Source organism: Limanda limanda, chromosome 20, assembly GCF_963576545.1.
Source record: "Limanda limanda chromosome 20, fLimLim1.1, whole genome shotgun sequence".
Classification (NCBI taxonomy): Eukaryota; Metazoa; Chordata; class Actinopteri; order Pleuronectiformes; family Pleuronectidae; genus Limanda; species Limanda limanda.
The window spans coordinates 5,924,163-5,996,251 of record NC_083655.1 but is presented as its reverse complement, the minus strand read 5'-3'; the positions used below and the strand labels follow the sequence as shown (position 1 = coordinate 5,996,251).

The following is a 72,089-nucleotide window of genomic DNA, read 5'->3' as shown; positions in this document are numbered from 1 at the left end:
AGTAGTAGAAAATAATTTTCTGTTAGTGCCTCATCTATACTCACGTATTTTTACACTTATAGTATTTAATTTATTTAATGTCCTGGGAAATTCATTCTTCAATGTCAAAGTCATCAGTGACGTCCTTAGATGTTTAAGAGAAGCAAACCCACAGCTGTCACAGCAAAGTGTGAAGGTGCGCCAAGGATTTTCACATCACGATTTGTATTTTCTTTTGAAATGTCAGTGACAGGCCTTGTGCCATCTGTTACAGAACTACTTCCTGTGCGTTGGTAGGAACAGGTGCAGTTTTTAGGAAAATAGCTTTTTTGGTATGAGAAATAATTATTGGTTGTCATAGGTATCAGGGATCAATACCCGAACTGAAAAGGCTGTCTCAAATTTAAAAGTGGAGGTTTGGATCCCAGCACTGACCCGACTGTTGTCACAGCACAAACAACCACAATCAACCGCTGCTTAAAGCGTAATATAATTTATTAATAACAACAATATCAATCAACAATCAGTATTACCTGTAATTAACAAACATCTGTTTTTCAACTGCAGCTACAACAACAAGCAACAGGATCAAATGCTAATGCACGTTCTTAAAACAGAGATAAATTAAACAAAGAAAATGTATAAATATAAGTAATGGATATATAATAATGTATTCATATAAGTAAAGATATAAAGAAAAAGGCACACATCCACTGAGCAGGTTGGATGAACTAAGTATATTATGCCTGTTTATGAAAGAGTCAAGTGTTTTATTGCTGTAAATGAAAGAGAGTAAATGTATGATTTGCAGTCTAAGAAAATAATTATTGTCCTAACTCATTGAATTGCATAGCATCTATGCTTTACATTGCACTTTACTGTGTTCAATTAATTACCATTTAATTGCACCACATCACAATATTGTGTCGCATCAGTAGTTGCTTCATATTTGTCTTTATTATATATATATGTGGTGGATTTGTGAGCTTTTCCAGACGCAGACATGCAAGCTTCTTTCTACTTCCACACTTTGAGGTTAATCTGTGACTCATGTGTCTGTAGAACGTCGATAACTTTATGTAATTGACGTACTTCCTATGTACGCACATTCCATTCTATCCCTCCACCTCTGCCCTGTGGAGGTTGGTCGTGATGCCACTGACTGTTGCTGTCGTTTCCTCCACATCTCTCACTCTGCGGCTGTCGATGACTCAGTGCACCACTACCTTCTGTCTCTTTCAGGATATTCCATGTACAGTAGTTGTACTGGCGATGGCTTCTCTGATCCATTTTGCTTCTTTCGCCGTCTTCAGAACGGCCTCTGGTTCTCTCCCATTGACAGCTCTGTGCACTTTGTGCTGGTTTATCCGTTTTAACAAATGCAGTCTTCAATGGTGGAACCCAAGGCTACAGCCACGAGAGGCGATTCAGAGCTCATGAATAATCAATCCATGCAAAAGAGAACGCCGGGGCAACAATAAGCTCTTTTGGCTTTTAAGTACTTAAACACATCTTAATATATCTACAAGGAATTCTAAACTCCTGTCTCACATTCATTTTTGATCCTAAATGCAAAAAAATCGGTCTTGTCGTTCAAATAGTCACATGATAGCTACTGCAGAGTTCTGAGTGTAGAAGAGTTTGAATGTGTATAATACATTGAAGTCTGATACATACCTTTCATTCTATAACCTGCTGTTTCATTGCAATCTATTTATAGTTTCATCAAGCGACTGATATATCAAGATTCTGTCGATTTTCAGTTTTGAAAGATAATTTCCTGAGCCATAGTTCATGAGGAGAGTAACAGGTGTTGTAGTTGGGAGGAAAGGTTGTGGATCGTCCAGTGTTTTGATCCGGTTGTCAGTGGGAACCATTGACAACAATAATTTTGACTTAAAATGTTCTATTTTGCACTTCCACTGTTCTTCTTCCAATGGGAGCTTCGTCTGCAGTGATTGACGTGTAGAATCCCAAATATCATCAGACAGTGTTAGAACAGTTGATTTGTTTCAGTTTAAGTTGTGTTAATCAACAGTGGAGTTAACAATGCTGACATGTATGTGACATGAAAGTGTTATTGGATTTAACAAATGAATCATCTGCATAAAGACTTATCTCACGTTGTGTATTGGATCCCGCAGTCTTTCGATTCTGTTGCAGCAAGTGATTTGATAAAAATAGAGATGGAGATTGTGGCAACCTTCTCTGACAAAGTGTGAAACTCTGTGCCAACCCTATTTGTTATTATTATTTTTAATTAGGTGGACGAAGCTTGAGTTTGTGCAATAATAAAATATATCTCAGAAATATCTATGGAATTCCATCAGATGTACCTCCAGTCCAAGTTATTCATAATGTGGCATTTTATTCTGGGCTGTGTTGAATTCCTCAGAGGTGAGGGGGTGCGTCGGAAATATTTTCTTTCTCTCCTGGTGAGGCCGGCTCTTTAGAAAAGGCATTCATGTCTGAATGGTCGGGCTTGTGGCTTTTTGAAGGACATTATAGATATTTCTCTTCTCTGTCGCACAGCAGTTTTATTTGAGTTGTTTAATTCATTTTATATTTATTGACTTGGATTTTTATCTCAACATTATCGCACTTGAGTGGCAGTTTAGCATTAATGATAGTGTTAATTATTATATAAAGACTGAAATACGTATTTTATTTGAATTGTTCTTGTATTATTAATAATCTTTTTTTAAATAACAAATTTTGATGAAAGAGAGGAGAATATGTAATGTGAGCCCACGCTTCATGTGTGGTGGACACTGAGATGTTATAAATAAAGATACATAATCGGACATGTGTCACTGCTTGTTGACAGAATGGTGAGGAATAGGAGCAGGTAGCATTTCAAACTGAACTCGACAAAACAAATTGCAATGTCCATCTTTCTCAAAACTGTCAGTGTTCATCATCCTCCTTCTTTTTCTATTTAGAAAAAGACCTCAATGAAAACTAAAGGGGCATGTGTGGGCACAAAGGTGAGTCCTGTTTTTAAATTGTTAAACTGGTATGAAAGAAAATATGAAAAAATAATGCTGCTAGCTTAGACTATATTATATTTTTGATGTGTTGCTGACCATAAAAGGTTGGAGGTCCATGTTCTAAAGGCGTTATGAGTCTATAAAGTGCACGTTTGGTATTTATTAGGTTTGCAGTGCTGTGGTTATAAAATGAAGACGGTCGTCTACACCACAGCTCTTTCTCCTCTCGTCTTTTTAACGTTATGTTTCCGGTGAAGGCCAACAACTTGAAGGCTGATCTCACTTACCTTTGCAGTATCACTTCAGCTGGCCTTGCATAATCGATGCCTGAGTAATTCACTATTGCTGAAAAGGCTACTTGCTGGATTTTAATTCAAGGATTCACCGGTGGAGCCTGAGTTTCCTGTTGACTCTTCAGGCAGCTGCGCTAGTATATTCTTCCTGTTTTCTTCCTTTAATAACTCCCTCTAATCTTACAAATGCATCCCTGTGTGTGTGTGTGTGTATGTCTGTGTGTGTTTGTGTGTGTGTGTGTGTCTGTGTGTGTGCGCGCCCTATATTCTCTTCATTACCTGCAAAACGGATGTAATTGCAAAAATCTCAATTACAACAACAACGACAGGGGCTTTACGTAGGCAATACGCTGCCAACACACAATAACAAGTTTATCACGGCACTTATATCCTTGACGGCAACAGAAAACTAGTAAATTCCACTGTGAAGTCTTGTCATCTTGATAGCTTTTGTACTCGTGCGTTTCTCTCTTTTTTTTGGTGCCTCCTCTGGCTGAGATTAATTGCTCCTGCAGCCGGCACTGACATCAGCGTTTATTGGAGGGAGGGCTACGGGTATGGGATGCCTGTATTTCAGGGTCCTCCGCCTCCCTTGCTTTTATTTATTTTATTTTCCCCCTGTCCTGCTTATTTACCACTTTCGCCGTGATACGCCAGAGGAATCGCACAGAGGCAGCGTGTAATGGGAACATGGGAGATATGGCACTACAAGCTGCAGCCTGCAGGGGTGGAGAAGAGGTGATGCCTCAATTTATGATCCACCTCCCACATCTTTCTGAACTTCCAACCTGCTGCCCTTCTGCCACTGCCGCCGCTTATATCGCCTCCGCAAGCCGTCATTGCAGTTTTCCTACAACGTATAAAAAGTATATGTTCAGTGAGTAAGGTGTTAGCAGCCCAAAGCTTTTCCAACCCCATACCTGCATTCAGGATTCTCATGTGTGTGACATTGACCTCATCCTTTCTGACAGGGTGGTGGGAAATCATCAAATGGTCTCTGTGTGCACACAACAGACTGAGCGTCGGGCAGACTGTTAATAATTCATCCATCTCTCCCACATGTGGGACTTCATCCGAGACAACGAGGAAGTGTCTCAGGTGTCTGAATAGGTTTTATTCTCGGTTGAATTAATTCTCCTTGTGCATTGTCCTGGTGTAAGGTTCTTGAGAGGGGCTCCGGAGATGAGCTCTCTCTGAAACGCTTTGAGAATTCAATGTGCTTTAACATTGAGAAACTAAGATGATGTCCTCAGACACCCAGCAGCTGCAGCGAGTTACCTGATGACTTCATAGACAGGACCTCACTTCACGCTCATTGACGCCCACTGTCCAATGCACTTGAGTAGTCACTGCACTCGATTCTACAGAGCATAACAATGACAATAGAAACAAATTCGATAATAAATAGGAAGTGCAACTAACATCTGTTTCCATGAGCAATCCATCTGTCAACTAGAATAGCATTCAGAAAAGCAAATAGCTCCACCAAGGCCCAACAGTCAAGCTGCACCACAACACACACTGATAGATGACAGTTCTCTTAAATATGCCTTATTCTTTTTATTAAATCTAGAATCATACATTAGGCATAATGAGAAATTGGTGAAAATGTAAAAAAAACAATGTTAGAAAAAGGGATAAAAGATCCTGGATCTGCTCCCTGATGTAACAGGTGCCTCTCAGCAAGTTTCTTTGCAATCTACTAAGTTGTTTTTAATTATTCCTGTACACAAATCCTTGGCGGAGGTAATTATATTTCAAGAAACTCATCATTTAGCCCTTGAAATGTCAGAAAAATATAAATGTAAGGCTATAACAATCTCCATGAGGTCAAACTTACATAGTTAGAGCTGAAATAATTGTCAAGTTATTGATTGGCGGTTTCCTTAATGAACCAAAACATAACCTTCAAACATTTTCTATCAAAAATGTGCTTCTTCTCTTTCTTTTCCCTGTTTGATCGTTAAGTTTCAGAATGTTGTTGGGTTATAAAAGTCTTAGTCTCAGGAAATGTGTTTGGAGCCTTTATGAAACAAATGAAGACATTACTAGACAAGATTCTTAATCGATCGATCAAAGGAGAAATTCCGCAGCAGACTAATCAATACTGAAAGTAATTGTTGCTTGCAGCCCTAGACAAAGAAAAAATTACTTGTTTTGTGCAACAGTCCAAACACTCAATGAAGAATGATGTTAAAAAAAATACTATATTCAGAAATCTTTTCCCGAACTTATGCCTCATAAAACTTGATTATAACACGTATATAATAGATCAATTATTCCAGTTAATTCATAATTTGTCTTGCTCATCACTTGCCTGTGGCTCACCTTTACTTTTCTTTTCCATTCCTAGTGCAGATGATGTGTGTCAGTTCAATAATGCCAAAGCAAAGTGCTCGTGCTGCCGTCATCCATCAGACCCAAAGAGCAGGATGAGAGTCTATCCCCCCCCTCCTTCCTCCACTACCTGATGTTGTCTCTCGGGGACGGGGGGGACTTTTGGCAGATAAGCGTCCTCGTCCTCTGGAGACACGGGACCCACCTTGAGAAACCCCAAATCCCTCACATTCTATTACGCCTCTGCCACCCAGACAACACCTCGAGTCCCCGATGGCACCGACATCCATCATATCAGCCCGGACACCGGCACAGAGAAGATAAACCGGAGCCTCCTCCATGGCCATTCATCTCCTCCTCCACTTGCTCAGTCTCCTCTCATCAAGCGGCGGCGGCTGAATCCCAATTATCTTTCCGACTACACTTGCACAACTTATTCCCTCTGTTGTCTGCCGCCAAAACCCCCAAAAAAGGCCATTGTGTTCTGTGAGCTCAAAAGGAGAAACATGACTCAAGTTTATGACAAAAGATATGGGCCATGCAATTTGTTTGTGAAATGGAGAAGCAGGGAGTAAAAAAGCAGATGATTCTAGATTCATGCTTTTTGTCATAGACATCGCTGATTCTCTGCTGGGCCTCGTGAAAACATGGACTCATACTTTGCAGATGAGGCTCATTTCTGATCCCGTTTTTCAGAGGGATCCAGCAGGCAGCCACATTAAACCACCGTGCTCTGCTGTTTACCATCACCACCCCCCCCACCACCAACCCCCTGCCCGACCTGCTTTCAAGCCCCAGTGGCATTCCCTTCTATTCAGCTGATGAAAGAGATTGCTTGGGTCTTGCACTAATGAATTGCCATTATTATTAAATGATGTTTGTAAATTATGACCCAGTTTGCTCCCGATGAATGGTGCAGAAACTCAAAACCCACATCGTCAATTAGGAGCTCACAGCCAGTGCAGGCAGTTAGTTTTGTGTTAGTTTCAGTGTGGGTGTGTGTGTGTGAGAGAGAGAGAGAGAGAGAGAGAGAGAGAGAGAGAGAGAGAGAGAGAGAGAGAGAGAGAGAGAGAGAGAGAGAGTGTGTGTGTGTGTGTGTGTGTGTGTGTGTGTGTGTGTGTGTGTGTGTGTGTGTGTGTGAGAGAGAGAGAGAGAGAGAGAGAGAGAGAGAGTTAAACAGTTCTTTTGGAAGCTGGTTGGAGCTCATTCCATTTGCAGCTCACCGGCGCCGCCTTGTGGCTCCAAGATGAACAACCCTCATTTTGACCTCCTTAAATTAAATTTGAGTAAGAATACATTAAAATATCAAACATTTTTATTTTATTGACATTCAAAAAAAGCACTGTTTCATGTTGGCCTCAAGAGAAACAGTCAATAAAACATCTGGTTATTTTCTGAAGGGGAAAGAAATTTAATAAATGTTTTATTATAATTTCACAGAAAATCAAATGTCATGAGAATATTTTCTTGGCCAAAGTATCTCCAGGCAAAGATCAACACAGTGAAAGTACGTGCCTGCATATCTAATGGCGGCTCCTTCATTAGGGCTGATTCCGTGTCCCGGCCTCGGCCACTAGGGGGAAGACGAGGGGAACAGATGCAAACACAGAGCTTCTCATCTCCCTGATCAAATATTTCCTTTCCATTTGAAATTCCACTTTGTTGTTAATGATGTTGACAACAACTTCTATCAACTCGTGATAATTCTGATGGCTGAGCATTAGACAAATGCAAATGAGCAAATGTTAATTCGTTTTTTGATGTGTGCTGTTTTTTAAAAAACCTCTCCCTGCAGTGTTGATTAATTTTGCAACACAAGAATCGGAGGGGTTTCACGCTGGTGATGGGGTCGTCCTGGCGGTGGCACCTTGTGGATGAAAAACGCTTTAACTCGACTGAATCCAAACTTTGAACCATATCCAGTCGATCTCTGTTAACTCTGTATTAAAGATGGCAGCGTGGAGATAAAGGCACTGGCACTTCCCTGTTAAATTATATTTGTGGATGTGGATTTTTGACATCACAGAGTATTAAATCATTTCAAGCATTCAAATATTACTTTTCACCTTTGCATTTATATATCACGGCGACACTTTCAACGTGTGAACATCCTCTGTTCTCCTGTGCAAGTGAAAGGTGTTTGTTTAGTGTGTAATGTGGCTCCATGTTGGACTCAAATTGACCCTAAACCACACACACACACACACACACACACACACACACACACACACACACACATACACACACACACACACATACAGTAGTTCCAGGTGACGTGTGTGTTTTAAGTACACTTACAGTTCACTGGTCCTTTCCCTCCCTCAGCTTGGACAGCTGTGTTGACGAATGAGTCGGGGGTCGAACTGGTAAGTCGACTCTTTCTTTTTGTAAGTGAACTCTTCATCTCCCTTTTCTCTCTTTCTTACAACTGCACTGCCTGGTCAGACCCCGGCTCACATCGCTGACCCTGCAGGTCACTCAGGTCCTCTGACCTGGACTTACAGCTCATCCCAACTACCAGTTTAAAAACTCAAAGGTCATTGTGCTTTCGATGTTTTGACCCCAACATTACGAAATACTCTATTCTATCCTCTAAAGCAAACTGAAAGCTTATTTATTCACACTGGATCTGTGTCACCACGACCGCTGTAATGCTTTTTATTGTGTTTCTGTTTTTCACTGTAATTTATTGCATATGTTTGAACTGCTACTTTCTGGTGTTATTGTATTTAACACCATGTTACTTATCATAGAAAGCTGATATTAAATAAAAGTACCTACTCTGTTGATGGTCCACTTCATCAACCTTTGTTATGTACATGGAGACGACAGCAAGATATTTAAAAACATACATGTACCGTCTGACTTTAGCTGATCAAGCAAAATTGTTTAACAGTGATTTGCAGTTTCCTCAGACATCAATGAGGAATGAATTTCCTCCGAACTTGGTAGAAGGACACGGTCGGGAAGAGCCCACTCGAATGTGTTCCTGATCAGGATCCAGGAATTTCTCTTTTTCTGTTTAACATTGCAAGATACATTTTCAAAGATTTTCCGAGAAATAATAAATGGATCAGCCGCATTTAAAGGAGTGATTTAAGTGTGTGCCATTTGGTGCGGCTTGTTAGAATTTAGTGGACAGTCGGGCCCTGGCAGATGTATCCACACCTCTGTGTGCCAAGCTAGTTTCCTGGAATGACATCTTAATGCAGTATATGTTTATAATTGAAGAAGAAGCAATGAACGAGGTGGAGAGACTCTGCCAGATCTTGTGTGAATACATGTGGGTTGTATTTTGTATCAGCACCAATTGATTATTACCATCGACCCCCTTCGTGTCCACAGGAGAGGCCGTTGCTCTCCCATCAGGCCGTAAAACATTCTCAGTACAAAGAGAAAAAATTATATTTGCACAAGCTTTAAAAAAGGTTTAATTATTATGTGCATCTTCTCTTCATTTCAGAAACGCCAGACCTCCTGGGAGAGCAGGTTTTCCGACTGGCGTTGCTCCACCGTCATATTTCACTGAGCAGATGTCTCTCCCACACAGCTGAGGCTGGAGCGTCTCTCTGAATATATGACTGTTCACGGAGCTCTGTGCATATTATTTTCTTTAATTATCTAACCAGCGTGGAATTTATCCAGCTCTATCAGTGCTTAGTTACAGAATCAGTCCCAGGGAGGTAACTCTTGGGATGAGTCGTCATTCTCTGGAAATCTCTTCGGCTTCTCTGTGAATACTCACCTCCTTCACTCCTGTCGCTGCATTTCACAGTTTGTGCTGATTTTTACCAACTCTACAGTATTTCATCAGATCCCAGTAATAACACCATTCAATTTGGCTTTTAGTTTTAAATTCCCTCCGTGCCGGGTGAAAAACTCACTTAATGCCTGTTTTTTGTGGCACTACCCTGCAATTTGACAAGGCTGGATTACAGCGCATATCAGGGAAATTACCCAAATCACGCCGCCACTGTAGGACTCCTATTATTTTCTTTACGGCTTAAAGTGAAACGATATTATCTCAGCACCTGGTCTATGTGTGGCTGCCTGTGCGTTACAGGTTCAGAACCCACACTGTCTCCATTAGAGATGAATTTCACAGCTCGGTCCCTTCCAGACATCCTGCAGCAGCGGTGGGAGCGGGAAGGGTCACATTCCTGACCCACTGACCCACTGAGGCGAAAGGGAAATGATGTCACCTCTCCCAGACTACCATGACTCATTAGTTTCAGACCGCGCTTTAATGTTGCCCCACATTTAAAACCCCGGTCCCTTCCGTGCCTTGGCTGTGCCACTGTGAGGAAAAACACCTGGGCCATTACACTTCTCTCTCAACACCCGTATCCATGTTTTTTTTCCCTTCGTGCATGAAAAACAAGCCAAGGTTTTGATCGTGCCCTGTCGACGTTACAGTCCACAAAATGAATTATTTTTCTCATGAAGCACATTTTACTGCCTTGTTAGCGAGCTGTAAATTCTTCACACCATGCGATGCGTCCCTGTCTGCGGCGGCGGAGAGTGCGGCAAAGATTTAGAGCAATACACAGGATTGATGATTTCGGGTTTGGCACAGGAGACGGCCCTTCATGTTTTTCTCTCCATCATGGCTCACTTGAGAGTCTTCTCGGATCATTATCGCTAATGTACGTGTAATTTCCTGGAGAAATCTCTGGATATTTGTGTCACGAGTCCTCGGGCTCTGGGGAGTCTTTTGCAGTGCTAAGGTTAAGTAATATGAATAATAAAAAAGAAATCTGTGAAACGTATTGAGTTCTATCAGTTATTTCCATTTTCATGCTGTACAGTGTAAAACAAGTTTAGAACCAGCAGCAAACTACCCAACCTTCACATGCTGCAGTAATTAGATTCCTTCAAGTGCGAAGGTAGAGAGTTCAGTCTCCGTATCTGCACATTGTGGGCGGGTCAGATGTATATTCATAGTTGGGTGTGCAGATTAATTGGCTTCCCGTGCAAGTGAAAATTACCTGAATTTGTGTGTAAGTGCGCACGTAGGCAAACGTACGCCACCGCTGACTGACCGGTATTTCAGCCCACTGACTAAATCAAATGAGTGTAGTGTGTGAGTCTGTGAGTGGGTGTAATGAAGTTGTGCCTGTCTGCAGCAGCTTATCACAGATCTATCTTCCTCTGCATCTGCATCTGCATGCGAGATGTGAATTTGATACATATACACACAAATTCCATCTATCTATCTATCTATCTATCTATCTATCTATCCATCCATCCATCTATCTATCTATCCATCCATCCATCTATCTATCTATCTATCTATCTATCTATCTATCTATCTATCTATCTATCTATCTATCTATCTATCTATCTATCTATCTATCTATCTATCTATCTATCTATCTATCTATCTATCTATCTATCTATCTATCTATCTATCTATCTATCTATCTATCTATCTATCTATCTATCTATCTATCTATCTATCTATCTATCTATCTATCTATCTATCTATCTATCTATCTATCTATCTATCTATCTATCTATCTATCTATCTATCTATTTATCTATCTATCTCTCTATCTATCTATCTATTTATCTATCTATCTATCTATCTATCTATCTATCTATCTATCTATCTATCTATCTATCTATCTATCTATCTATCTATCTATCTATCTATCTGTCTGTCTGTCTGTCTGTCTGTCTGTCTGTCTGTCTGTCTGTCTGTCTGTCTGTCTGTCTGTCTGTCTGCCTGTCTGTCTGTCTGTCTGTCTATCTATCTATCTATTTATCTATCTATCTATCTATCTATCTATCTATCTATCTATCTATCTATCTATCTATCTATCTATCTATCTATCTATCTATCTATCTATCTATCTGTCCTTCTTTCTATCCTTCTATGTATCCTCATTTTTATCCTTCTATCCTTCTATCCTTCTTTCCTTCTATACTTCTATCCTTCTATCCTTCTATACTTCTATACTTCTATACTTCTATACTTTTATTGTTCTATCGTATTTGCTCGATGTGAGATCAGTTTTTTTATCTCCAAAAATCAGGACTCCAGTTTTAAACTCCTATAATTTATATGACTAAAATGAATGAATAATATGAATAAAGGACAATTGTTTCCCTCGATGGAGAGGTATTCTCATCATTCTTCTAATGCCCTATCTTTACCAGCATTATCATAAAAGGCGATTTACTCTGCAGAACCATACGGAGCTAATGATTTAAAGTGCATATGGGAAACCCCTTCAATGTGCTTTCAACATATATGAATGAGGTCAAGGAGGCTTGAGTATAAATATATATTAAAGTTAGTTTTTGGAGTCCAGATCCTCTTTCAGTCCGCGTCTGGGTTGATCATCTGCAGCTTCGTCTCAACAGCAGAGATGAGTTTCCCAGTTACGATGTACTACACTACTCCAGCTGTTTCATGAGGATTCACACACACGCCAGCGTTAAGACAAGCAGTGAATTATGGGTCTGTCTCAAAAGACTGCTCATGCGTTTCATGATGTTCCTGATACATAACAGGTGGAGACCTACAGTAGAAGTTAGTAAAAGAAAGGTAAACTTTTATTATGAAACTGTTATGAAAGTTTGAAAAGCTGGTACCGGGCTGTATTAGTTTTATCGTCTCTGGCGTCTCTGCCATTAATGTTGCCTCAATGCAATGAAGTATTTGAAATATTTCTTGATCACATCTTAGGCTTGAGATCGTAGTACTTGAGAACATAGTACTTAACTACGCTGTAGCCCACCGTCTTGCAGGGTTCGCCCTCACGGTCCAACTTGCACAGACCAATCCAGTCACTTCTTGTTGCCCTGATGCTCATTGCAGAGCGCTTCTGCCAGCTTGACATAAATAGGATCTTTAGAGTCGGCTGCAAGGAGGCAGAGTTGGACCTGACGCTTGTCCAAAGCCTGGGCGGCCTCACACACACCATGAGCAAGGTCATCGTGGTCAGGTGCGGTCTCGAGTCCTTCAGGGAGAGCGGTGTTGACGTGCACCACACCTCCGGCAGCAGGACCTTCCTCTGCCATTGTAGATGTGTGATGGACGGAGGACGTTAGGTTCCCGTCCTCCTCCTCCCAGGCAGTGGATAAAGGGACGAGAAGCTGGAAGCAGTCGACCAATCGCAACACAGTGGGTCAGCTGGCCAATCAGAGCCGACTGGGCTTGTCTCGGGAGGGGATCAGAGAACAAAGAGTTGTACCTAAGTGCTCCCAGGTTCCAGGGTACATTTGGGCAATTGTCTGCGAGCCTTAAGAAGGGAGAGCTAGCGTAGAGCGGTCCGAGGTTTATAGCTTTATGTGTAAGTCTGTGCAAGAAGAGATATATACGTACTTAAGTGGAAACACATGTGCGCCTGCACTACGCATGTGTTCGGCAATAAATCTGAGATATTGTTGATTTTTACCACATGAATGAGCTCACTAGCTTCTCCCACGCCTCATAGCAGAAGATATTAAACGTGCGTGCTATTTTAAACATTGTTGATCGTTGGTTTGAAAGTGGTGGAGAGGGAAGAAGCAGATGAGAGGGGGAACCTTTGACCTTTGCGAACCCATCTCAGGCTCTGTGTTCCCAGGAAGCGTGAGTGTATATGTGTGTGTTTGATTTCCACTTAGTTTCTGACCTCTGTGTGTTTGTGGTTGTTTTGGGGGGAAGACAACAGGGCGTGGTTTAAGGAGGGGGGGTGGAGCTCCCGTGTGTGGTCCCCTCATGGCCACCACTGGACTCTGGCGCTGTGCTCTTCTGCACTTGTTTCTCGACCAAACCTCGACCTTCAGTGGCTAAATGTTCTCCTCCGTCTGGAGAGGACCCTCTGCTGAGTTCAGGTTCACTCTGTAATTTTATTAAACCACTGCTGATATTACACAGAGCAGCACCTGACAGATATAACTGAAACGTACTCAACACCACAGACAATATGAAATTACTAACATACGCTATTTCAGTCATTTTCTGACAGTGAGTGAAGACATTTTCTAAGATTCTCCTATAATATAAAAGCCCATAAACTAAAGCTTTAAAATTTTTTTTTGTAAACATTACAGTGCAGTTGATTGTTGTATTTCTTTTTCAGTTCTCTCCGAAATGCACCTTAAAGTATTCGTATTGAAGGATTTGAAATGTAAAGATGTTGTAAAAATTTGACAAATGGAAATTAAACAGTAGTCAACCCTTTAAAGTGACTCCTTGTCCAACAGGATAGCTCTCCTCATCTGTATCTAAATGTTTGGGTGAAAAAGAAAAAGGTTTAATTGAATCGTAAAAACTTTCCCTCATAAACAATCATGACGTGTGCCTCTCTTGGCAAAACCCCCCTCTCCTGAAATCTAATATTAAAGTATTACACGGCTAGATTCACTTGACCCACATCATAAATGATCCCATCCGAAGTTGGGAAAGTCAAAACAAAACTAGGATTTTGGCGGCGGGCCTAGACGGAGGCAGGATGCCACAACAGAGCCGTGCCGACCACAACGTCCAGGGTGGAGGATTCGCTTGGTGCATGTGACAGAGGTATCCAAGGGAGGGGAAAAGAAATCCCTCTCTTGTGGTGGTTCTTTTAAGTCCGAGCCAAAGAGGCAGTTAGAAGGATTAGGGTGGATCACCACTGGTTTGTCTTGATGAGCTGTGGTCACCAGATTGCCAGTTTGCTGTTGTGCTGCTCTGGCTCCTCAGAGGGCAAAAGGTTCTTGTGGAGCCTCTACAGAGGGACTCTTGCCCTTTGGCTTCTGATAGGACTTGAAGAAGTGCTAAGTACAAATCCAACAAGAGCCACATGACATGAACCTGCAATTATATCGCAGTGATGGATAGACAGGCAGTGGGAGAACGCTCTCTATGGCATGAGATCCAGAGCAGTGCTGGGAATTCAAAAAGGAAACAACATCGGTGCCACCTCATTGTTTTTATCGATTTTAGGAAACGTTCCTTTTGAATATGTCACACCGATGTATCATTGTATTTTTTACAGTTTTTTATTTATTGTCATCCTGTCTTTCAACCACCAAGGACGTTAGGCTTTTACTTTTAAGCAAAAACTTATCAGATTGATACAAAACTTGGTTGGAGGATGCAGTCTGGGTCAAGGAAGAACCCATTAAATGTTGGTGTCGAAAACTGGCTTTGGTGGTGTCACGTTATACAGAATTCCATTCTAGGTGATGTTTTTTTTCTCTTCCGGTAATGTAAAGAATGCAAAAATCGATCATGACCAAAATAAACACATCATACACCTAAGGAGTTTTTACCTACAATACTTAATTCAGGGCAATAAAGTCTCTGGGACACTAAAGTTGTTATAAAGACCTAAAGATGGCATATTTCTAACATGTAGACTATTTTTGTCGTAACTTCAGTTATTGGTCTTTATATTTGAGCTGTAATGCGTTCCTGCGGTGCTTTAATTCAAGCTGAAAACCTAAATTAAAACATAATCTATTAAGGTTCATCCTCAGTAAACTCACTGTCCCCAAACATCACTTTTTCCCTTGTGTCATGGACATGGTGAACGTGGGTGGTCTCCTCCAGTAATAAGTAAGGAAATTAAACAGTAGTCAACCCTTTAAAGTGACTCATTGTCCAAACAGGATAGCTCTCCTCATCTGTATCTAAATTCTTGGGTGAAAAAGAAAAAGGTTTAATCGAATCGTAAAGACTTTCACTCATGTAATACAAACATGACCTGTGCCTCTCCTGGCAAAACCCCCCTCTCCTGAAATCTAATATTAAAGTATAACACGGCTAGATTCACTTGACCCACATCATAAATGATCCCATCTGTGATATCAAAATAAACACATAATATACCTAAGAAGTGTTTGACTTACCAAGTCTTAATTCAGGGCAATGAAGTCTCTGAGACACTAAGGTTGGTATAAAGACCTAAAGATGTCATATTTCTAACATGTAGACTATTTTTGTCGTAACTTCAGTTATTGGTGTTTATAATTGAGCTTTAATGCGTTTCTGCGGTGCTTTAATTTTTATCTGAAAACCTAAATTAAAACATGGATCCATTAAGGTTCATCCTCAGTAAACTCACTGTCCCTAAACATCACTTTTTCCATTGTGTCACGGACATGGTGAACGTGGGTGGTCGCCTCCAGTAATCGCGCCAAAAATCACAAACCCACTCCGGTGAAAGTAGCGAGGGAAATGATGATGTGTCAACAAACCCGACACAGTTTGTTGACAGACCTCAACAAACTTTGCAGGAAGTAGCTTCCTCTGACATCAAGGTTATTTCACAGATCAAAGACCCATCGAGGGATTTCATCTCTTTCTTTCAGCCTTTTACACATTTCAACATCAGCTCTCCCTGTCCCTACATATATGAGGAATGTGCTTAAATAAACTCTCACCATCTGCAAATAGAAAATCCATAAAACGTTCCTTGCCTGACACGGAGGTTGAAGATGTAGTTCCTTGAGGAAACAAGCCCGATCAATGTGATTGCTCCAATAAGATCAAGACGCCGTGCAGTATATTTCATTTGACACACAAACCGATCATAAAACACTCCCGTCAGAGTTTCTGCTTGGCTCGCAGGTGTGTGATTAACTCCTGTGCACCCGTGTATTTGCTCTTCATTACATCCCAGCGCTTGCTTGTCATATGGAATATTAATGATTAATGCTGCTCCTTCTCCTGTCTGAGATATTATTGCCAGACTTCTCACCTCAGAGCGGCACAGTGCAGTTTTAAAAATGGCACAGAAATTAGTACATAAAGCATTAAGTACTCAAAAGGCACTTCTGGCAAGAGTGAGTGTTTTAATATGGGAAATATATTTAAGTGTGTATTTACAGACGTCGGTATTCATGATTGAAAATCAAGAATTACTATATATTATATCACCTCAATATTAACAGCTACGTACCACTTCAGATTGTCCAAAACATTTCCTTGTTCTTTCATTCTCATATTCATACACATGGGGGCTCTGGGGGTCTGAACACCGTCCTCCTGTTGCTCTCCCACCCCCCCCCCCCTCTCTTTGCCCGTATTGACCTTAGACACCTCCACGTAAACAAGGGCGAGCACGCCCGAGACACCGAAATACCCTGCACTCCCTCTCTTTCATCTGCAGCTCGACTTGCAAAGTGTCGATTGAAGGAGCAGCACCAGACTAAACACACTGAAGGATCATTCAGAGCACACCCCCCAAAAATAGCTCATAAAAGACATGTTGTGCGACTTGCATTTGACTCTGCTCACCACACACGCAGCCTCTGTGGCTTCTCCTCCGTCCTCCACCCATCCACGTCCTCCTCCACTCTTTTGTCCTTTTTTACATAAATCAATATCTGTCTGGGGGTGCGGGGCTGCTGATTGTTTTTACAGAGCGTCTCTGTGTAATTTGGCTAAATGGCACTTGCGCCCGGTTGACTCTGGGATGGTAAACAGTCTGGCTGGCAAAAAGGGAGTGAGCAGATCGTCTGGAAAGCATGCAATCAGCCGTAATTGCTGTTGTGGACTCTGGATGTATTTGATTACTTACCTGGATGACGGGCGTGATGGCAGCCTTGAAATAATAAGTGGTATTTGGGTTAAATGACAGAATATGGATCATATTCAATGTGTCATGTTCTACCTGACATGGCTGGATCCATTATTATGTCGCACGAGAGATTTCCAACATAAAAATGATCAAGGACTTTGCACACATGAATTCCCTTGGTCTTTTTTTAAGAGCCCCAATAAAAAGTTGCAAAAAAACGAAAGCTTTTACAATGTGTGAGAGTAGCTACTGTTGCCAGAGTCAGTGGGTTTGAGTTGTTAAAATCAAAGAAGTGAAGTCTCCTTCTCTTCGGCTGCTGCAGGACTCAAACTCACCACTTGGTAATGGAAATACACAGGTTTTTAACAACAAGCGTGGTTCTGAGTCAACATGGATAATGTAATGTGATGTAAGTGCAACTGGAACCAATGAATAAGTTTGATACTGAGGGTTTTTAGTGTTTTCCTCCACTATTACAAATGCAAAGATGATAAACAAGCACCCGAATGTTCCTCATGTGCAAATAGGGATCATCATAAAAAACTATAGGTCATTTTTATTCATCTACAATAACAATGACATTGATTGCTTGAAACAACAGTTTCTTATTTGACTCTTTGGTTTGCTGCACGTCCCCTTAAAGCCCCATCAGGCCTCATACCTCAGCGTTTCCCGCTTCTCAAAGAATGTGAAACATGGTTCGGATGCTCGAGCTGCCAAGTAATAAATTGCACAGAGGGGGTCACACTGGTTTCACACATTCAGACGTTCTTGCATTTAATGGGGCTACGTCACACACACACACACACACACACACACACACACAGCTACTAGATATATATACTTTGGTCCATTTGCAAGAAATGTGAAACTTGACAAATTTAACTCCCTTTGAACTGCACACACAAGTAGAGAAACACAACATGAGCACAAATGTACCCACTGAGACGCACACACAAACACATACACACACAAACGCACTGATATGTGTATATGCATTGAAAATTGTCTCTCTTCCAGTTCTTTCCCACTAATCTCTGACTGTCAGCTGCACTGTGCATGAACCCAGATACCTCCACTCCTATCCTCCCCCTCTTTAAATACAATCTGAGTAATATACAGAAAGTTAATCGTCTGGAACATTTACTCACACACACACACACACACCCACACACAAGTTTGTACTTCTATCTTAGTGAGGACACTCAGTGGCATAATGCATTCCCTAGCCCCTCACTCGAACCTTAACCATCCAAACTAAATGCCTAACCCTAACCTAAACTCAATCCTAACCCTGAAACCAAGTCTTAACAATCAAACAGTCATTTTAAAAAGTGAGGACTGGCCAAAATGTCTTCACTCTGTAGGGCCAATGTTTACAATTGTTCTCACAAAGGTATGAATACAGGAACACACACAGTTGGCTTTTGGAGTTGCATTGCAAACCGTTATATATTGATTTTAGTGGATTTCAAATGAGCAAGTTATTTGTTTAACCCACAGTGTCTGCTCTCTTTAAAATTACTCCATAAGAACATTAAATGACTTAAAGCGTAAATATGTTGCTAATCTTTATTTTCACTGTAAACAAATACTGTAAAAATTAAAATATCAAACTATGCATTGATCACGTTAATGTGCCTGAAGCCGTTGACCTCCAAAGTTGTCCAAACACAATAAAAAACCCTGTCAGTGGATTACATTGTTGCACTTATGTCCTCAGTAAGAAGCAAATGGGGGCAATGTCTAATTCAAAAATAAGATTCTAATTTTCTGTGGCACATACCCGGTCATGCCAGGTCAGACATGTACTGCAATAACCCCTGGATTCATTCCCTCAAGTGGTAAATATGAAAATGGTGCAGATGCGACCCACAGGCCTGAAACCCCTCCTGCACGCACAGATTGCATGACTGTCCTCCTCCAAACCATCAGCTCCAGATAGCACATCCTGTATTTGCCCACACATACACTGGCCTCAGGCACTTCACATTCCTGGATCATTGCAAACACTTCATTTAACTACGGTATTTAGTCAGGACCGGTGTGGGTGCCACGGTAATGGTTAAATCGCTGTCTGCTACTGGGCACCCTGCAGTTTGTGGCACACTCAAATCTACTTTGGTAGAGTCTCATGTTACCCGTCGTTAAAGCTGCTGACCCCAAGCGTGAGTATTCACTGGATTACAGAGGGGGGGGTGTGGCCTCACTGTGAAATCACTGTAAAAAAAAAGAAAAATACACATGCTCTCCCAGGTTTGAGTCTTTGACAACGAAAAGATAGAAAGGAATCTAAAACAACCTGTCACTGTAGCTCAGGTATTCACTTTGCTTTCTTCTTCATCCAACTGTAGAAGTAAATCAGACTTGAAATTTTTTTTTAGCCCATTTCTGCCATTTGATAAAAATCATTCCTGTGAGAACCTGTGAGGAATGCAGGTTTTTACTGCACGCCTGGCAGGAATCAATGTCACCTTTCATGGGGCGCACGGAGGGAAGTGACGGCCACAAAGGGCTCTTTCAGCAGCGTGTTGACCCAAATCTCCTCCATCTCTCCCCCCCCCCCCACTCTTATAGCAGCTCCGCAGACATGCAGCCTTCACCCGCACTTTACAGGCCTGTACCCGGGGAGTCCGCCCTGCAGGGGTCGTCTCTCCAGAGAGTCGTGTGTGCTAAAAAGTAATGAGATCTGATAGGGAGGTGGGATTCCAGAAGACGTTTCATCAGTGATCTGATTATGATCAGTGTTGTGGTTTCAACATGTAGAAACTCGGATCTGCTGCAGAGAAATCACAGTTCTCTTCTATATCTTGTTGTTGAAAATCATTTCCAGTCGATATATACTCCTTCCCCCCCCTCCCATCAGCAGTCTCACAGCCACCATCTGTGCGACTCCTCTGAAGTTGCATGTTTACACTCGAGTCCTTGTGTAAACTGAACTAGGTTGATTTACATCACCACACCACACCACACCCTAAACACTGCTCCCTCAGCCCGGTGCAGAGCTGGACTCCACAAACAGGCCTGATTGTTTCTACATGTGACGTGTTCGCGGCAGAGCAACTTGACAGACTTGGAAGAAGCACCGGTAACAGAGATAACACAATGGAAACCTCTCCGCTGTAGAGCGTAATCCCATCCAGACTTTGCTTTGCTTCTGCCAGAATCTGCACAGACGGATAAATGTCTTCTTCCTTTTTCGAGAGGAGCAGGAGAAGCTGCAGAACAAGGCTGGTGTGAGGTTTAAAGTCGAATTATCAGAGCTCAAAAAAACGAGAGAACATTCAATTTCTTATAAAGAATTTTATTAAAATTTGACAATAAGTTAAACAACTTAATTCTCTGAGTCCCAAAATCCATTCACACACACATCTTTGCAGAGGAATATCGTAGAAAAATGTTTTCAAATGAACGTTGCCAATCTCCAAAACAAGAACGAAGCCTTTCAAGGAAAACAGAAAATTAAACTTCATTCAAACGGAATTCATATTGAATTCTGACTCTTTGTTTTTTGTTTTTATACTTTTCTGATGTGCAAAATTACAAAAATATATTTTATTTTTTTCGCTGGGCACAAATTATTTGACTGGAATCACACATCTGGATTGTTTTAGGGCGGAAGAGCAATTTACACCCCAACAATATATGATTGGAATTTTAACGCAGAAACATGGATTGTTGATTAGCACCAGTAGAAACGTGTGACTTTACAGTATAAATGCATTCAGTGACATCTTACCTAAAACCGCAAATAGATACACAACAGCTGCACAACAGCAGGGCACAGCTAACAAAGGCACGATTGTGTGTTACCTGGGAATCATGACAAGCTACAGCACCAGTAAAGTCTGTGATTCTAATGGTTTGAATGGGAAATGGAAGCGCTGCATCCTGCTAGCATCGTTTCTCTTACTTGTGTATCTAATGTGTGAATTGCTTTTGTCACCTCCCTTTTCCACTCCACTCTCTGTTTGACAGAGATTTCCTTTTTTTAATGCAATCATTTACTCTTTTAAAGCAGTTGCCTTTAAAGAAAAGGATCGCATCGGCAAAACATCTGGGGCACAAAGAAAAAAACAGAACAAACATGACAGAAAGAGAAGCAAAGCAAAGGTCGGAGGACTAATTTACAGCGTGATGGGGTCGTTCAAGGGTCGATGAAGGACACTGCGATGTAGCGGGTGCCGTTGGTGGTGGGCAGGCCTTCGTGGAGGTGGGTCAGGCGTCCCGGGTGCATGAAGCTCCAGCCTTTTCTGGGTGAGTCTATGGAGCAGTTGTACCGATGGAAACGGCAGCCGCCTCCCTAAAGAGGAGATGAGAATGTGAGGGACAGTCGAAGATTGGATTGATAAGTGTGGAATGAGTCAGTGAGTCCGGGAACATTGAGATTAAATCAGACCTGATGATATCCAGATGTTAAACGGCTCTAATATCAGAATGACTCACCCTCCTTTTTTTTAAATTTTTACCTGAAAGTCTGTGTCTTTGTTGTTGAGGGCGATGTTGATGGTGAAGGTGGAGGAGTCGTGGTGGGGCCTCAAGTACGCTTGTCTCTCAGGCGTGTATTTTACCACGAAATTCATTATGGCGTAACCCTGCGATCGAAGCACATGATAACATAGAGTTACATTTTAATATATCAATCTATGTGAAAGCTGTCAGCTGCCGTTAAAGCTCAAGAATGTCCAAGACGTGTAAAAACTCATTTCAGCTTTTGGGTGAATAGTGGTGGAGCTCATTCTTTATCTCCCCTTCCTTTCTCCCTGCGGACACACTCACCTTTGTGTAGTAGCCAGAGAAAACCTTTAACGTGACGGGTGAAATGAACTCTCGGATGAAGTGCAGCCACTCTTTATCGTAGCCGATTTGCTTCATGTGAATATCGTCCGTCGGCACCGTCTCGTAGCCGCCGGTGATCCGCTTGTCCTGAGGAAGAGGAGGAGAGACAATAAAGCTAAGCCCTGCAGTGTGATTAACGACGGAACAAATTACCCACCGTCCTCTTTGTGTGTGACCAAGGTTTTCAGTGTGGCGACGAAGATGAAGATGATGACGCGTCTATGTGTTTGTCTGCAAAACCGCAGGCTGTGCCGATGCCTGCGTCAGACTTAATGACCCATCCAGCCCAGCGCTTTCTCCAAACAGAGTTAGTCCAAGTATCTGTATACATTTAGTCTCCCAGGCAAACTTTTAGGCACATTAATGACCAATTTCAAACCACATAAAACCGGCCGCATGACTTTAACGCCATCAACACAACATCATAATGTTTTATTCCATTATATTTAAATGTTGGACCTGGAGACCACGGTGATAAAATTAAAAGCACACGTGTTTACAAGAGCGCGGATCATCAGTTGTGTGTCTGTGTGCGAGATGGCGCGTGTCCTAATAAACATTCGCTGCTCAGCACATCTGGCTCACACGGGGGCGAGAGAGGTGGATCGGAGATAACGACCCAGCCGACTGACGAAGGAATGTTTGGAACAATAAAGTTTACAGTGTTTTTTACTTACTTTCACTTCGTATTAAATACAACACACATTGAACTAAACATTCAGGTACAATTAGACTTTGAAAGCTTCAGCTCAACAATAATACGCATGTAATTCAGACACTTAAAAAGAAGTAAGTATTGCACGAAGTTAATATATTACAGCAAATGTCTTTAAATAAAAGTAATTATTTATCATCAAGAATTTAGCCGAGTAGGAGTCAGAACTACAGTATTTAGCAAAACATCTGCTCTCAGGAGTACAATTTATTGCAAAAACTACTCAAGTACATGTAACGGAGTACATCTAACCCGTAGCTACCCACGTCTCTTTGATAATAAGCATGTAATTCAGACACTTAAAAAGAAGTAAGTATTGCACAAAGTTAATATATTACAGCAAATGTCTTCAACTTGAACCGTAAAGGTCTGAATACGGGCGCACTTCAAATTTAGGTTTGTCCACGGAGACACAAGCGGAGAAGTCATTATTTTTCATCAAGAATGTAACTGAGTAGGAGTCAAAAACTACTCTATTACATGTAACGGAGTACATCTAACCCGTAGCTACCCACGTCTGCCACTATGTGTCTCCACGGTGTTCACTGCAGTTCTACTGACCTCATGATTGCCCCCAGACCAGGAACCGTAGTGCTCCATCTCCTCCACTATTTCATCGCAGGCCTTCTGCGAGAACACTGGGAACCAGAAGACATCTGTGCAGGGCTGTAAACATCCATAAAAAGACAACTGAGAATACACTTCACTGACACCTTCACCTCCAGCTGCCCTGACTAATGCGATACCCAGATCCTGCATGTTAAAAGCAGATGTCGGGATTCCTGCACGACATCACGTCATTTTTTCTCTTTACTGTATATGTCAAACACACACAAATACAAACCTGCTCCAGTAAGTTTTCAGTGAAAATTCGAGTGTAGTTTTTGTGGATGTATTTCTCCTTCCAGTCCTGGAAATAGAAAGAATTTCGGATTAGTGGCCTTTTTTTATTTGGACTGTTTTCTGACCCGCATACCTCGCGGAGCTAATCCTCTCTCCTGCAAGGCACGTCCCAGCGTGCCAACTACAGTAAATCACCCGGCCTTATCAGTCAGGAGTGCTATCACACTGAAGTCATTAAGTCAAAACTGTCTCCCATCTCTAATCCATTATGTCTAATAACCTTTACAGGTGGCTGCTCCTTATCGCTGCTACTCAGAAAAGAAATGTCTATTTTTTATGATTGAAGAATAAGGAGAGATCATAACGACTTACCACAGGGTTTTCAAATATCTGCCACAAGTCACTGTTGTAATGAGAAGTGTTATAATTGGCGGTGGAAATGAGCCTCCCGAAGTCGTGGCGGTTTGTTATGTACATGAAGACTCCCTGCAGCAAACAGGAGAAAAACATCAAGTCACTTTCACAGATTTTAGGGAGGCAAGCAATCTCAGTAATGTCTCACAAGAAGCATTCATAACAACTATAACACGTGCAGATCTACAGTGCATGAGCGCACTGCAGGTTATAATTATGGTAAATGTTTATGACTCTTTAAAGGTTAGCACTGGTATAAAATAGAAAGAAAAAAACAACCTTGTGGCAAACTACTTAAAAGCTTCATTTGCACAAAAACTTAAATCAAGTTTGATTTCAGCGTGTTTGAAGACACTGAAATCACACTGTGATAATCTTAGAGAGAACCAAAAACAGAGACAGGTGCCAGATAAATAATCTAAGATTATTTATGGGTTGTGGGTGGGGGGGGTGGGGCAGTCAGGTGAGAGGATTGGGAGAACGGGAACAGAGGGGGGGAGTGCTGGGCAGGTTGGGATAAAGCAAGTCCAGGAATGATATTCCCTCTACGTTGAAGCATTGGGGGGGGGGGGGGTGTTTGGGGAGGGTGTGGACTCTGTCAGACTAGGCTTCATAAAGGACAAAAGTTGATGATTCTGGGGATTGGTTCCGCAAATGTACGTTTCCAAATGGTGGGTGAAAGCTGAGGTTTGGATCCGATGATTTAAGACTGACAAGAGTTTTCTTGGAGCCTAGTCTGAAGTCAGTCGGTGTGTTTAGAGGCTGCAGGTGGTTGCATGTGTTTGCTGTGGGGTTGGGCTGCTCTCTGAAAAGCATCAGGACACGGGACTTGCATGAGGAACTCTACTTTCTCCTCCTTCATCTCCTCTAGGAAGTGATAATTACAACAGGACAGTGCTCAGGTCTTTCTTTCTCTCTACCTTAGACAAGTCTGCTTGTCTCATCACAAGAAAAAAGGTAAACATCGATTTCCAAAGAGCTGCCAGTCATTGTTTTGACGTACGGACATGAGGCAGCAACACGGACAGCAACTTAGACTCCAAATTTTTACTCGGCGGAGCCAAGAAATCTTTAGTTAAATGAGAGTCTGTCAAGGAAATGATCCAGATTCTCAGTGCTAACCCATTGGAAATGGATGTTTCACAAAGCAGAATAATCAAAACAAGTGGAAACCTTTGGGGGCCTGAGCATATGGAATGATTCCGGAGAAGGGGAGTCTTTTTCTCTGTGACTGGTCTAAAATGAAGGAGAAGCATCGTGTAAATAGAATAACATGAATCAATGTTTCAGAATCAGAGACACGGTAGAAATGTAAATACGTCACATACATGGAAACTCAGGAGGAGGGGGGAACACGCCTGCATGAAACAAAGGAGCAAGATTCCCTCTGAAGCTGATGTTTTTTGTGGGTTAACACGGGAGAGGAGTGCATGCTGGGAAAAGGGTCAATCAATCCAAAAGCACCCGGGGATTGGATCCGGCGGGGGAGTCGTTTCGAGCGGAGCACAGGGGACGTGTCAGTGAGGTTAAGCGTTAGCTGGAGACACATTTTTAAAAGCTTTTTAAACACGTCAAGGAAAGGAAAACACATTCAGTCACACACAAGGTGGGGTTTGTCGGCTTTAGCACATCCAGGAGTTGCAACAGGCTGAGCTGTCTGTGCTCATATGACAACGAGGGCGAAAGAAAGTGAAGGATGATGGGATATAAGTGGAGCACGGAACCTTTACACACCATAGAGAAACCATAAACAGGCAAGGATCATGCCTCGATGACAGACAAAGACATTTCAGCCCGCTCATACTTGCCCAGCTTTCATCTTTGGTTTCCGTTGAGCTGTTCACTTTTGTCAGGGTTAAGATTCATTGCATTTATAAACTAATAACGCTAATAATATTTTCTCTAGTACAGACGTTAATATTCTGGTATAAATATCCGTTAAAGAAGCTACGTCTTTACACAGACAGGTTTTAAACACGTTATTAAAGATTAAAATATAGTAATAATAATACTATAATACAAAATATTAGGTTAGAGACGTGAATCCTTAAAGGTGGAAGCCGGGCCTTCTTACCATTTCTCTGGCATTTCTACACAAAGCCATATCCGGGTCCAGTTTCTCCAGGACAAAGTAGTTCCTCTCTTTCATTTCATTCCTCAACACTTGGCCCTTGACCAGGTAAATGTGTGCCATGTAAGGAATGTTCCACAGGCCCCTAGAAACAACAAGAGAGGAAGAGCTCACTTTGCAGCAGCCAACCGCCCAAACGCTGGAGGAGACTTTGCATTGCAGTCGTCAAGTCGTCCGTGACTACAGGTGAGCTGTAGGAGATGTTTGGAAATACTGTATATGGTACTTGTGCGAAAAGATATTTCAATAACTCCACAGAGGAGGTTGTGTTTTCGTCCTTGTCTTTGTTTGTTTGTTTTGTCAGCAGGACGACGTTTTAACTACTGAATGCATTTGCATGACACTTAGATGGATGGAATATGGGCACATTTTTTGCATGGATTAAGGAATCATTTCCAATTACATTCTGAGGGTCATATTTTTAGAGCACTGTCACCTATGAGTGGGGCAATTTGATGCTAATCCAATACAAATACATATCCAGCAGATTTAAATGTGGTTTCATAGGGTTTTTAGTGGTTACTGCTGGACAGCATCAAATAGAATCCAGTAAATACCACTAATGTGAAGCTGAGATCATTTGAATTCGGTCAGGGACCAACAGTTTTAGAACTATTGCTTAGAACCACTTCCAAATGAACATAACAGTTGTGCAAAATAATACATTTTCACCCTGGATTTTCACCGGTTTCTCTCATTTTGAGACGAACAGTTTCATTACACTTGGAAAGTCAAACTATTCCCGGATCCCAGCTCCCTTCACCTCCTCACCCTTCTATCTAACCAGGAGTGTAGGAGTTGCTAATGCTGCGACAGAAACCTGATCCCTCACTGTCGTCCACGGGTGATTAAACCTGGGTTTACACTGCGGTGGGCGGATGTTTATTCCTCTGCGCCATCTGGCCGCTATTTCAACTTATTTTCAATCTCGTAAAAAAAGTGTGAGTCTGTCAGAGAGGAGAAGCGAATTTGACTTCTGCTTTTCTCACGCCTCAGGCTGTAATACTCTTTATTGACTCTGCATATGTGCAACGTAGAGTTGAGCTTGTTGTTTATGGCTTACCATGGGTACCAGTTGTTTCAGCACAATAATTACAGTCATGAACAACACTAAACATATATATATGGCGTGTGAACCGTAACAATGCAGAGCCGTAGCTGTGTGTGCCACTTGTGACTTACATTCGTTTTCTCTGCACAATGTCGACGTAATCTTCGGAGCGGGCATAATAACCATCGAGACTCAGGGCTCCCCAGAAGTTGGACCACAGCTTCCCGTGACGGGTGACAACGGGACCAATTATTTTTCTGTAGGGAAGCAGGAGACAGAGCGGAGAGATGGTAATTCTGTCAAAGCAGATAAAACTCAGTGACATCTCGCAGACGGCCGACCGACTAATGCACCGAGTGCCTCGCCGGAGAAGAGGAGGAGGAGATCAGCCTCTCACTGGAAAGATATACGCTCGCAGCCAAGTCGGTAACAGATCGTAGAAGTGTATAACGCAAACCAGAGCTGTACGTAATGCTGGACTGGATCGCTTTCTGCAGCTTGGCTTTCTTTTGTCTGTTTCTTTGAATTTGCATGATATACTGTAACACTGGATCTTTTCCACTGCTTTTTCTTCTAGTCCCACAAACCACAATGAAAGGAAAAATTGTTCTATTATATAAGAAACTAGGCAGGCTGTTTAAAATGGGGCAGGGGTAGATATGGGCTAAGCTATATGCTAAGGATAAAATGTCTAGAATAAGATAAATTGGCATTTTACTTCCACAGGTTTGATGCCAGTAGAAAATTCTCATGCTGTCTTTAAAAATATCCTAGAAAGGCTTTTGCTTTGCATGCTTCCAACAGGTCACAATACAATCCCAAAGCCACAATGACATCTAGTTTGTGGGAAGCTTTCTTCACAGTCCTGAGCTGCAGAAGGAAAAAAGCTTTGCATGTTTGTTTTTTGTATAACGCAAAGTGGCATTTCGGGGGTTAGAGCAATGGACTCCTTCACTGTTTCCATGTGGTCAGGCGAAAACAGGAAGCCAGAGCCTCTTATTTTTAAACTTTCATTCACTCGGCTGTAATGTTCCTCTGCTTTGGCCAATGGAGGCATGAATTCAATGCTTCAACGATCACAGTGGCTACTCAGGAGGTCTGCTGGACGTGTCCCGGTTACCGTGTGTTTACCTGTTTTGCTCGATGAGGAGCTTCAGTGTCTGTCTGTTGGTGAGCATGACGTCGGAATCCATGCTGAAGTAGAAGTCACACGTAGCGTCCGTACGGCAAAGATCCCTGATCAAAAAAACAGACGTGGCAGAGAAAGTAGTGATTGAGAAATACTTGGAAGTAATCACCACCACAAGTTGAAATTTATCAGCGGGTAAGTATAAGATGTCACTTTTAATTGCAGAGTCAGACTCTCACTGACTATCTTCAAGCCTCCAGTGGATAATAGAATTGTAGGAAGATTAGAGGCTTCTCATAAACCTTAGACTTCATCATTATAGGGATGTCCTGACCAGTGCTCTTTAGGGCTGCCTTGCTTTTGATCCGATCGCTGTGTTTAGGCCTCACAGATTGAAATATCACTGTGACAACAGACTGTTAGTCAACACTGAAGAATGATAGGAAGGTTCCTGTGGGGGGGAAACTGCACCTGAGGTACTGCCACGGAGTAAATCACATCCACACTTCCCTACAGTCCAGATTAAGATATGATAAAAGGCAGCAAACATGAGCCTTTCAAAATCATTGCCATATTTGTATATATATGTACTGTATATCGGACAGTATGTCAGTATCAGCAACAGCCCCCAAACATCCATGAAGGTCGAGCTTTAATTTACACGTTTAAATATTTAGAGAAGTTTTCTTAAATAGAAGCTTTTATGAAGCTTTTTAAAAAATACTTCAGCAGGCACCTTTTCTAAAGGCTATGATTAATCTGTGCCAACGCTGCAATAACATGGCTCCATCAATTCTGTTCTTCAGACCACAGGTTCTGAGAGATGATAGATTTAGAGAAGCGGCGCGCTTACATGGCCATGTTCCTGGCCTCTCCTTGGCTCAGATTCTCCTCTGGTCCCACAACCTTGAAGCTGCTGAACACATTCCGGTTCTCTTCCCAGAACTTCTGGATGTGCTTCTCGTGGTAAACCTCCTGAGTTGAGAGAGCCAGTGGATAATGGAATCGGGAGTGATATACGAAGGGTCATGTGTGATAGAGATGTTGGAAAAAAGAAGAAATTCAAAGCAGCTGGAGACTCACATTGTTGTGGATAAAAAGGTGGATTTTGTCATGAGGATAATCCAGGGTCAGCAGCCGCTGGAAGAATTCGGGAAGAAATGGTGTCGGCTGCTCGATGAACACGCCAACCAACACATTCGGAGATTCCTGTTTAGATTAGAGGAGAGACAAATTAGGACTTATTTAAACAAGTAGGCCCCAGTAAGGGAGAACTGTTTAGAATCAATCATGGAGGATTTTGACGTTTCGCATTAGACATAAACAAACAGTGATGTTACAGATGGGATCGCTGACATCATTCTCTTTTCCTTAGTACCACCTAATAGCATTTAATAAACGGATGTGGGCCTCTGCAGTGTTCTGTCTTACAAATATACTTTAAGTTTACATATTAACACATCAACCAAACTGCTTTACAGGATCTCTAACCCACACTGCCACGTGTGACTCTATAAAAAACAGCACATGTACATAATTATCGCTAAGACAGCTAAGCCTAAGATGACATACAGAAAACGATGCAAGGGACACAGAGAAGAGAAGAGGGAACATTTTTCCATGACACTCCAGCCCACACAGCTCCGTCTGGACTCCTGATCCTCTTGACCAGTTCACAGAGAAGGTCTCGGCCAGGGATCAAAGGGGATCCGAGCAGAACCGTCTAATTTGAAAGTTCCGCAATGACTGTATTTCAGGCACATGAAGGGAGAGCTCGTGCATCCAGCCAGTTGGAGCTGGAAGCTGTCACAAAATGACAGTGGGCAAAGGGAAAGGGAGTGGCAGAAAGGGACAGGGAATAGCAACTGAAAACTGGAAGCAACACCTATTATACAAGAGACACAACTACAGTATACAGCAAAGTGGTCTGGCTGGCACCGGAGCGGTTCTGGTGGTGTGGCACCGTGTCTATATACGACCTAAACTCAGACCTACGACCAAAGTACACAAAGATCCAAATGGTTTGTTTACCCACAAGAAAGGGCCGAATGTCCAGTGTTTCCACATGAGCTGATCTTCCAGAAGTCTCTGTCCCGAACACAGAGGAGCAAAGGGGAATGAAATGCCCACTAACTGGTCTATTATTGCACGGCAGTGTTTTCTTTGCATCCATTATAGAAGGTCACTGAGTGCAACCTGCACAGAGATGCCTTTCTTGTACCTGGGTTTGTCTTGAATCCGCTCCAGTTTTAACCATTGAGCCATGTTTATTTAAGGAGTCTACAGGAATACAGAAGTCCCCATTTTGTTGCACTTTTGAACAGGTTTACAGCAAAGTTACTTGCAAAAGTAGAGTAGATAAAAACAAGGATTTAAAAAAAACAACACTATATTGACTGTAATTGTGTGTATGCTTCAGTAATCCTCCCAGAAAGAGAGAAGTACATTTGTAAAACACTAAAGCATTCTTGACAGATGCAACCACACAGCCAGAGATATTTCCTAGTTCCTGCCATTCCTGCCGTCCATACGTTGCTGTGCTTGGCTGAACTTTGTGACAAATTTTCAGCAAAACCGCCATAACTTATTATTATGGATATAACCCATACTGCGAAGCCCACTAAAAGCAAGGCTGGTCGACAGTGACACCCTTTTAAGTGAGCCCTGCCGAAAACCCCAGAAGCCATATCCTGCACCACAGCAGCGAAGGGCTTCCGCTTGCCCAAGTAGTTTCTCTGGCACTTATGCTCTTTTAAAAAGGGCCAAAAGGACCAATGGGTGCATGACCTGTTGTTGTTGGAACGGGAGTGTGTGTGGCACCAGTGCTTATCTGTTGAAATAGGACTGGCTGGGCACCCCTCCTTCTGTCTAGACTGTCAGTGATAGATGGATCGGTCATGCTAGAAAACCAGGCTGTGTTTCATCCTTTCCTCTACAGGGAGGAGGCTGAAGACAGACTTTCCACAGTGGCTATTTAAAAATGGACTGAAGTGGACAGCAAATAGAAATGGAATGGGATAATTTGTGGGACTTACTTTTAACTGAGACAGGTCCATAACATCGTCGTCGCAGTGGCCACACCCATGTTCATAGTTCCAGGTGTCGGGGACATAGTTGGCTAAGGAGTTCAAATACATCTGTGAAGGAAATAATTCAACGAAGGTGAAGATCTGGTTACGGACGATTAATAGCAACACAAGCAAAAAATTCATGACTCCTCTGTTTTACACAAGCACTGTGAACAACTTTCAGATCTACTGGAGGAATGTGAAATGACTGGGAAGAAACACAGGGTAAGGAATATCTATCCCAGGGAGATTGTGACTTGACAATCTAGTGATAATAAATAGAAATAAACAAGCACATGGAGTTATGAAAACAAAGTTACAAAGTGTTTTACATGGTTGAACCGGGATTAAAATGTTTCTGGACTAAATTTTATTAGATATAAAAGTGATTTTAAAATATGTGATTGATTGTGCAAGCCTTAGATCTTCAAACCAGTTTGAGGAGTTTCAGACGGGCATTGACAACCACAGCCTGGTCACCTTGAGTCTTAAATCCTGATTGATAAACTGCCAGCAGAGCCCTGGCTTAGGATCTGAGGCTGCACTCTGCCTCACATGGGAGTAGAAGAAACTTTGCAATATGACCGGGAGAAAAACCATGAAGTGCTCTGAAGGTGATAAGTAAAATCCTGATAAACTGGCAGGGTCACGGCTCTGTTTTCTTAGGAAGTGACTAAACTGCTGCATGCTCCAGTCGAGGGAACACAGCAGTAGACAGACAGCTATCTCTCCGTGGTTCTCTTCATAAATGTCAGCATATTGCAATCACAATCATAACTGCACTTTATTTAGTGGGCGTAAATGTTAGAAATTGTCCGGGAACATATAATTTCCATTGCTGTGTATGAATCATTTATTAGACATTAAAGAGTGATCATGTATTTTTCGCCAGATTGAACTTGGCGTGTTGACCGGAAAATAAAATTAACTAATGGTAATAGATCCATCTAGCAGCGTTAGAAACCACTGCTAGGACACCGTTTAGTGATCTACAGTTTAGAGCTTCTCCTCCAGCTGCTGAGGCCTCTGGGAAGAGTGACTCAACACTGTGGTTGGTTTGGTTCCTCACCAAGACAACCAGAGACAGGCAGCTGGTGGTGGAGTGAGACGTGTGAAGAGTCAGGGGAAGGAAAAAGACCGGAGAAGAAAATGTGTACGGACGTCCTGCTCTTCAACCCGTCACTCAAATGTACATGGAATGACGGAGAGGAGAAAATGTACTTTGCATGATAACGTAGTTTTGGTCCGATCCTTTTTCTCCACTGAATAAGGAGCTGGCTTTTAAGAGCTGGGTCTGGCAAGTATCACATGAACAGAACGCATATTTCCCGACTGTATGGGAGTTTAGACACTGAAATGCAATCTTTGGCGATGAGTGTTAGCCAGAGGAAAATCTAAAAGGCATTGGCCAAAAGAAAGTCTCAGCAAAAAGGACAAAGAGTTCAACAACTCAACCCAAAGCTATATGCAATGTCCTAGATAAGGAGGATAAACTTAGAATACTATACCATGAGTTGAATATATTTATATAACACGTGCGTGAAGTCATTATTCCTTACTCACTTTGGTGTTACCGTTTCCATGGACAACCACCGGCAGAGAGTCGTACGCTGTGTTTCTGACTCTCACTCGGTCTGTTCCAAACTTGAGAAGCACTTCATCTGCCAAAAGGAGGAACATGAGACATTTAAGGCCAGGTTATGAAAACTGACTTACCACATGGGCAAGAGCGGCAAAGCTTATTAATTTGCCGGGTAAGTTGCCAAGACGACAAGTTCCCTGAAAATATGCGATCTTTCACAGAAGCATGGGAGCGAAATGGGGATCATGATCCAGGTTTTAGTTTACTAAGAAAACTGGGGTTTTAAATGACATTATTTGGAATGTTTGACAAATATTATGCAGAAAATCAGGAAATTGAATCATAGAATAAATGTTTGGGGAATATCTCACCAACTGCCCCGTTCAGGTTCTGGAAAATCTGGCACTTGTGGTCCAAAGTCATATTGAGTCTTTGCTGTGAAAACATGAACATAGAGACAGTTACTAAGCTATTCAAGATACAAGCTGTGTCTCAATTCAGGGGCCGCATTCGAAGACTGATTGTGTCACAGCAGCGAAACTATGTCCTGTTTTCAAAGGCTCCTCCAGATGTGTTCGACTAAAGATCCAATGGGTGGATCCTTCCCGGCCCAACCTATCCCATAATTCATTGACTAACATTTTTTAAAAAGGCAATGGACCGTCTAATTTCAATTCAACCTTCAATGTGCATGTGGCCACGTAGATTGTAAGGAAGGCCACTGAAATTGGGACACAGCTACAGTATGTTTACCAGGGATCTCTTCAGTGTTTTCATTAATACATTTTACTTACTCTCTGTAAGGGATCCACGTATATTTTAGTGTAGAAGAGCTGGTCGTCATCGTTGTCATGGAGGTCCCACTGTGAAACTAATCTGTTTATGTATGGGGCACTGCCGATTATACCTGAAAGTAATAAACAGAATGATTCACACATGCAGCTGTAAATTATAGGTTGAGAGTTGTTAATAAGGTTGTATAGCTGGCAGGCGCTTGGTGACAATTATACTCTATCTGCGGGCGCCTTAGTCTAAAGACTTCACCCTCGGAAGTTGGAATGCTTCACACAAAGTGTGATTTTTGGCAAAAATCCAAAGCAGGCAAGAAATGTGCAGGGACTTTCCCTTCCCACAGTTTGTCGAGAGAATAGCGTACTGAAGGCCTGTCTGAGAGCTGATATCTATACATCACTGTCCTACAGTGCTCTACTAGCTGAGCCTCTGAACCAGTCAGCCTCTCACACCCTCTCTAAATGTACATTCGCATGGCAACCTCTCCTCCTGTTTTCCCTGTCGTCTCCTCGTCTTCCTTCTCTCGCTTAAGGTCACTGACCACAGACGCAGATTGCAGGGTATGGCTATGTCACTGGTCTATGCCATTCTGCATCCCGTCATTAAAAAAAAAAAAAAAAAAGCCTCAGACACTGTAAACAAGTCGATGGATAAAAGCAAATCACAACATTACATGGGATTGGTATTGTCAGCAGCTCGTCCACAAAATGATGGCTGTAAAAACAACAGAGCACGGAAAACCCTGGGAAGTGAATTTCTTTTTGTCCCAATGCCGGTGGGAAAGAAGTTACTGTTTTGCACTCAGTGTATCTTGATTCTATCTGAAACTCACTCTACTCTGTGACCCAGATGCTTTAAAACATTCCGCGATGGTCACTTGGGCAGAATCCATAGGAGCGCGAAGAAAACCTACAATTTTATAGGAACTGCGGGACATTCGGGGGGCCAAGACAAATCCACATGTCAATGACAATGAACGCTAAAAACAGTCTCTGATCAGACTGAGACATCTAGGCTCCACTATGGGAGGTCAGGCCAGGCTGACGACCACAGGGAAGGCAGTAATTCGGTGTCCTGAAGAAAGGGCAAGGATGCAGCTAGTCCTGTCATTTGAGGATATACCCATCCTTTGTTGAATCCTCTGCACGTACTCAGTGCACAGATGATATACCCAACATTCTGTGTCGAAAAGGATGCAGAAAAACAAGTTAAACGACTCCAGCTGATCCAGAATATAGCGGCTCCTTGTAAAATCCAGCACAGAATTCGAAATCCTCAATAATCCCTTAATAATCAGGCGCAATCATATCACAGAGACCCAACAGTAACCATCACCCCACTGGAGCACTGCACTCCCAGAATGCAGGCTTACTTATTTGAGGTTTCTTCCTGCTAAAAGTTTTTCCTTTCCACTTTCGCCAAAAGCCTCGCTCATCGGGAACGTTGGACCTCTGTAAATAATATTGTAAAGAGTCCATCAGTCCTATCCAGAGGCCACAGAGATAACTTCTGCTATGAATTTGCGCAATAGAAAGTTAGCTTGAAGTCACACTGATGTTATGGTTTGGAACAGCTGTAGATATATCGAGGAGGAAAAGGAGGATGATCACTCCAACAATGCATCAAGAGTGAAAAAACGATTGCAGTTAGTGTTGACATGGGTTTTTTCAGCTCATTTCCACTGGGAGAGGACAGACCACTGGGAGGTAAATGTACTTCCACGATAATAAAAGTCTGGTGGTTTCATATTCAAAAACTAACACTGGTCTGTCTCTCCACCACTCTACATTGGTTACAATAAGGGTAACTGGTGTTTAGCCCGCCCCCTGAATTCCTGCTCGGCCTGCAAGTCTTTAAGATTTGACAGCTGTAAGTAGAAGATGTAAACCAACACACACACACACACACACACACACAGGGAGGTGACGGATTTACAAGATTAACACTAATCTACCTCATCGTAAAAATCTGTGGCAACCATACTTGTCTCAATTAGACAAATATTAGAGTCCGGAAAGGTTTGGGCTTAAAATGGGGTTAAGAATTTAGACCAATTCAGATTACCACATTATAAAGTAGCAGCAACATGTAACCTGACCATTGAGTAGTTGAGGGTCACAAATGGCCTCTGACGACAAAGTGTTAACATGTCCGGGAGGAGACGTTCAACATTCCAGCATTTCCATCATATTTAGCATTTTTTAGCACCAACCTCCAGAGTTGAGGAAGCGTTTGCCACTGCGGACCGAGGGGTACTTGTCAGCAAGTCTCTTATCGGGCCATATCAGTCCCTCTGCAGCGAACAGCACTTTGTGATTGGCCTGCTGGAACTTCCTGAGAATCTCCTCCGGTCCGCCGGCGAAGATAAGATCGTAGCTGAAGGGGAGAAGCGAAATATGGTTATCATTTCAGATTTCATCCTTCACAGTGTGACAGTTTTACTACCTTTACCTCAGAAGCACAACCTTAGGCTTTGACTTGTTCAAGACAGATAAAGATCTAAATATAAACAGTGGACATTCTTTGTGAGTGAGCGATTGTGTCTGCAGACATTCCTGGACTGCACTGTCAAAAGGTTCCTGCTGTGCCAGACATTCACCCACGAAGACTCCGTGTTGATGCAGGCAGTGGGGTGACTCTGTGGTGACTTGTTAAAAAGCCTTGCAATCACTGAAAGGGCAGATATTTCTGGGATGTGGAAAATCCTCATGTGTCTTTAATTACTTCATGGCGTGAAGTCATCGTAGTAAAAGAGCCGGTTCACACTGGCGTTTATTCTGCACTGGTGTCTGTGTTCTTGTGTTTCACATTTCAACACACTTACATTCACATCACGTCTTTACACTCGAACAGCTTTTAACACCTCATTTGCTCTGTTTTTCCTCTAATATCCAACTCCCTCCCTTTCCCTGGTGATTTCTCCAGCTTTGACCTCTCGTCCCTTCTCTTGTCCCCTCTGTGTCTCTCCCTCACTGTCTCGAGGGTCGGACACATGCTGAACAGCATTATGGGAGATGATTTACAACCTATGCGATTGGTCTGTAAGTTTCCTGGGCCGCAAACCCAGAGCAATAAAAGCTAGAAATGCTGCACCAGTTAAAATAAAGTTGCTCTGTCAACTTTAAATATCTTCTGAATGAGTTATAGAATATAATGCTGAGCCCGAATGGGACCGGGGGTCTGGCTCTGGACCGCTGTCCGCCTACAATGGACCCTGGATAAATACACACACCAGTTTACATAAGGTTCCAGAAAAAGCAAAACTCCTCCTTTATACAATCCGAGCCTCCTCAGTCCAACATGTCACGAGAAGAACAGCCAGCATCGGCTCTACTGTGTCCACATGTGGCCGACACATGTTCATACAACAACCCACTGTCGCTTGTTACCTCATCAATCACAGTTACTGCTCCAGTAAAAAAAAAGGACCAGCAAATCATAGCAGAACATGGATTTGATTAAGCAAGAGTTTAAAAACGTAATTACCAGACAATAATGACCAAACTGGCCATGGAGCAAATTGGCTTGTTTGATACTCTCTCACTTATTGAGTGTGGAGTTTCTTTCCCTTTCTTTTTTTTTGCGAGCATCATTTCTTCATTTCACTTTCAGAATCTGTGATGATTTCCCTCAAAACCTCCTCCTCTTTCTCTCTCTCTCTCTCTCTCGAATACCCGCTGCTCTCCCACACACCCTGTGTGGTGACAGTCGAGGTCTGGGGCAGGATGGCTGAGCATGTGTGTTTATGAACTTTTCCCATTCATAAACTCTGACACGCAGACACCCTAGAAACACGTCGCCATCCATCCAGTGGTTTGTTACCTAGCAACAGTGTTGGTGTAATTACGTGTAAATACCACTTGAAAGCCAAGGATGTATTCACGACACAGACATAATTAAATTCAAGGGAAACCTTTAAGGAAAATAATAGCACCATTAAAATAGATTCTCTACCCCAGGTCTTAGATTTGTGTGGATGTTGTGACGTTTTCATTGGTCCACGTAAAACCTGCCATTCTATTGGTTTGGTTATTTCACAAAAACCAAGAGCGAGAGCAGAGATCTGCAGAAATCAGATCAGTAATGTGAGGAGACCGACTCAAACTGAAGCACAGGAGATTTGTGCAGGAACACTTTATTGTGGCTGAGTGCAGACAAACAGCTTTCAGCACAATCAGAGAACTATATACATAACACGACTTTTGGTTTTCAGAGCATAACTGAACACTCAGTAGAAACCATCTAATTGAGACTCAACTCAAGAGTTAATTTGTGTTTTAAATCAATAGCTGGCAGGACAGAAGCCAGAGGAGAGTCTACAGCTGCACTGAGTGTCCTTCTGCAAACACTGCTCTAATAGTTCCTCTGATAAACTAACAGAGATGTTATCCTTTCCTCTTCTTTTCTGGGATTCAGCCCATGCTCAGAAGTTCAGTCAAATATTTCAGTTATCAGAAGGGCTGAGGTGTCAGAGCTGCTTTATAGATTTTTAAAATAAACATGATTGTCTCATCATCTCTTGTGAAGTGTAGATCATATTTATTACACAACAATCACTTCTACAAAAATAGAAATCACCTGTTTGAGGGGTGTGACAACTTTGCAAGTTGTGTAAGTATCATCATCTCCTGTTCAATTGAGGATCTGTGACCTTCCAAGCTGTTATTATCCCAAATCACTCTCATTACCTCACTCAAACTTTCCATCGGCCTTGACAACTCATAATTCAGCCACCTGCACGTTAGCATTACTCTCCTCATATATTTGCTGATGCTCTGTAATGATCTCTCTGCATGAACGAGTGGAGGAAAAGCAAAGCAATTATTAAAGGCTGCCGTAGTGAAAATGAGTTTTCACTTTAAATACATAGACCTGAGCTGTAATTTGAGATGTTTTGCATCCTGCATTGTAATGGATTCATTTTGTGATGTTAGTAGCTGAACATCTCTCAGAGAAAGACAATGAAAAAACACAGAAACACAGAAATATGATATAAATCAGATTTAGTGTTTATATATATATATATATATATTTGTTGGCTGCAAAAATTATGGTCATTGAAAAGTTGAATTACTAAAAACGTCAGATTATGAAGAAAACCCATAAATTACCTGACGACAAAGAAAGAAGGGAGGGGGAGAAAGCACATAAAGATAAATAAAACCAATTTCAAAAATATCTATGGTGATCAACGTACCTGTCCACTGACAGGACAACGAGATCCTCCTGGTCAGCCAGAGCCTCCATGGCCTCCTTCAGTAGTCTGACTTTTTGCCCTCCACCGATAGAACGACCCACATCTCCGCCCTTCCACATCTCTCCCATTCCCAACACCTGAGACAGAAAACATGAAGGACAAGCTGTGGAGAACTGACGTCAACTGGTCTGACACCAAAAATCCCCAAAAGGAAGCTTTGCAGTGATTAAAACAATCTGTTTTCAAAAAGGATTCCACTCATTTCTCAATATGCAAGAATGTTCCAAGGCCTTTTCTGGAATTAAGGGGGCGTGAGTTTGGCCAGTCCAGTGACATCACGAAAATTACACTTGATTCAAGAAAATAGGTCAAACAATCCTGTCTGGACAATGGATCCGTTATGCTATCCGGTCCACTGATTGCTAGAATGACTCACTTTGTAAACTCCTGTCTGTAAAAGCTGCCAGAACAAACTTGTAACATGCCCATGAATAACACACACACACACACACACACACATGCACACACACACTCTCACACACACACTGAGGTGATTGGTGAGAGAAAAATATGAAGGTTGGAGTTAACGATAATCTCATGGGTCCAAATTACCTGAGGCGTTAAGGAAACACCTGAGCTGTTAGGGTTTGCAAGTGTGTGTCTGCAGGAGGTGGAATACTAACTGGTGAGGAGAGATCTGAGGAAACGTGAGCAGGCCGTGAACTCGGCGCCCCACGCCACAAAAAGCAATGTTTTTTTTATTTTACTGTTGCATTTTCGACCACAGAGGGGAATTCTGCAGCCAAACTCGGCAGCGTTCGCCGTAAAGCTCCTATTGCATCTTACCGCACTTCACTGTTTCCCTTAATGGGCCTAATCAATCTTGTGAATTGTGTTTTTAAAAAGGAAACATTTGGCTGCCGTGTGTGTGTGTGTGTGTGTGTGTGTGTGTGTAGCATTGTGTGCTGGGACAATCTGCCCATTTGTGGATATGATTTTGGAAGAGGAGAAAGGGATCCTTACCTTCACGGTGTAGTTGAAATAGTTTGCGGACTGCATAAAGCGGAGGAAGCCATCTGTTTCCTGTGTCGCTACGGTTAAGACAAGCAATTTTTCTGAAAAAGAAAGGAGAGCACATTTCCACAGCTGATTACAGGGATTCGGGAATATCTTGTTTCAGCAGAAAGCTTGTGACCTCTTTAGTTGTGAATTCAGCTTCATGCATATATACCTATTTTAGATTATTTAGATTTATACCTCAGTGAAGCGAGTTCCATGTAAACCTCAGACCTAAGTCAACAAACTGGTAACCATTTGGTTTGGGCTTCTGAGGAACAGAACTGTAATTTTAATTGGATTCAAAAACAGAGGCGTGTATTTTAAACCTGGACTCGATGGTTTGTATCTTCCTGGGTTAGAGGAACTCCCACAAACCTCCAGGACATTTCCAGTGGTCATGAGTGCTGAAAGTCTGAGGTTTCAGGAAGGGTTAGACCAAATACAAATTATCACTGACTCTGGATGTGAAGCTCGAGATGCAAGTCTTCACTTCTTCTGTTCACAGGATGTAGCTTTGATCAGAGCGGTGGCGATCTGTTGATGTGGGCCACGGAGGGAAGTAGTTCTGGTTCGTAAAACACTATTATAACACGTGGGCGGGGAGGGGCACTAATTCCTCCCCAACTGTGAACAGATTATTTAAAAATGTGCTAAATGTTGTTGTGTGTTAGTATTTTTGACAGACCAACAAAAAAAAGTTGACAACGCTTTAATACGACTTCAAAAGCCACTTGAAGACTAATCTTGCTTTTCATGTTTGCAGAGCCGATCTGCTTTCTATTTAATATGCAGCAGTATGATCCAATAAATCCCCTTGTAAATTATTTACTATCCTTCACTGGCGAGTAGCGTTGGAAGCGTGAGAGGAAGCATAGGCTGAGTAAAGGCCTCGAAAAGTGCTAATCCAAAGTGCACTTCCCAAGAACACAGCTCAAGAGCTTGTGTTACACCTTTGGAGCAAAATAAAGATTAACACATATTTATTAGTTCATTTAATAGCAGTTTTTATGAGCCTGGAGTGTGTGGATTACTTGTTTTGTTGACTCCAAAGCGAATCTCACCATGTACGAGACAAATAAAGCGATAACAGATTATATTTTAGATATGTACCGGTTTGAACCATATAGACTGTTTGTAAGGACTCCCCAGAAATGAAGCCAAAGCATCTTGATCTGGCTACAATATAGATCAAATAACCCCGTCTCCTCCATGTTAGCGGATGGGACATGGGTTCACATTTTTGAACGGATCATTTTCTAGTTCGTTTTCTGGTTAGTTTAATTAGTTATTTAAAAATAACCGGTTAAAACGTCATGATCGCCAACTGATCGCCACTCAATTCCCCCAATTGCTACGGCCGGGCTATGGCTACAAAAAAGACGTCGGTGATGCAACACCTCTCGTATTTGGGATATTTCGGCCTCACATCTGGATAGTTGGAGGAAGTGGAAATGTCCATCTTTACATACAGTCTATAAGTACAACCCAACTCACTCCCACTGGTCATGCAAAGCCTCTGCGACGGCCATGAAAGGGAAAGTTATGGCACACGAGGGAGAACAAATATGTTGACATAGTGTCTGAATATATACCAGACACAGACTGTCTGTGAGGACGTTCAAACGTTGGACATAAAATCAAGTTACGGTGTATTTGTCTTATCTTACATTGGAGAAGTGAACGATATATAAGCGCCTTTTCATTTTGACCCAAATCATCGACCTCCCACTCACTCCTCCGCACTAAAGCACATTACAAGCAGCTCGTTTCCAGCTTTTCCTATCATTGTGACTTAGCCATTCTCTCATCCCAGTCTAGCCTGTGGCCCTGTCATGGCTCTAATAGCCATTCCAGCAACTGCTGTGACACAGACTTTCTTTTTGCAGGTTGGAAATAGTTCCCCCCCCACCCCCGTCCGCCTCCAGCCTCACAGCTTCAGATGGCACATGTCCTGTTTTGTGTAATTTACTTTATTTTCTTTCCTTTCTCTTTCTGTCCCTATTGATACATTTAAAGAATCTTGGGTGTCTCTCGAGAGGCGCTACATAGATTCAAGTTATTACTATTATTATGGCTAAGAACTGGTCAGAATTAGACCAGCATGAGTTTCCCATTAGTGCAGTGTGGTGGAACGGAAAGCCTGCTTTGTGCCACAGGTGTGTCCTTGTTCTTGTACTTGGCTCTAAGGCAGGAGACGATGGAGCGTAGTGCTGGGAGCGGACGGTGTCTCGTACATCTGCGAAATACATTTTCCATTCAGGTTGTTTTAATGGTTACATGAAAGTTTTACTGGCGCCCTGCTTCCCTACAACAGCATGTCGTACAACTTTCTACTGCTCAACATAAATAAGTGTTTTTGGCCTGAAAGAGGACAGATTTAAAGTCAGTGCTCAGCTTGAATCTGTGACATCAAAAAAAACAAATCAATCCTGAAATCTTTGTGTAGTTTGGGACTCTGAACTTCAACAGCCACGTAAAGACATTTATGGGATCAGCCCACAAATGATGCCTTTCTGAACCAAAAGTCCACGACAAGATCAAGACACTACAACACAACACAGCGGTTCTCAAAATCACTGCACCGGCTTCCTGTGTGTAAAAGAATGGAGTTAGAAATCACTATACTTGTCATCTCTGATTTACTCGAGCTCTGTGAAGCATCCAACCCGCTCAGGTCACCTGGGACAGCTTCACTCAGCGTTCCCAGAATCAAAAGCAGAGCACCCCCCACCCCCCCACCCCCCCACCTGTGAAACAAGTTTTCCTGACAACACAGGGTCTGCTAAAGCTGTCAGTGCACTTCCATCAGGGCTTGAAACCCTATTGTTCGCTGAGGCTTAATAATAAATGGGATACTTTTGTATTTATTGTCTTCTAATCTATTTCCAACTCATTTGTAAATCACTTTGAATCAGCTCGTGTCCAGATGGTTCAACAGTACCGGAAGTAAACTTGCTTTATAATAGACTATTCTGACAATAAGATGAAGATACAGCTGCTATTCCCACTGGGTCACATAGGGAATACTTTTAATAACAACAGTCCACAGTTTAGATCATAGAGCAGCACGGTGGTCCAGTGATCAGCACCATCGCCTCACAGTAAAAACTTTCTGGGTTCAAACCACAGACTGTGTAAGAAGATGGAAGACACATCTCCATCATTTGCCCCCTTCCAGAAGTGAAGCCAAAATAACACGGATACGAACGTTGCCATCTTGCTAAACTGACATCATTTAATGTGAATTATGACTTTTTAGAGAAGGCATCTAATGTCGGCAGCGATTGGCCAACCCGCGACCCTCAAGCGTGGATCGGGAGAGTTTCAGTGGAATCTCAGTGGAAAGTATTCTGGTGCCTCGAGTATTTCCTGCTGTGATCTCTTGGCCTGAAATGTTCGCCTTACATAATGCTGTGATTACATCCAGGAAATACGTTTTGTAAATCTGTGCAATGAACTCAACGCACTTCACTTTTCTCTTCCCGAAGATACTTCACCAACAGATTTGTTTGTATTTGTGTGATTTAAAGCAAAGGGTGAGCTGGGTTTAAATTCTCTCAACTATAACTTTTCCTTCACTGTCATACTCGTGATAAAAAACAGAAACACAGACTTGCTCGTGATAACAGAGAAACAGCCGAACCCCCCCCCCGTGATCCCTCAGTGACTTCTCTTTGACCTCACAGATCCACACACTTTCACATGCAGTCCACATGAGTGCATCCCAACAAGCAGCTCCCAGCATAAATACAGCCTGGGGATGCAAACCGCTGCAGATTGACATTTTTATTTGCTACTTTACAATCGTTACATTAACACTCGGCCAAGTCTCCTTCGTTCTTAACCCAATTTCTAGAGGAGAAAGACTCACTCAGAATTCAGAGCGTGTGAACAATGAGGCTGGAGTTCTTGGCTGCTACTCACAACATTGTCACCAAATTCGGCTCAAAGTGCCAAGGGGATAATTATGATGTGTCAATTCACTGCCGAGCTGAGGCCATTTATCTCTGTCTCTCTCCGTGTTACATTAAACTGCAGGTTGACAATAAGCCGATCCCACTCCAGTTTTTGATTAGGGCTTTCCATCACTTCCTGGAAGTCCTCTCCTAATCGGTTTGGCACGCTGTTTTCCGACAGATTGCTGAATTGCACATCTAACAATGGATGAAGGCTGAAAGGGAACTGACCTCGCACACTGTAAATGTAAAGGTGCCAATTCTTACAGAAAACAAAACCCCTGGCAGATCATTTTCCCCCCAGCTTCCATCCACACTTTATCTTTACACAGCTAACCTTAACTAATATTCACCATCTCTAAAATGTGCACTTTCAGATGCTGCAATAAACTTTAATAGAGCATAGATTTTACAATGTGGTGTAATAAAAGGAGATGAGGTTTCTTCGAGTAACACTCTCTCAGGTCTCAAGTAGAAAAGGAAAAGTAATCTCAACTATATTTCTAGTCTTTAAAAGCTGATTTTCATTCTCTATTGAAATATACAGTATGTGAACCAAATGCTGCAAGAGAGGTACAGAAAGCAATGAAAAAACTAAACCACAGTATGGTCTGGAAAAATGTTAACTGCCACTATAAAGTATACAGTATTACATGGAACTATAGGCAAACATATGAAACACTTTAAGCCCATAACCTCAAACATATATCGATATATCTATATCCCGATATTTCAGTCGCCCATGAAAATAAGATTTAGCAATTATTCCAAAAATGTCATAATCAAACCCTTATAACCGAAACAAGAAAACAAGAAAAAACATTTCTTTCTGATACTTTCAGATTACCTATAAAATGAATTATAAATAACATGCTCAACTTAATATATAAACTAATAATGTATATGAGAAACTTATTTTTAAACATAAAATGGAATCACAAATGGAAAACGATTTGCTTATTCTGTCAAAACAAAAATTGTGTTCAACTTAAGAAATAGTCAAGAGGCCATTTAGGCTTTTTCATGCAACATGCAGGCCTGATATAAATTTTTTGTATTAAGTTTGAATTGTTTTTGTATTCAGACTCATAACAGAGAAATGGGAATGCGCCGGGGTGTTAATGAGATGAGATTCATGCTGCTCGGATTAATCAGCCGGAGAGAAAACAGTTGGAGGACAACAAAACAACACATTTTCAGTCTACACACAAATGCCAGATGCCAGATGTCCAGTTCTCTTGAAGTGTTTTTCGACGTAAACAGCATAATTAGAGGAATAATGAGGAAAAGCTTCCAGACACTCAAAAGGAGACGCTTCTAGACAGCCGTGATTTCGGAGGATGAGTGTGTAGTCAGAGTAAACACAGCATGTCCTCTTGTCAGTACTGTATGAACAGCCCACAGTGGGGGGGAGAGGAATGTAGCCCGGTACAGTGCCGCCGTTACTCTTCTCCAAGAATGGGCTTGGACGCCGAGTGGTCTTTCCCTCTGACGCTCGCTCTGTGTACCACATGCGGATCAGCCGTCTAGGTAAACTTTCACACTTAGACGAGCAGAGGTCCTGACTCACTGGCTGCTGCCGAGCCTAAGTAAGCATTTCTTGCAGAACGTAAAGAGGCATCGTGGGAATGTGTCCTGGCCTTGAACGTAAGGATAACAGGTTCTTTCCTCTTTTGACGAGAGATTCCTGGACAGCGAACACAGAGCCGCTGCTCTATTTTGGTCATCCAGGAAAATAAACAGTGTTTTACCTGTAAGTCTCACACAAAGAAAGAAAGAAAGAAAGAAAGAAAGAGAACTGTGGGGTCAAAGGGAAGTGCAAGTTGTTTAGTCATTGGCCAACGTAGCTTGACCTATCCGGTGCAGGCGGAAAAAGAGACGACCTCATCCAGACTTTCATTTTAGGATTGCACACTGTGAGGCTTTTGCTAGAAGAATTTAACTTTACATTTCCCTTTAACTCAAGGTTTCCTCTGTGTTTCTTCCGTCCACATTACATAATGAAAGGAGACGTCAGGATCACAGTACACAGCGAGTGGTAAGACATTTTTAAAATGTGCTGAGTTTAACAGCCTCCCAGGCATTGACTTTTCATGGACGGGCCCATGAGCTTTTGCCAAATTTCGACTCTGACTCAAACTGCCAGGTTGTGTAGCTGAAACGTCTTGTGTTGCTGAAACAAACTGAAACCCATCCCATTGACAACTTTCTCTAAAAGGGAACGTTTCCAGCCGCGTTGCATTAATAGAGATTTATAGGACAGAATAAGATTTGATGGGATACTGCTGATGTGTCATGTAGGATTAGACCTCATATGTCACGTATATACATCTGGTTTCTGCTGGAAGTGGGTTTGCCTGCTGGATTGTTGATACCAGATAAAAAAACATCTGTATATATATGTGTTAGTGTATTGTACTGAATTTATATATAAGAGGGAGAAACACAGACACAAATCTCTTCTTAGTCCAATAAACTTATTTAACTGTTCACGCCTCACATACAGTAACCACCATCCCTTCATTTCTCAGCCCTCAGCTATAACAGAGACGTTTACTACACCACCGTACTGTAACTGTGTTTTTTTCTAGCTATAGAATACGTCAGACTTTTAATGTAACCACAAGCAGCGTCAGTATAGAAGTAGCATTGCTGATATCTAAAAGACAGGAGCCTGACATGCATATGTTCCTTTTCAGCTACAGTAACAAATACTATGGTCCTAAACAAGGCCAATTCTCCATGTGGATATAATTAGCCTTAGGCCTAGTATTTAAACGTCTTTATTAAAAAGAAATCAATGGAGATCAGGAGGATTGTTTAGCTGCAAATCAGAATAACCTCTGTCCATACTAACACACCTGAAAATGCATCACATAGCCATCTACAAAATAAACCAAGGCATGCCCTGTTTCCACGTCTCCATTTTAAGGGGTTTAGAAAACCCTCAGAGAAGCATGGATGCCAAGTGTAAGCATAGCAAGAGGGAAATCTGTGGAGGTTTCCTTAGTAACCTGATTAAAGGGTTGCATACACACAGGACTAGAAAACCAAATAGCTCTAAGATTAGCTGGGTGGACACATCATTCTAGCTGCCCACCACAGGGACGGAGTCGAAGTCCCCATGATTGATAGAACAAACCATTTCCACAACACCAGGGTAGCGGAGTGCATCTACAGATAGAGGGTGTGTTTTCAATTACATGTGTTAAACCACAGGTCCTTCAGCCTCAGGATGTGGCACCATGTCACCAACACTGAGCCAGGAAACAATTCTCAAGTCTCGTCACACGTCATTTTAAATTACGAACAGTTTAATTACTTTATACAAAACAAACCAACATTATAATGTAGAAAAAACACTCTAATGTCATCTGGTTTGTGTCATGACCTTTCTTGTTGGGTTCTGTTTCCTCTGTCGGCCACACTCTGCGTTTTAGTGTCGCACATTAAAGCATTCTTTGTTAACAGGAACACACCTGGTTTGTTTTAACAAAAACACAATTAAGAGTTTACCACAAACGTGTACACACTCTAATGATAGGAGCTATTGTGTTTTGAACATATTTTCTGCAGAGGTGATCTGAATCAAGTATATTCATGTGCAGCCACATGCTGTTTCCCTTGAAAAAGCTCCTGTTTCTACCTGGAGAGTGAATTGAAACTGCTTTTTAAAGATTAAGCACTGAGCGGCTCCCTGGAGAGCATCGTCTGGGATCTGCATGTTCCTCCCAGCTGGATAATTTGTTTGAAGTGGTGGAGGAAGTAGAAATATAAATACCAAAATGTACTCAGGTAAAAGTCCAACATTACGTTTTCTACTTGATTAAAGGCAAAGGTTTAAATTCTAAGTATTAAAAGTAAAAGTACATCATTACAGCTGAGTCTCAGCCTCCTTCAAATCTGTTTCGTCTACAGTGATGCTGCTGCTGCTGGAGGCGGAGTCTAAAGTTACCTGCCCGCTCTGATTGGACCAATTCCTCTATCCTAATTATTACTTTAAAAATAATCAAAAACTATGTAAATATGTAACATAATGCATTGTAAAAGTAATAAATCTACTCAAGCAAAGTTCAAATACATGAGCAATTTACCAAAGTACAGTACTGAAGTGAAAGTACATCCCACCCCTGGTTTCCAAAGCCTCTGGTGATTAATGCATGTACAGTTACTAATGATAACAGCTCAAACAAAAGCTATGAGTTGGACGAACATTAAGAATTTTGATCTCGCTGACCTCTCAGCTGTATCAATATGAATTTCGGCCAAAATAGCTTTTAAAGATCCGCAGCTGCTCAAGTCCCTCTCCCAGACATTCATTATTTAGACAACTTCTATGTTCGGACCATGATCCTGACAAATCTACTGCTGAAATGTGATCTGTTTTCAGTGCATGTAAGTGTTGCATCCTGGGAAAATCTGCTGCACATCCTGCTGCAGTTATCGGTTCCACGGTTGGAGGAAAACACATCAGACACAGCGAAGAAAAGAAAAAAGCAGACAACACAACACATCTGGCTGAAACAGAGGCACGAAATCAACCTTGTGGGGATAGAGTGACAATGTTCTGAGGCGTGATTACAGCCTTTCCCTGCCAACAGGGTTTGTTAGTTTGTTACTCTGGAATTACAGGCAATAGAGAGCTCTATTATCCAGTATATAAGTCCCGGGCAATCTAAGGTGGAGTTTCCTTTTCTTTCTCTATAAAACGCCGGCTGTTGACATGTCAGTGACGTCTGGGAAAGGTCTCATCTAAAGACGCCAATTCCACAGGACAGACCACATCATCATGGTGTTTGTCCCAGTCTCCTGTAAACATTTACCCAGAATCACGCCCCAGTTACTGTCAGGAATACAAATGTTTTCACCAAGTGAATAATAACTCTGTGACATGTCGCTGCAATAAAAAGAGCAGTGAAACCTCCGAAGCCTGTTTTAGCTCAACTTCTACCGTTTTCACATTGTGATATCTTGATGTTCAGCAGACCTAGAAAGTCACTGAGTAGAACACATTCCTCTACCTAGGCCCAACTGTCCAATTAAAACAAAATTTAAAAACTCAGATATCAGTCCTCAAAATATATACCTGATTTGTTTCATCAAGATCCATTAATTAATAGCTGCATGGAAATTGGAGAAAATGTCTAATAAAGAAAAAATAAGTTCCTGGGTCCACCTCTTCTTTTGAGTTTTTCAGATATCTATTCATTTTTTTTTCCTGAAGACAATCACAACATACTACGGACACGTGAAACATTTTCCTGAATAAACCTGACTCTTGTCCTTTTGTAACTTATTTGCACATCGATATTAGAAAATATCAGCAACACGTATGATAGAATTGAATCCAGAGAAATGTAGCCGGCAGACGCAGACAAAAAGATCTACACGTTAAATCCGCTGTGGGCTCTGCTCACGCAGCCAGTCAGCAGCCAGTGAAAGGCTCCTTTCAGAGGGCTGGACCGTCTGACTCCACACCACCCAACTTTTTGTAACTTTCCAAAACGGACACACACCAACAGCCACGTCTGCTTTTCACTGTGCCCAGCCACTGACCAGGTGCTCGAAGGTGAGGAACTGGTGGAGCTCTGCATTTCTGTTAGACCCCCCCACCCATGTCACTGCTGAATATCACTGCTCACATCTGTGCTGGAGAGAAAATATCGATCCTGAAACAACAGTGACACACTCCCTTCCTCTATTCACAAAGCTGTGTAGATAAGGGAATTTGAATACCTGTGTTATATGTCATGTAAATGGTTTCCGTGGATCTCATATTGGTGTCTCACCCACCACTGTGTGTGCTTTGTAACACCCTGTCACTATGACGACCAACATCTCGCCCCACCCAACAGTAGAGTGACTCTATGAACAACTTGGTGGATGACAGATAAGCTGACGTCTTTCTAAAGACTCACACTCGGGCCTCAGAGCAGCTGGACGCGACTCACAGCGATTGCACCAAGTCCTTCAAACTGTTTGCTTCTAGTGTTACTTCTAGTTTTCTCTGGAAAATACATTAAAAAGATGGAAAATGACTCATGAAGTTTGATACGCCACGATGCTCACACATCATATTGTGGGTGTTGTGCACGAGTGCTCCTGACGCCAGGACCCGGATTGGTCTAAAAACATCTGATAACTGGTGGACACTGTTTTGAAAATATGACCCAGTTAAAAATGTATGGCTCAAGAAGAAGAAACTAAAAAACTTCTGCACTTAAGCTTCCTCTGAAACATGCAATGCCTCCTGGTCCTGGGTTTTCATTCAACTTTTTGCAAGGTGGAAAAATTCAAAAGACACTTTTATGTTAAACCTAAAAACCTTCGCTGTTAACATGGCACCTGATAAAATCCTCAGTGAATGCAGCTGCAGTAGAGCAAACAAAACTGAATATGACCCAAATAAACTACTTTGATAGGTCATTAAATATTCACTGCATTCAGTCTGCATGGTCACATAAAGGGAGAACGTTTCCATTTACCGATTCTGTCCAAATGCTTTTTATTTTGTGAGGTTTTGTATTTGCCTCCTAACATGAAATCAGAGAACATTCACAGTTCCCCGGTGATATGATCCTTCCAAGAAGCTGCAAGCTTCTCGCAGGCCAACATTTTAACCCTTGTAAAAGTTTAAAGTGGCTGCTGTGGGGAGGACACCCATGGAGGACAATACAGGAGCCTGTGTGGATCAAAATGCAAAATACATCTGTGGGACAGAAGCAGATTGCCAAACATCCACACTTTTGTTTACAAGATGCAAAAGTGACGAGGGCTGTGTTTATCTGAAATGATGTCTGGGGCAATTAAGAGCAATTTAGCCACAGCAACATGTTAACAGGGGAAAGCTTTACACACAAGTCAATAAAACCGAGACACATCGCTGCTGCTGCTGCCGTGGGCGAGCACCACTACATGTACTTTATTCTATAGGTCTGAGCAATCAGCGGTAAGAGCCGGGTGCGCTTGGCTCTGCTCCATCAGCATTAAATTACAACAGGTTAACGACTCCTGCGCTGGGTGTTTTTACGCACGTAATTGTTTGTTTAACATAAGCATCAAATACTAATGGTTTATTGCGCATCCTGACGTTGAGGAAATCCTGTCTTGTGACTGACAGTTCTGGTTTTACTCTTGGATGCCCAAAGCAGAAAGAACTCGACTGGAGTTGGAGTTGTTTCCAACGGGCTGACATGTGTGTGTGTCTGTGTGTGTGTAAAAAGCGCAGACACACAACATGACATAAAAATGGGATTGTGACAAACCGCAGACGGTTCTTTGTGTGTGTGGCACCATCATGTCATTTTACGCGCTGGCACGTCGACTGCTGGCTGGCGATCTGCAGCTCCTGTACTGTAACATGATGTAAAGTATATTACCCCCCACCTCCCCCCAATAAAAACATCACTTCCACTTTCCACTCTCGGCACAGCAGCTCGGAGATGTTCTATAAAACGCGTAAAAGCTGTAAAAGTGTGATGTCGCTTCGTGCGTAATGGCAGAAAAGTATGACCGGTGTGAAACCAGACTTGCAACAATGGGAGAGAGAGAAAGTTTTGGAGTTGTTTCCAACGGGCTGACATGTGTGTGTGTCTCTTTGTGTGTGTGTGTGTGTGTGTGTGTGTGTGTGTGTGTGTGTGTGTGTGTGTGTGTGTGTGTGTGTGTGTGTGTGTGTGTGTGTGTGTGTGTGTGTGTGTGTGTGTGTGTGTGTGTGTGTGTGTGTGTGTGTGTGTGTGTGTGTGTGTGTGTGTGAAAAGCGTAGACACACAACATGACATAAAAATGGAATTGTGACAAACCGCAGACCGTTCTTTTGTGTGTGTGGCACAATCATGTCATTTTAAGCGCTGGCACCTCGACTGTAAAATCTTGACCTCCTGTCCTGTAACATGATGTAAATTATATACCCCCCACCCCCCAACAAAAAACAAAAAAAAAACATCCCTTCCACTTTCCACTCTTGGCACAGCAGCTCGGAGATGTTCTATAAAACGCGTAAAAGTTGTAAAAGTGTGATGTCCCTTCGTGCGTAAAGGCAGAAAAGTATGACCGGTGTGAAACCAGACTTGCAACAATGGGAGAGAGAGAAAGTTTTGGAGTTGTTTCCAACGGGCTGACATGTGTGTGTGTCTCTCTGTGTGTGTGTATGTGTGTGTGTGAAAAGCGTAGACACACAACATGACATAAAAATGGGATTGTGACAAACCGCAGACGGTTCTTTTGTGTGTGTGGCACAATCATGTCATTTTACGCGCTGGAACGTCGACTGTGAAATCTGCACCTCCTGTCCTGTAACATGATGTAAATTATATACCCCCCACCCCCCAACAAAAAACAAAAAAAAAACATCACTTCCACTTTCCACTCATGGCACAGCAGCTCGGAGATGTTCTATAAAACGCGTAAAAGTTGTAAAAGTGTGATGTCGCTTCGTGCGTAATGGCAGAAAAGTGAGACCGGTGTGAAACCAGACTGTGCAACAATGGGAGAGAGAGAGAGAGAGAGAGAGAAAGTTTTTTATTTTTCTTACCTTTTGGAATAGCTGCAGGAGTCTGAGGTGAGGCGGTGGAGGAGAGAGACATTGAAAACTTCATCCAGCATGAGAACACAAAGCAGAAGGTGAGGTACTCCATGGCTGCGGTCGGTGCGTGTTCCCCGGGCACGGAGCGCCTGGCTGGGTCTCACCGACTGGACTGTTGCCTCTCAGACCCACAGCAGCGGACAGCACCCACCCTGCAGGGTCCTAATGTAGCCGCCGGCTCTCGCGATATTAAAGAGATACAGGGAGAAAGTGGAAGTGGGGGGGCGTAGATGAGTGTTTTCTCCAGGCTGCTCTCTGTGCGCCGCTGCAGGCTGGGGTCCTATAAGTACTGCAATTCACAGACATTAGGGCGCAACAGGCGTGGTTGCTTAATTGCAACTGCAGCCACTTGGGCTCCTGGTGGAGTCACAGCTCCAAGAGAGAGAGAGAGAGAGAGAGAGAGAGAGAGTGAGAGGAGGAGGAGGAGATGCAGCACAAGGAGCAACAGAGAAACGCACTGTGTGTTTACGCATGTGGGCTACGTGCGTTTTGGCGAATTGTTGAAAACGCCACATCAACAAAGTAACTCACAAAGTGTTGTGCAGATGAAGCTGGTGCATGTCGCCTCATGTTGATAATAATAAATTATGCAAGTTATTTGAGCTATGTGTCTGTCTAATCTTTTTACTCTGTTGCAATCATTTTACATTTTACTTTAATGCTGTATTATAGGCAACATCTTTGTGTCGAGCTGAGCGCTAAAGCATGTGAAATGTATTTGAAATAGGATTTCTGCTCCCTGCTGGCACTCAAAATGCAGCCCATGGTATATCTCACTGGTCTATATAGGCCTACTGCTTATAATAATCAGCTACCTCTATTTTTGTGACGGTGACATGACGTCATACAAACAGAGTTTATAGTTAGGATATGTCATGGAGACCTGGTTGGTTGTTGGACCAATCAGGAAAGAGCGGCGGTGATGTCATGGATGTCACACACTCAATTTCCTTCTGTGAGAAGTGGAATTTATGACCCAAAAAATATATTTTTAATGAAAATTGATGAGATTATTGTATTTTACATACAACTGTTTCACCAAAGTGGAAGTTTCGTTATGTGATATCTGTCTTGGGTGTGGGTAGTTTAGTTAAATGTGTAGGTTGTTAGTTCTAGTCCCACAATACCGGCTTCCCAGGAGTCAGCCATCCATCATTTGCCACAGCTCTGACAGTGATTGAACCCTTCATATAGTCCACACGTGCACACACACACACACACACAAACACACACACTTGTGCAAACACACACAGCAATTTGCTTTTGGTCTAAATTTAAAGTTTTTGCCACTTTTGTTTATTCGTTACTTGCCTGTAAAGTGCAGGGATGGGATGGTGTGGATCTGCTGCCCTCAAGCAAACCTAGAATTTGCTTTCCACATGATGATCACTACACATCAGGTTTAATTATCGAGCCTAAAATGACTTCATCAAAGATCTGAGACACGGAACGCAGAAGTTGTGAGGGCCGAGCCTTTGAGACTTTAAAATCGTTTAATATGGCAATTGTGTTACTTTCCAAGGTCAGCGTGATGTCGATTTCTGCTTGCAAGGACACTGGTTCCAAATTTGCATTAACTGTAAAACAAACATGGACTCTGAATTTAAGAGAGAGGCTGCACGGAAAAGTTCTTCCTCGCTTTGCAAACAAATGAGTAGATGTAAATAGAATGTAAAAAGGAGGGACTGCCCTCACTGCTTCAGTTCATCTTTAAGAGAACGACAGCAGACAAAGCAGCTCTTCCATGCATGGAGGTGATTTGATTTGAATCAGGCAGCACAACAAGGAATATATAACACAATCCACTATGCATCTGTGGTTCACGATGGAGTATAACCGAGTATAAAGTTGAATAAATAGCATTTTAAATTACACAGGCTACAGGTGGGTGTGGGGTGTGTTGCACTGAATTAGCAGCTGTGTATGTTCTGCACAAGCCCCCCTGCCAATTCTCTACGACATAACCATGGCAACACCTACACCCTGCAACAGATGTGTATAACTCGCGGCTCGGAAGCTGAGGTTCCGTCCGATCTTTGACGTTTTGAGGAGGTGTTGGTGAGATGTTTGATAGATAACAGTATTCACACCTGACACTGGGATGTTTTGTGCAAAAGTGAAGCTGAACACAGCTGTATTTCCCCCCCACTGGCCCACCTGTTGGCTGTTAAATATCCCTCCTGCTGGCCGCCTCCCACTGAGCAACAGCTCCTGTCACTGCACTCACTCCACAGTATCTGCTCTGAAGAGACGTTTTCAGCCTCCTAAGTGTGAGAGGTGGAGTAAAACTACAAAATCACATCTTAAAACTAACGTTGAATGTATAAGGCTTTATTCATTATTTTAAAATTGTACGCATAACTTACAGTAGTTCCCTTGTCCCTGGTTTAATGATGTGTATGAGGCAATTTAGCATGAATATGTCTCTATACTGGCAGTGGGAGAAGTATTCAGATCCCCTCCTAAATTAACCACAAGGTAAAAGTACTCTCTTGCAGTAAAGCCTTGCATTTATTAATAGAAAAATGTACTTGAAATGAAAAAAGTACCCACTCTGTAAGCGGTTCCTGTTCAGAGAAGAGTAATATATGTTTAATGGTCATTATTTTTTAATTTACTTCTAAGTTCCATGCACAACTGTGTAGTGAAACCCCCAGAAAGTGGAAAGAGAAAATAGACAACTTGCTATTATGTAGAATATACACATGAATGCACGTTGTTTTTATTAATTCTGTAAATGAATAATTGTCATATCAACAATCCTAACTGCAGGTACAGATATGTCTGCAAAACAGCTCAGATTGCCTTGAACTCATTTGTTCAACCTTGTGATGCATGTAAAGTTACTTCAAGAAAATGTATAAATTACAAGATTTGAATTTTAGTCAAATTAACCATTTTGTTATAAAATAGGGGAATAACGATCCTGTTCTGAACCACTGGTCGACCTGAAGCTCTGAACATTCAGATAATAATAACTCTACACTTCAGGGTCTGTATCTGAGGCATTTGACCTCACAATTGAAAACTAATGCAAATAAGAGCTAATGATGGAACAGTTAAATAATGACGATACATGTGTGTGTGTGTGTGTGAAACAGTCAAGTTGCAGATGCCATAGCTGTTCACTTACAGCTGTGTACACACACACACACACACACACACACACACACACACACACACACACGAGGGAGAGATGATGAGGAAAACAGAAACCAGACGTTAAATCCAACTTCCATTTACCGTCAGATTGTATCTGCGTCTCCCCGGGTGCTGAGCTGACCTTGAAACCAACGCTTTGTCTCATTTGCGTCTCCCATGAATTATTAGGAGGAACAGAGCGGCCCCTGTGGCTCGATCCATCCTGGCGAACACTTTGCGTGGCACTCTGTGACTGCTGCCAACGCCCAGACTGTTTCACTGAATGACATCACCGGGCTCGTGGTTTTAAATGCAGGAGTAGAAGCACTACTTTTTTTTTTTTTTCAAGATAAATTGCTTCTCTCCACTGGGGCCCTGTTAACCTTGAGAACGTAGAGCCGTGCCAGAAAACTCCACACACACAAGTTGACTTGGGCATCAAACATTCCTACTGTAATCCAGCATGCAACACTAAAGTGAGCGCATTATTACGTGTGTTTACTGTAACTGTATCTCAAGTTGAGACACTCTCACCCCAACAAAGGACATTCTCCCCGTTGTGAAACCATGAAGACAAACACAATCCCCTCTAAAGAAACGCCTGTGCAGCTTTAACAGAGGTATCAACTTCCCCCAGCTGGAAAATATAAGTGTTTGTGGTACAGAACCTCATGTTGCATCTTGGCAGCGAGTCGCAGGGAGTTTGTCGCGTCTCGCTTCAGCTCACCGGCTCAAATCTGAAAACCCCTCCAAATATTTAGAAAAAGCTGGAGAAACGTCCTCTGGGTTTGATTACACTCTGACAAATATTGTTTATGTTACGCCGGGAGATGTGGCCATTCGGTTTTAGCCGCCTGTACATCGTTTAAAATTGTTATTTTTTTGGTGTAGTTTTGTGAGTGTGCTTTAGTGGCACTGATGATGAGGGTTAAAATTACTTTTAATCACACAGAATTGTTGAGATAGAGCAAACAGAAGCTGGGAGTGCACATCTGGATGAGCAGCCACACATCCAGAGACCTTGAACCCCAGCGAGCTGTTTACCAACCTGCACAGACAGACCTGCCTGTTGGACACCCTCCTACCGCTCAGGTGGTTAGTTCTCGCCCTTGCCTTTTATTTTAATTTAGCTTCATCTCCGAGCCAAAGAAAACACACAAGCCTCCCCTGTCCTCAGCATCCTCGACTGAAAGACTAAACAGTGTTGCAGCTTCCCGACGACAGCAGACCGGCGTCTATTTCTGGCACAGTTGTGGAGACAGTGGGTTTGCAGGCGCTGTCTCAATTTAATCAAGCTGAAAGAAGAAACAGATGATTCTTTAGCGAGACTGGGAAGCAGATGCCCAATATTGTGTAACGTAAAAACTAGGAATTATATAGAGGGAAAAGAGGGAATAAAAATAAAGACACATGGGAAAGTGAGGAGGAAAGTGCTCCTGCATTTATCCAATGGTCATCACTGTTTGTGGGTATATAATCTAAAAACAATGTGTTGCCCCTGCACTGCTTCAGGCGATATCAAACCCAAAATCTAACCCTAAACCTAGTTGTCAGTGGTTGAGCTCCACCTTGGATATCTTAACTCTATTTTTGACGTACAACCCTCTATTGGTGGCACGGCCGGATGGTTTTGCAATTGCACGGGTGAGTCACAAATCCTGGAGTCGTGGTCCCCATCAACCGCACCGGAGAACCCACAATTGCGTAATGACTGTAAAAGAATGGGGTTTTATTTTTAAACCCGAAAGCTTTGATCGTTCCACAGGAAGTTTCATTCGATCGATGGAAAGGGGAAAGCTTGTTTCCTCCGCGCCGGTCATCTTCCCATCATCCCTCCGACCACTTCTGTCTACGCCAGCTCCTCTTATGAGGCCGAGGGGGGGGGGGCATTGGGCCTCGTGGTGTGGTCCGGGGTCTTGTCATCAACAGCTCATTTAATCTTAGACCAAAGAGCTTTTAACAAGCACAGCAAGACTACATCTTTTAATGTCACCCCAGTGTCTGGATGCAGGAGGGGAAATTAATTCACTTTGCTCACAGGCGGTCTTTCATCTGTTGTTTCATACTGAGCTAACTACAGAGACCTGAGCAGCAAGTGACTGTAAAATGCTGAGGGAAAGTTGAAGATCTTTTCAAACCTGTGCGATTTTGGGCCCCTGTTAAATTTGCATCTCCACTGATTCCACCTTTTTTTTTTATTTTTAGGGCAGTGTTCCCTCAAAATTACACATAATGAGCCTTTTTCTTGGCCTTTCATTTGAATGTCATCATTAGGCGGCCATGTTAAAACCACAAGGCTCCAAAAGTGTACCAGACATAGGTCGAGGAGAGAAGGCGTCTAAAGTAAATGAATCATGTCCTTCCACTGCCACTTGCTGAGGTAATATAGTTATAAACAAGTCATTTGATTTGCAGGGTATTATTTTGAAGAAACCTAAATATATGCCAAGGAGTTTATGCTGTTACCCCTGTTTTCTGGTTGTTTGGTTGGATAGTTGGTTGGTCAGTTGTTTGTTTGATTGGTTGGTTTGATAGTTGGTTGTTTGGATGTTTTTTTGTTTGATTGGCTGGATGTTTAGTTTGACATCATTGTTCAAAAACTACTGAACAGAAATTGGGCTTAGAAAGAACCCATTAAGACCCATTGCTTTCCCTAACATTGAGAGAAAGGGCAATTTTTTCATTTTGACAAATTACCAATATATTTATCCAAATAAAAATCTTAATCTAGTGGATTTTAAAGTGTTTCATGAAGGGACTCTTGGGCTTTGGCGGATGATTAAGCTCCAAGAGAGCCTTTCTTTGTAATTTCCTGTATTTCGATTCACAGATAAGGATTTTCAAAATCCAACGAGCTGGGTGACGTCCTTCTAATGGCACACCGTGACTGGGAGGAGACTTGGATACCACTGACTGAGACTGGGATCTGATCCGTGTGTCCCACATATATTGGCAGTTGCTGCTAAACGCTTAAAAGTCAGGTTTTTGTTCAGATTTCAGTTAAATATTGTAAAAAGTCACTGACTCCTGCATTAACTCAGTGTTGTTCTTGTTTATACTGAAACAAAACATTGATCATTTGACAGAGTTGCTAAATTGGAAGACAAATAAAAAACTTAAACAAATTCTTTTCTCATTCCGTTCTGTGGAAAACAATCTGATTAGCAGTTTATTTTCTGCAGGACACGTTTCCCAAAGCAAATACATTATGGATGAGCCTCTTGTTTTAGGAGCCAGTGTCTCCAGTCTCTGCCGTCTTTGATTTGTTCTGAGCTGAGCCAGTGTTAAACCAAATAACACCCCCCCCCCATTATATATTACATCTGCTGTCTGTCCCCCAGGCGGGTGTTGTGTGGTGTTTTCCCTGGCGACGTTTGCACAGATGTTGCTTTAGCCATTTGTTTATCTCAAGTGGGTTAATAGCACAGATACCAGAAATTCCAGTACGTTGTCAGGAGCCAACAGTGGTCACCAGTAACAATGAGCAAACACACTTCACCGACAGGCGCTACAGTCCTGTCTGTGCCAGGTTGGACAGAAACAGGGTTTAAACACGGGTCACACTCACAGAAGCAAAGTTACTAATACTGTTGTTTGTTTGACTTCAAAGTAACTCGTGTAATGAATCATGACGTTTTTAAAGACGCCGCACAACAGAGAGTGATCACAGAGTTTACGAGCTGCACAACTTTAATATGATTCTAATTACAAGGGGGGAGTCTATGAAATGGGGTGTTGCACAAAGCAGAATCCCACATTCTGGAGACGGGAGAAATAAACATCTGTTTTTCTCCCAGACTGGGACGTCACAGCCAGCAAATCATCGCAGGGATGACATCATCCGTATCACTGTGTGGCCTCAGCGTTTAATTCATTCCAAAGAACGAGTGCTGCTCATTCAACAAAACAGGAAATGAGTGTTGTCTTATCCCAAGAGGGGGAGGGATTTCTCAGTGGTCCATTTAGCAAGAAATTTGTAGGAAATAGTAAATCTTAATCACAGCTGTAAAATGAATTTTACAGCTGTGATAGGGTTATAAGTTTTCATCATTAGTAAATGTTACATCATGCCAGAGATTAGAAACCTGCGAAGTTGTGGTCTCGATCGGGAGAAAATGAGAAAAAAGTAGTCTTACTAATTTGTGTTTATTTCAAGTCCGGTGATGGCCAAAGTCTGTAGGGTTCATCCTCTGGGGACTGTGAGCAACTGTATAGAAATGGCACAGGGGTGAATTGACTGACACTGTTATTCTGCTATAAAAACAAATTTTTGTTTAAAATCATGTCATGCCTGGCTGCACATGTACAGGCCTCCACTGCTCACATTGTTTCCCAACCACAGCTATAAGGAGTCAGGGCTGTACTTGCCTCATATGTCTCATATGTTCCAGACAACGACGCCAGGGAATGTGTTAAACCAACACTTTCAAAAAAAGCCTGGTTCTTACCATGACTCATGGGAATTGATAGAAGTCAGAGATAGAACAGGGTACTTATATGAAAGGTTAAACGCAACAGATGTGGCCTCAAATGTTTCGTATCAGACGAGTGGCCATTCAACAAAGTCCTTCTGATCTTTTTATCGATTCAAAATGAAAAGACTCTGTTATACCTGAGTTGAAACAGTTTGATAAAAAACACAGTTTGAGCTGAGACAGTAAGAATGGAAGCTCGACCTTGGTCTGCGGTCGACCCCGGAGTCGCTCTTTCCATTGTTGTGTGATTAAAATGGGGATTTGCTTTAGTTTACACCAAAGGTTAACTGCTTCAGGTTAATGGGCTTATTTGAAAACGGAGAAAATTGAATCGTCTAATTTCCGTTTTTTCATGTAATCGTTTAATCTACGTTTCGACGTGATTGGTAACGTCAATTACTCGCTGCGGCAGTTTTATTTTTTTTGCTTCCGACTTTTCAGATTTCACCTGAGCAGTTTCATCTAAAACAAGATGAAGGCTGCTGTAACTGTGGCAAATGAGCTCCACTAATGAACAAGCAAGGTTCAGTGGTTTTACATTAACTTTGACAAGGTCCGACCATTGTTACGCTCACTGTTAGACTCGGCACTGGAGGGAGACTCAAGGCCAGATTTTCTTTTCAATCTAATTTTGAGGCTCAGTGAGTTTTGGAGCTTAATGGATCTGATGATTTAGAAAAAAAACACAAAAAACAACGACACACATCACACTTGGGTTTTATTGAAGCTCACAGAGTTAGTTTGCATTCATCGCATGACAAAATGACAACATGGTACATTAGTTCACAGTATTAGTGCAAAAGTAGAAGAATAAGTACTTTAACTATTAAATATATAACTTACTACAAATAGCTGAATTCCCTTTGTTTCACATTCTGACTTGAATATTTGGCTTTTAAACACAATCACAGAGCCTTTAGAGGTCCCAGTACCAGCCTCTACTGTTAATGCTTTTTTAAATAATGTTAATGGCAAGAATGTAATTCAAATTTCTACATTAAATCGAATAGTTTCTCAGCAACATAAGCCATAAAAACAGAGAAATATGCAAAAATACATCCATCTGAAGCACTTGATCACATAGTTTGTCTTGCAATGCTGCTTTTAAAAGGTAAATCCACTTATGGTAATTCTACAAACAAGTGTCATTGCACTGAAGGCAGAAAAACAAAACTGACAACACAAGAGAATATGAGTCTGCCAATGGAAACATCTCCCAGCGGGCTGTGTATAATACTTCATACAAAAATAAAAAGCCTTTTAAGCTTTTAAGCCTTAATATCTAACTTTAGATGGGATTTCCAGGTGCATAAATATGAATGATGATGCTACAAATGAACATTAATGTTGATGCAGCACAAAGATAATGTCTTTGCTGCAATACTTTCCTAATCAGACTGATTGCCACACTCGTCAAATCAACTTCATAATGCTGCATCAGCTGCATTTTCTGAGCTTTGCATGTAAAACTGTTAAATATGTTAAGTAACAGTGGAATAGATTTAAAAAAATCCAGGATGCACCAGGATATCTATTCAAAATATGACATATAACATTAATATATATATATATGATTTAATGTACAAAACCTCCTCAAACACTGAGGTGTGGGATTCCCAGAGCCAGCAGGTGAGCAGCCAACACTATTTTACAGTACCATGCAGTTCAACCTGAGTTTGTCCCAAAAATATTTTGAATATGATTAAAAGTTGAGTTTGTTCATTTGAGCATTATTCTAAAATGAAAAGCTGGCTCCCTCTAGTGGACAATACCGGGACAGCATAACGAGCTGTTCACCTCATCCCGGAGTCTACGACGCATAACTGTTATGGCATCAAAAATATTATAGTCCTATGATACTTCATGTTTCTTTGAACACCCACACATACACACACACACACACAAGTTCACTCGTAGCACACGGACACAAAAAAGCTGCGTGCACCTCACACTGATGTTGACAAATATCACAAAATATATAAATCAATAAATAATAAAAATAAAAAAAACAATAAATATTGCAGCACACAAGTCTTGCAGGTCTCATAATATATAACGACAAGCTGAGTGATCTCTATAAAGTAAAATCTTGACTATTGATCTGACCAAAGCACACGAGGCTGACGAAACCAATCCTTCCTTCACAAACTTTTCATTGACGTGTTTCTGGTCGTTATCATTTAATTTTAAACTTTTGGACGCAGGGCCCAGTATCATGTTTTTCAACCTCGAGCAGCAACTATAAAACAACCCCCCCGCCCAGGCTTCACTGTTCATGCAAAATGAAAACACTTGGACACCCCTCAGCACTTTCTTTACTTTCCGTTGGACAGGTTGCTCCGTGTCAGGGCTTTCGGTGCTGATCATCACGGCTTTATGGCCTTGTTCTTCCAGGAATGTTGAACGCTTTCTCGGAAATCCTGCTCGGCCCCTAGTTGTTCGTCTCAAAGAACATGAAATCCTGTGAAGAGAAAAAGAGAAGAAAGTGTAAAGACTGTAGAAAAGCAAAACATAAAAAATGATATTAAGGTCTGGTTGCATTAAATACAATCAAATCAGCTAAGGAGACATATTCGTTCATGGATACATCACTGCTAAAATAACATCCATGGAGCTTAGCATTTTTACTTCTATCAATCAATGTTTTTTGTCTGTTGGTCTGTTTATTAGCAGGATTACACATAAAAATACTTAACCAATTTCCATGAAATGTTGTGGAAGGGTGGGAAGAACCCGGATCACAGAGCAGGGTTAGTATGTTTTTATACTTTCTTTAACATAATGGCATTTTTCAGCATTTTTCAACACTTTCCTTCATCTCTCAGAGAATATTTCATGGTTCTTGATGAAAGAAATCAAGCACATTCAGGGGACTGATATCTATGAGTATGTGACAATTGGTGCAGCTTGATTGTATTTAAGGGTGCTGCTCGGCCTTGGCAGAGGTCCACACTTTACTGAAATTCACAAGTGTTGCATGAAGAGGTGCGTACATGAAACATCCAAACACAAGCAAAGAGGAATACATTCCCCATAAAAGCTGGGTCATGTTTCATTTGCTATGATAGAATCCTTCTAAGAAGAAATGTAACTGTAACCAACTATAGAGTCGTGCTAAGATGCTCAACATTGCACTTACGATGAGGAAACATGCGCCGATCATCACAGCCTTGATCTTCACATCCAGGTCCATGGGGAACTGGATTCCAAAGTTGTCTGCATCCGTGAACATTTCCCGCAGAAGTCCCGTCCACTGTTTACTGATCTTCCCGATTTTACTCACTTCGTCCATGGTGAGAATCTGAGGACGAGTATTAAGATAAAGATCAGTCCTTGAACTCATTAATTTCATTGGAGGGAGATCAGTTTTTTTTTATGCCCGTTGCCACAGCGACCACAGTAATGACTTCCAATCTGCTGGGTGATAACATGGCTCAGTTGGCTCCTCCCCTGGTAGAAGGTCTGTATCATTGACCCAAATCCCTGTCTCAGCTCAGTGTAATAAAAGCAGCCGAGCCGTGGAACAATGGCCAGACTGTACCACACAGGAACGTGCCCCCCCCCCCTTCCAAGCTACAGTGCACTGTGATTGGAAACACATTTTCCTGCTCCAGAGCACATGGAGGATCCAGTACAAAAAAAAGAAAACCACCCCCAGAGGGCGAGAATGTGACCGTGTCATGTTGTGTTTTCGCCAATTTAATGGTTTTCTTGTGTTGAGAGAAACCCACCTCAAAGTCAACCTCTGGGAGGCAGCTCCAGCCACAGAAGGGCCCATGGATCTTCAGCACAGGCTCGCAGTGTTCGTCCGTAACCAGGAATTTAGGGGAGAACGGATGCCACTGTTGTACAACGTACCCCACTGTGTTGCCAGGGGGGGACTGCACCTCCAGCTGAGGGAGGGGTTGTGGGAGAACAGGGTGGGATTAGTAGGGACGGGAATCGGCAGGGACCTCCCGATACGATACTATCACGATACTTAGGTGGCGATACGATGTGTATTGCGATTCTCTGTGCATTGCGATTCTGTAAGTATTGCGATTCGATATTACGATTTCCTGGGATTTCTTTTGGTTATTTTTTTTTTTTTAATAATGGACCATGGAATGTTGAATTATACATTCAAATACAACACAATCAATTTCACTTAGAGTTTTACAAGTTTTATTTCAAATATTAACTGTAACTGTCAGCAAAACCGGCCAGTTTATGCAGACTGTTTTATTCTTTTATTTTAGGGTTGGGATATATATTGTTCTTATGTTCAACTACGGTTTGGGTTATTTTCAGTTTTATTTCGTCGTCTTTTACACGTAGCGACTCCCCTCGCATAATTACCTGCAGCAAAGGAGCGGACGGTTTTATTCGACACACCTGATCCCTCGTTTCCGCCCCAGTGCAATAAAATACCTGCCGTGAGCCCGGAACAGATAGGAGCGGAAACCAAACCGGACGCCAGCTTCGTGGAACTTCTCGGACCTAAGAACCATCCAAACACCAATAGCTTAACACCCCTCGCCAAGCGGAACGAGGTAAGGAAGCTGGTCCCATTCACTTTGCTGCGGGTAGTGCGGAAGGGAGTCGCTGTCACTCTAACGAGTCAGATGTGTCTCACGTGGCGATTTGTTTGTTCATTGTATTTTAATGTTCGTATTTGGTTTTAATGATTAAAATCTTTGTAATATGCAACTGTCATTACAGTTTTACGGTGCTACTACGGCAAGCCAGATGCAAAAATAAAGAGCCGTGTACATCAGTCAAGAGACTCAGAAGTTTGTGTGGAGAAGCGGGGGGCCGTTACATTAACATTAACTTAGCGACTGCCGGGCAGCCAATAGAGAAAATAAATAAAAATGTGCCCTATTATTGTATAGCCCCTGTCAACTGCACACAAACTGACAGATTAAGAAATGTAAGCCACTTAGGCTACTTTTAAACAATAAATAAAAGTTTATTAAATAGAATGAATAAAAGTTTACTTAAAATATAAACTTTGAAATAACGAAAAGTAGGCTATTGTTGTTTGCATGTAGGCGATGCAAAGCTAGTGCTTGGGTATGTTTAGATGTTTTGTTTTTTTAAATTTTTAAAAAATCGATTTATTTCAAAAATACATGTAAATTTGAAGCTTGAACAATATCATGAACTCTTTTCAGGGACACAAACGGATCATGTTTAGAAAGAAGAGGCTCCACCCACCTCCTGCAAACAGCAAGGGAAGAAGCAGGACATGCACTTCAGTGGTCTGGTGACGGTGATGACTTCCTGTCCGAAGTTGTCGAGCACGTGGATGTTGAAGGAGCGCACCGGGCCGCAGCACTGTCGACTCAGGCAGTCGTTCTCCTCCACGGCGTAGAACACGTTCTGACCCATGGCGTTACGCACTTCATACTTGTTGTTGCTCTCGAAACCGACGAGGGCTGCGTGACGGTGAACGACAAGTACGGAGGCGTTAGTGGTAAACCTTCCCAACGGCACAGAACAAACCAGGAAGCAGTGGTATTTTTCTGTGGTTTCATTTTTAACGTATTGTACCTTCAACTACTTCAACTTTCTGTTTGATGAGCAGCTGGTCCACCTAGAAAACCAGAGAACATAATTTAAATCTGCAACAACAACAACCAGAGCAGGGTGAGGTCCAAGCAGGCGACTGTCTGGATATTAGTATATATTAGTCCACAGCAAGGAAGCCTAATTGTGTGAGAACCCAACTTAAATTCAATGATCGGATATGTTCATGTTCCAGCTTTTAAAGGTTTGGTTGAAGACTAGAAATATGATGTATTTGAGATGGTAGTGAAGGTTTGTACTTTAGTACTTTACTATTATTTATGTGTATAATGTTGACAATTAAAGATTTGTTTTAAGATTGAAGTGATGTGGTTTGATATCAGGTGTTTTTTGACTTTGGTTTGGCTCAACGCTGGGCCCCCAAGCTCCCCTTTGCCCGGGGTCCCCAAGGTCCCTTTTGCCCGGGGTCCCCAAGGTCCCTTGAAACGCTCCTGGTAGTAAGGTGGTTAAATACTAAATGGTGTGATGGGGCCTCTGTAACTAAAGCCAGTGCTGCAGATCAATGGTTTTGGACTTATTTTGTCTAGTCTTTGTTGGTATTATCTTTGCTACTATAGTATTTCTTACCGGAAATTAGTTTCTTACTGAAAATGTCCCAAAATACTCTTTTGTGTGGGTTTAAATGTGCTTTGCTCCAGCTGTGCACGTACACTGGACTCTCTGTAAACAGGAAACCCTTATATAGCCTGTCCCACGAACCCACAACAGCGTGACAATGACCCTGAAGCAGCTACGTTTGAATGCAGACATTTTGTTTTTCATTAGAAGAGGGAACCTGAACCTGCTGTGGTGTATTTGTGCGAGTATAAGTATAAAAACAGGACACTAAATTAAATATAAAACAATTCTAGAAACTGGGAGACTGAGTTTAGAAATAGAAATAAAGACCCTCACCTGGGTCAGGTATTCTAGTCCTGGGGGACAGCCTGGTATATCCGGCACAGCATACATATCCATCTTTATCAGACCTGCAGGCAGAGCTGTCGATCAATGGAAGGATTCAATCGGAGATATGGCGCCACCTTGTGTTGGTGCAGGCCAACGTCATAAACAAATCGACAGATTGATGTTTTTTCTATTTGTCCGTGTAGAATCCAGTCATTTGAACTGTGTGGAGGAATGTTGGAATGTGTGGGGCGACATAATCCATCTGCCACACGGAGAGAGTTGTTATTATAATAGATAAATAATAATAATAATAATAAATGGTGGGTGTTATGGAGCAGGGGGGGGGGCTTCAGACCCTCCATGGTGGGCGACACAGAATCTTGGCTGGATCTGGAAGTGACGGACTTGTGAAAGAAATCCTCTTACTCCGTGTGTGTGTTTGCACATACACAACAAGTACATACATCACAACATGTGTGTGAACATGTGGCTCACATCACTGCACGTCTTCACGACTCGTTATGTCAAACGTGGACGATTCATCCGTGCGTAAAGAGCGCGCACACCGAGGAACGATGCGATCCAATCTCTCATCCACAGGAAGCTTCCCACCTCCAATTCTCATGTCTCATATATACATAATGTGTGCTGCAATTAATATTAACCGGGAGAAACACAACTGTAATGTTAGATTGAGGAATACTCACCGCTATTTCACCTGCTACTTAAAATAGAAACAGGCCACTCCGGAACCAGGACTACGGAATAAAGCTCTGATCCCATTGGTCAGCGTCACCGGACTTCCCATGTGCCTGGGCCAATCACGAGCAGGAGTGTAGAACCGAGCACAATAGAAGCAGCTGTGATGCACTAGAGCAAAATACAATAGAATCGATCTCTTTGTCAATAAAGCGCATAATGAAACAGCCTGGGTCAGAGAGGGGAAACACACAGGTCTGTTTATTTCTATTTTATTATGTTTTAAGAATGTTTTTAATAATAGTTTTTTTTAGGGTTTTATTCCACCTCTAGATGTCACCATGGATACAGACAAGCTGAATGACAAATGTGTTATTATCTCATATAAACAATGTTTGCAATGATGAATCTCATTTTCTATTTTCTATTAATTAACCACAGCATCATTCTTTCTTTTTTTTTTTTTTTTTGAACTTCTTTTCATTTCCTTTTGTCAAATACAGTCATACAGTACATCGTTTTTAACATGAAATTAGGTATCAAGTCTTAGGTTAATGTGGTTAACTGTCCATGTATGTCTCGGGTCCATGCTATCATGATCCAAATATATCAAAATCAAGTTACCGATTAACAATGTCCATGCACAGACACAATACATTTCACATAACATTTCATCAAGACATTATTCTGAAATTGTATGACCTGCATATGTCCATTGCTTAAAAGGGGAAACAAAGGGAAAACAAAAGCAATATATATATATGTATATATATTTTGCTCATATCAGATGGAAATGTAGAGCAATCGGGGACCAGTTGTTTTTAAAAACCTCTGTTTTCAGTTGTAATAGTGCAGTCAAGTATTCCATCCTGTACATATCTTGAATTCTACCCCTCCATTGGGTTATTGTGAGGGGCTGTGGCTTCAGCCAGGAGGCTGTTATTAGTTTATTAGCATCATTCTTTCAACTGCTTAGAATAACAATGTCCCTGATGCGTGTGGAATGAGTTGAGAAATGAATGATGGGCTCCCAAAATAGCAAGTCTCTTCTATTGAGCTGCGTTCAGACTGTCAGGTGTCGAGCAGTGATTGTGTTGCTTCTCCTGTATTCTAGCAAATCACATGTTATGAGAGAAAGTGTCTCATCAATGCAGCGGTGGAGTAATTCTTCGGAGCTGTAATCAAAACCCCGAACTGCACGTCAGTCAGCTGCAGAGAGACAAGCAGTGGAAGCACAGAGGTAAAAGTTCTCTGGATACGATTGTGAAACGATAAACGGACGTACTCTGCAAATTCAGGACATTTAGAAATGGCTGCATCGGATTCTGGTCGAGTGTGAGAAGGTGTTTAGTGTGGTTTTACTTTTGTGATTCATCTGCAGGATCAGACGACACAGAGGCTTTCTGAATGTGTCACTTGTCCTCAGACAGACATTTATGAGGTTTTAGCATAGGAGTAAAAAAGTTGTGAATCAGTTAACAGATTGTTTAGTGAGCGTCACTAATATTTCTGTCACCAATCAACCAGATTCCTCTTTCGTAAAGGAAATAATCTCAGCTATTATGCCAGCGATCTAATTCCTCCGATCACATGATAACAACAGTGCAGAGAAAGAAATAAAAAAGATCCCTGTTCGTTGAGAAGCAACTATTGGCAGATACATTATAAAAAAGAGCTGAGACTTGACGTACTGGAGACTGTAAAGTTATTATTTAAAACAACAGACTGACTAAAATGGCACTCACCTGACAAATACTAAACTGTGACATTTTAAGAAGTGTTTACCACTGGAAACGTACGTGGGAGGATCTGAATCTGCTTCTTTCAGGGCTGTGACCATGGTACTGATGAACATAAGTTACCTACCTGGACACTTTGTGGTGAAAGTGAGTACATGCATGTGTGTGTGTGTGTGTGTGTGTGTATCTGTTAATGATACACATCAGGGTTTTAGTAAATGAGAACACTTCTGACGTCTGTGTTCCTCCAGCACTCTCTGCAGGGTGAGAATTTCTACTGTTGTGAATTGTGTCAGTGAGCAATACAACTTAATATAAAGTATTAAACACTGTCATGATTTCAGTCATCAATGAACAGCTTGATTTAAGTGAATGACATGATCTAGACTTCAAAAAACATATCAATATATATGTTATATACAGATATATCAGATGCAACCATATTTTTCAATTAAACAAAACACATTTACATTTAAAATTGCATTTTGTAAAAATTATGAACTGCAATGCAACACCTTTATTTTAACGTATGATAAAGATTGTCATGTATTTGTTTCACTGTATTTTGTACAAACTGTTTGTTTTTATATCCACATGCCCCAGAACCTATCCAAGCAAGTACTGTGTGCTTTAGAGTACAATATTGTAGTATTTTATTGAAATTGAATCAACTTCACTGAAATTGTCCACTTTTTTTAATAATACAGTATATAAGCAATATATATATATATGTAAGGAATTCTCCACAGCTCTACCTGTGCCTTCCTTCCACACTGAGAGATGCCCCCTGCAGTCAATGCTCAGAAGTCTGAAGTGCCTCAGTCAGAAAACAGCAGCTGTCCGACAGTTGATAAATGGATATTTTCAAAGCATCACACAAGCTGTCAAATAGGAATCAGAATTTTCACAATTTCACATTCATTTCATTATTATCATTATTTTCAATGACACATACAGTACAATATTCTATAAATAAGAGCCTTACTTTTTTGTTCTTCCTCTGATGAATATGAGCCAACGTGACTTTCTTTGTCTTCTCTGATCTCTCAGTCCTGCACTTAACTCAAGATCCTTGTTCCCACAAAACCATCCAACGTTCATATTTTTCTTTTTCACTCAAGTAGTGACACATGTGTGTATAAGAGTGTCTTTGTCTTTGCATTGGCTTGTATCGAGTAGAAATTAAATAAATAAATAAAAAAACATCTGTCTGCAACATTGATGTCGTGTTGTTCCAAAAGACAAAACATGTTATTCATATCTCATCTATAAACGCATGAACATCATGAGATAGTTTCACCTGATGCAATTCTATTAATTCAACAAGGCCTGAAAAACAGACAAAGAAAGAGTCAAGGAGGAGCACAAGGAGAGATGGTGAACAGGTAAGTAAAGTAAAAGGGTGCACTTTGACTTGTGAGATGGATTTGTCAGCAGACACCTGTCCTCAGCACCAGAGGGAAGTTACCTGAGGCCCAAGAAGGGAGAGCGACACCCTAAGCTTCGATTCTGCAATCTACCCAAATCCAGACTCAGCTTGTTTTCCAGGGAGCTGCAGTCCTCCCCGTGAAACTCTGGAATCAGCTGCACTTAGTGACGTAATGAGACAAGACCTCCCTCATTCCTGTCGTACCACCACCAAGGCCCAACAGTCCCTGGGAGTTCCAGGTGGTTACAGGATTTTGGTTCCACTTCTCACTGTGCAGCATTTCTGTTTGGATCAGTTCTTCATCAAGGTGCATTCATTATTCCCTGGGAAATTGGTGACAATGCTATGGCAATGTTGAAGAAAAGTGAAAAGCTACTTTTCTAGTGGACCATGTTTCATCCTTCCACTTATTTTTGTGAAAATTGGACCAACAATTTTCTGGAAAAATCAAGGGAACAGGGTTAAACCATAAACATCCTGTGGAACATTGACCTTTAACCTTTTGTGTTTCATACAGTGGGAAACACAATAACACCACCGACCCATTTCAAGCATTTATTTTAGTCAGTGCTGAACATTTGGCTGTTTGGAGTTTGAAGACACAAATATAACAAAGAATATAACGGAGACACACAGTTGATGTGCACTTGAACTTTATGGGCCGGTTATTATACTTTAAATCCACTGGAGAGCAGTGTTGAGCTAATGGTGCTCGGGCCTCGTGGCCATTACTAAGACTAATGCAGAATTTGCCTTTTCATTGTAAAACAGAACAGTCACAAATAGACTCACAAAGACACACACACACACACACAATACACACACTCACTTCTCTGTTACAAATGACGGGACGTTGTTGGGCCGAGTCTCCTTATTTGCGAATACAAATTACCTGATTTCCTCAAGCGCTACTGATTTCTCCCAGAAACACTAATGAGAACAAACGATGACTCGCGTGCAGATCTGCTGACACTTCAGGCCCAGACGCCTAAAAACCCGTTTTTAATTGATTCACGTTACAGCCATTTCCTACGGTGACCTGAAATAGCCGAGGAAACGCTTGGTTGTTCTCTGCGTTGCAAACAAACAGATGTTTCAAGCCTCACAATCTGTTTTGCATGGATTTTCCCTCCATGATAGATTCATATTTTCTACATCTTTGAGCATGAGTGTGGTTATATTTAAACCCGCGACATAACACGTGACATAAATGGAGCCGCTAGTAGCATCAAGGGCCCGTTTTATTATCCCGACTGTCCAAGGAAAACACAGAAACTTATGTTCTTCATCAGCGAGATCAAAACAAAGTAATGAAACGGCTTTGAAATGGTGGCGATCTCCGCTCCCATCTGAATAAACACAGCCGACAGTCGGGGGGTCTGTGAGAGCCAGTCAGATTGTCCAAGAGCCCAGTTACTCCCAACAGGGGTTTGGATGTGTGTGAGTGTATTTTCGTGTGTGTACCAATTGTCCCTGCTCTCGACATTCCTACCTGTTTTACCATTTTTCTGTGTGTTTTCTTTTTGTGCGTGAAGGTGGTGCTCTTTACCCGCGTGGGTAATCTTTCGTGCACTCCTAACGAGGTTGTCATATCCGCCGCGTAATGAGGAGCCTAAAGATGAATGTGAAAATGCCTCCATTACACCGCTTTCATCCTCTTGTTCATTAGGTTAGCATAAGGTTACAATAC

General features: G+C 41.9%; 2 protein-coding genes and 1 pseudogene across 2 annotated transcripts; all 3 read right to left on the bottom strand.

Moving 5' to 3' along the window:
• Positions 1 to 12,238: 12,238 nt before the first annotated feature.
• Positions 12,239 to 12,628, bottom strand: LOC133027253 (small ribosomal subunit protein eS12-like; annotated as a pseudogene).
• A 7,760-nt stretch (positions 12,629 to 20,388) lies between these two features.
• Positions 20,389 to 52,574, bottom strand: plod2 (procollagen-lysine, 2-oxoglutarate 5-dioxygenase 2). The gene is made up of 20 exons (XM_061093682.1): positions 52,407 to 52,574; positions 39,885 to 39,976; positions 38,862 to 38,998; positions 35,877 to 36,040; positions 33,667 to 33,779; positions 33,244 to 33,307; positions 32,854 to 32,951; positions 31,258 to 31,359; positions 29,306 to 29,431; positions 29,076 to 29,197; positions 28,225 to 28,329; positions 27,225 to 27,350; positions 25,986 to 26,127; positions 25,085 to 25,147; positions 23,870 to 23,983; positions 23,499 to 23,564; positions 23,216 to 23,320; positions 21,880 to 22,026; positions 21,570 to 21,695; positions 20,389 to 21,403 (listed from the first exon to the last, which is right to left on the bottom strand). Exons 1-20 carry the CDS (start codon positions 52,507 to 52,509, stop codon positions 21,248 to 21,250), a joined length of 2,271 nt encoding a protein of 756 aa, XP_060949665.1. The 5' UTR covers positions 52,510 to 52,574; the 3' UTR covers positions 20,389 to 21,247.
• Positions 52,575 to 62,504: 9,930 nt separating this feature from the next.
• si:ch73-206p6.1 (phospholipid scramblase 2) lies at positions 62,505 to 66,604 on the bottom strand. Its single transcript, XM_061094124.1, has 6 exons — positions 66,539 to 66,604; positions 65,609 to 65,651; positions 65,273 to 65,493; positions 63,805 to 63,966; positions 63,213 to 63,374; positions 62,505 to 62,534 (listed from the first exon to the last, which is right to left on the bottom strand). Exons 1-6 carry the CDS (start codon positions 66,599 to 66,601, stop codon positions 62,505 to 62,507), a joined length of 681 nt encoding a protein of 226 aa, XP_060950107.1. The 5' UTR covers positions 66,602 to 66,604.
• Between the last annotated feature and the right edge of the window lie 5,485 nt (positions 66,605 to 72,089).

Bases quoted from the DNA above. Each gene is read 5' to 3' on its own strand.
- plod2 (XM_061093682.1), bottom strand. From the start codon at position 52,509: ATGGAGTACCTCACCTTCTGCTTTGTGTTCTCATGCTGGATGAAGTTT. The intron at 36,041-38,861 runs GTACGTTGATCA...TCTCCCCTTCAG, and splicing joins GTTGTCCTGTCAGTGGACAG to CTACGATCTTATCTTCGCCG. The intron at 27,351-28,224 runs GTAAACACACGG...GCTTCCCTACAG, and splicing joins CTCCTCATCGAGCAAAACAG to AAAAATAATTGGTCCCGTTG.
- si:ch73-206p6.1 (XM_061094124.1), bottom strand. From the start codon at position 66,601: ATGGATATGTATGCTGTGCCGGATATACCAGGCTGTCCCCCAGGACTA. The intron at 65,494-65,608 runs GTACAATACGTT...ACCGTCACGCAG, and splicing joins GAAAGTTGAAGTAGTTGAAG to CCCTCGTCGGTTTCGAGAGC. The intron at 63,967-65,272 runs GTGGGTGGAGCC...CCCCTCCCTCAG, and splicing joins TCCCTTGCTGTTTGCAGGAG to CTGGAGGTGCAGTCCCCCCC.